Source organism: Aulonocara stuartgranti (assembly GCF_965226115.1).
Source record: "Aulonocara stuartgranti genome assembly, chromosome: 14".
Taxonomy (NCBI): Eukaryota; Metazoa; Chordata; class Actinopteri; order Cichliformes; family Cichlidae; genus Aulonocara; species Aulonocara stuartgranti.
This window is the reverse complement of record NC_138950.1, coordinates 39,590,464-39,662,552: the sequence shown is the minus strand read 5'-3', so window position 1 is coordinate 39,662,552 and position 72,089 is coordinate 39,590,464. Positions and strand designations below refer to the sequence as shown.

The 72,089-nt window shown below is 43.0% G+C and overlaps 1 protein-coding gene and 2 long non-coding RNA genes across 4 annotated transcripts; all 3 read right to left on the bottom strand.

Moving 5' to 3' along the window:
- Window positions 1-18,180: 18,180 nt before the first annotated feature.
- Window positions 18,181-24,194, bottom strand: LOC309687097. Its single transcript, XR_014270620.1, has 6 exons — window positions 23,983-24,194; window positions 22,222-22,292; window positions 20,158-22,121; window positions 19,701-19,859; window positions 19,566-19,622; window positions 18,181-19,136 (listed from the first exon to the last, which is right to left on the bottom strand). It is a non-coding gene; the product is annotated as an uncharacterized lncRNA (long non-coding RNA).
- Window positions 24,195-24,270: 76 nt separating this feature from the next.
- LOC309687651 (uncharacterized protein) lies at window positions 24,271-28,039 on the bottom strand (the record flags this gene model as incomplete). The annotated part of the gene is made up of 7 exons (XM_082502746.1): window positions 27,997-28,039; window positions 27,032-27,103; window positions 26,762-26,863; window positions 25,791-25,862; window positions 25,521-25,622; window positions 24,568-24,639; window positions 24,271-24,399 (listed from the first exon to the last, which is right to left on the bottom strand). The coding sequence occupies exons 2-7, from the start codon at window positions 27,086-27,088 to the stop codon at window positions 24,271-24,273; spliced, it is 534 nt and encodes a 177-aa protein (XP_082358872.1). The 5' UTR covers window positions 27,089-27,103; window positions 27,997-28,039.
- Window positions 28,040-31,769: 3,730 nt separating this feature from the next.
- On the bottom strand, window positions 31,770-35,005 carry LOC309687114. Of its 2 annotated transcripts, XR_014270630.1 has the most exons (5): window positions 34,455-35,005; window positions 33,641-33,761; window positions 33,395-33,557; window positions 32,878-33,276; window positions 31,770-32,788 (listed from the first exon to the last, which is right to left on the bottom strand). It is a non-coding gene; the product is annotated as an uncharacterized lncRNA (long non-coding RNA). The 2 variants fall into 2 exon arrangements; XR_014270631.1 differs by having other exon boundaries at window positions 31,770-33,276; window positions 34,455-35,003.
- Between the last annotated feature and the right edge of the window lie 37,084 nt (window positions 35,006-72,089).

Sequence of the window (72,089 nt, the reverse complement as noted above, 5' to 3'; positions counted from 1 at the left end):
TTGCAGGTACTGTGAAGTAACACGAAGTGAGTTTTATGCTGATCCGAATGCCTGTGGTCCTCCACGCACTCCAGAGACATATGACTCGGCTGTTGCTGATCTCCAGTCTGAAACTATCCAAGACGTCAGAGGAATAAAGGTAAACTCCATCTTCAATACCCTTCAGTCTTTTCACGTATCCCAGCCTGGTCTCCCACCTTGTCTAGGTCATGACCTCTTTGAAGGAATTGTGTCATATGATCTAGCACTGTACCTGAAGAACATTATAAAAAATACAAAATGGTTAACATATTCCCTTTTAAACAGATGCATTAAACAGTTTAAATATAAAGGATCCGAAGCACTTACAAAGCCATGTACTGTCAAACCTGACGGATCCAAATTATCAGGGCAAGCCGTTCAAAACTGGAACCTTTTGAGATTGCTGCCAGTTTTGATTGGTGACAAAGTACAAAACCATGAGGATGAAGTATGGCAGTTAGCTCTCCAGTTGAAAGACATTGTGGATCTTATTTGTGCTCAGAGCATTTCCTTGTCCAAGATAGCATTTGCTGACATTTTGATCCAAGAATATTTGGAGATGAGAAAGATGTTGTTTCCTGGAATTCAACTAAAACCCAAGCACCACTATTTGCGCCATTATTCAGCACTGTTGTTGAAATTTGGTCCATTGATGAGGTTATGGACGCTTAGGTTTGAATGTAAACACAGTTACTTTAAAAGATGTGCCAGACACTTGAAAAGCTTCAAAAATATTTGTCAAACTTTGTCAACACGTCATCAGATGTATCAGGCTTATCTTTTAGCAGGGCAAGAATGCCGTGAACTGCTGCAAGTCAAGGAGAGCTGTGCGTTTTATCCCAACCTCTACAGTGACACTATTCAGCATGCGGTCAGAGAGTTAGCTTTTTCAGAAAGCAATACCACAGTTACCACAGACATTCAGTACAAGGGCACTGCATATAAAAAGGGACAGTTTCTTGTGTACAGAAATGACGAGTGTATGGAGTTTGGTGAACTTCTACTCATCTTGATTCAAAATGACACATCTGTGTATGTTCTAATGGATATCCACAAAGGCATCTTCCTCTCAGAATACCATCTGTATTCTGTGACAAAGGACAGTCTTGGGTTACAGTGTATCAACATTAATGACCTGCCTGATTTCTATCCTTTGGTAACATACATTCTTGAAGGATACCGAGTCATTCCACTAAAGCATAGTATTGTGGCAAAATAATGTCCAACTAATAGCTCACTTCTCACTGTAAATAGTTTAACATTAATATAAGTGTTACCTGATCCATACCCTGCTCCATCAAGTGTATGAACTGTATGTGATTTTCTATTTTGTTTGGAGGTGGCATTTCTTCTTCAGTGCAAGTATGAGTGACTCAGAGTGAACCTTCCTAGATGTCACCATCACGGAAGTCCTACCAGAACTTCAAGCTGTGAACAAAAACATCCTGGAGGAGCACTTTCAGTCCATTGGAGTTGAGACAAGTGATGATCTACGCTTCGTAACAGAGGCAGATTTGATGACAGCATTAAGACCTGTACAAGCAAGAAAGCTTCTTTGTGCTTGGAAACAGAAATGTAAGTAAAAACAACAAACAACTATTCAAAATCAAAAGTAGAGATGGTCATGAACAGACATACAGTGTGAATCATAATTGTATTTTTTTTTTAATTTAAAGACCAAACTCCAGAGAACAGCTCGCTATCATCTGTGGAAGCCTCATCAACCCAGTCGCTGTCATTGCTCTCTGTTTCACCCCAAAGTCTATCGTCGCCCTCCTCCAGCAGCCCAGGATGTGACACACAATGGGATGACAACTTTGAAATTCCATGGAGTAAACTTCCTGCAGAAGTGGTGCAGTTTCTTGAGAGGGGGAAAAGGCCTCGCCCAAAACTGAGGAGGCAAATGGTCCGGATTTTTGCGACTGAGATGATGGAAAAATGCCCTCATGTAGGTAGAAAACATTCAATTGACGTTGCAAGAAAAATGGTGGCAAAATATCCCAATTCTCTGCAAGATTTAATAGAGGGTGATATTGTTGGCGCAGGCTACCTTTCACTTGTCAAACAGTTGCAGAACAGAAGTGAAAATGTAAGGCGCACTTCAACACCCAAAATAAGAAAAAGAAAACATCAGACTGACTCAGACCACACAGACGAGATCCCTTTAGAAGAAAGAGCAGCCATGCAGGATGCATACGGGTGCATTAAATGGAATGTAGAATTTCTGCCTCTTGAAGAAACTCCAGAGAGCCAACAGCAAAAGATGGAAAAACTCAAGGTGATGTTCCAGCAAGCTGATGCCAATCCAGAAGAGGTAAAAAGTCTAATGAAGTCCACTTACTACACACAACGTCAACATGTCAATCAGGGGAAAAGTATCAAATGCCTTAGGGAGGAGTGGCCGTTTTGGTTTGATGAACTTGGCATGTCTGTCCACTTCAAGGAACTTACTGGGATTGACCTCAAAGAGACATTCACACGAAATTTGGATTTGAAGGGGAAAAGGCTACTGGACTACTTGACCACAGTTGTGAGCAAAAGCAAGGTGTTCCTTCAGACTTATGCAAGGCTTCAGAGGATGCGGGGACCGCAGAGTGGCTCCTCAGATGATGTGAAAGAGATGGTCCTGCTTCTGCTCAGCTACTTTGAAGAGAAGGAGGAGTCCATGCTTCTCTGTGTTGAAGGGAGACGAGTCTACGTACAGAGACGAGGTGGAGCAGCTGACGTCATGGTGTAAGGCCAATAACCTCCTCCTCAACACTTCAAAAACCAAAGAACTCATAATAGATTTCAGAAGGAAAAAGGCAGAGATCCAACCACTATTCATAAATGGGGACTGTGTAGAAAGGGTGGCAAGCTTCCGCTTCCTGGGAGTCAATATAGAGGAGAACCTTTCCTGGAGTGTGAACACCTCCGAGCTGCTGAAAAAGGCCCAACAGAGACTGTACTTCCTTCTCAGGAGGAATAACATCATACAGAGACTGCTGGTGTCCTTCTACAGAGCCACCATTGAGAGTGTTCTAACTTACTGCATATGTATTTGGTACACTAGCTGCACAGGGGCTCAGAGGAAAGCACTCCAAGGGATCATTAACACCGCCCAAAAGATCACTGGCTGCCCTCTCCCCACACTGGAAGTTCTACACAACGCCCACTGTTTTAAAAAGGCCCAAAACATCATAAAAGACACCTCACATCCTGGCCACTCCCTGTTCGAACTGTTGCCCTCAGGCAGACGGTACAGGGCAATCAGAGCAAGGACTAATAGACTCAAACACAGCTGTTATCCAACTGCAATAACACATCTGAATACTACAAAAAAATGTCCATCATGCCACTCTTGTGTTAATCTATGCACGGCCTGAAGCATGTGTGTGGGAATGTATGTGAATGTTTTACTGTTACATCTTATTAGTATTTTAAGTATTCTATCTATTTTATTTATTGAATTTTATTGTTTTATTTATATTTTGATATTGCTAGGGATGATGCAATGATCGGGGACCATTCTTCATTTCATTGTTCTCGTGACAATGACAATAAAGTTTCTGATTCTGATTCTGATTCTGAAGATACATGTCTGGCAGATGAGGTACAACTGGAGCAAGTGCCTCTGACACCCACTATTATCGTGTGTGGTAAGTCTGTTTCATAGCTCTCTCTCTCTTTTTTTTAAGTGCACTTTTTATAGAATGTCATGTGACTGCCGTGTTTATTGATATAACCTGTTAAATAATTTGTTCACAGGACAGTCCTGCTATTCCTCAAGAAGATACATGCTGAGTATTGATCGGAATCTCGTCAGCACAAACATATCCTCCTTCATTTCTGCACTGTGCCTCATGTTCGGGAGCTACTACAATTTTAATATCCATTATCCATCTGAGCTGACTTCCACTTTAGAGTTTCTTCAGAGGTGAGCAAATATGGCTTTGTTATTTCTCATAACTGAGACTCTGGGATCTGGAGTCTGGCTTTGATGTGGTTGGAGTTCAGGTCTGGCTCTGAGTCTCGGTCGGCTTTGGAGCCGGATTCAGTTGTTTTGTTTTTTGTTGTTGTTTATTTGTGTTGTTTTTTTGTTTGTTTGTTTGTTTAAATAAAATAACAGTCTGAATCCGGGTCCAAGCCTGGCCGAGACTCAGGGCTAGACCAAGCGTCAGCTGACATCTGACTACCTATAAGATAAGATAAGATAAGATAAGATAAGATAACCTTTATTAGTCCCACACGTGGGAAATTTGTTTTGTCACAGCAGGAAGTGGACAGTGCAAAAGTTATGAGGCAAAAATTAGAATACAATAAGAATAAATACAGTACACAACTGTACAGAATACAATAAAATAAAATACTATATACAGTAGAATAAAATAAAATAAATATACAATAAGATAAAAATAGAATACAAATACAAATACTATATACAACTGAGTAAAAATACAACGATGACAGAAAGGATTATTGCACTTAGTATTATTGCATATGTATGGATGTGTGTGCTTGATCAGTTAAAGTCTTTATTATGGAGTCTGACAGCAGTGGGGAGGAAAGACCTGCGAAATCTCTCCGTCCCACACCGTGGGTGCCGCAGTCTCCCACTGAAGGAGCTGCTCAGTGCTGTCACAGTCTGCTGCATGGGGTGGGAGATGTTGTCCATCAGGGATGACAGCTTAGCCGCCGTTCTCCTGTCACTCACCACCTCCACTGGGTCCAGAGGGCATCCTAGAACAGAGCTGGCCCTTCGGATCACCCTGTTCAGTCTCTTCCTGTCCCCAGCAGAGATGCTGCCGCCCCAGCAGACCACGCCATAAAAGATAGCAGAAGCCACCACAGAGTCATAGAAGGTCTTCAGGAGTGGGCCCTCCACTCCAAACGACCTGAGTCTCCGCAGCAGGTACAGCCTGCTCTGCCCTTTCCTGTAGAGGGCGTCTGAGTTATGAGTCCAGTCCAGTCTGTTGTTCAGATGAACACCAAGGTACCTGTAGCTGTCCACAGCCTCAATGTCCATACCTTGGATGTTCAGTGGTTGCAGTGGAGAATGCTTGTGCCTGCGGAAGTCTACCACCAGTTCCTTGGTTTTACTGTCGTTGATCTGGAGGTAGTTCAGCTGGCACCAGTCCACAAAGTCTTGGGTCAGACCTCTGTACTCCTTGTCGTCCCCATCAGTGATGAGGCCGACTATTGCAGAGTCATCAGAGAACTTCTGCAGGAAGCACTGGGTAGAATTGTGGGAGAAGTCTGCAGTGTAGATGGTGAAGAGGAACGGAGCCAGAACCGTTCCCTGTGGGGCCCCCGTACTGCAGACGACCCTGTCCGACACACAGCCCTGAGTCCTCACATACTGTGGTCGGTCGGTGAGGTAGTCCAGGATCCAGGTAGTGAGGTGATGGTCCACTCCAGAGTTCTCCAGCTTGTCCTTCAGAACCGAGGGAAGAATGGTGTTGAAGGCACTGGAGAAATCAAAGAACATGATTCTCACAGTGCTTCCAGCGGTCTCCAGGTGAGCGAGGGAACGATGTAGGAGGTGAATGACGGCATCATCCGCTCCAATGCCAGGCTGGTAGGCAAACTGAAGTGGGTCCAGTGATGAGCTTATTAGGCGCCGAAGCTGAGCCAGGACCAACCGCTCCAGGGTCTTCATCAGGTGGGATGTCAGAGCCACCGGCCTGTAGCTGTTGAGGTCCTTGGGGCGTGAAGTCTTTGGCACTGGTACAACACAGGAGGTTTTCCAGAGCTGTGGGACTCTTCCCAACCTCAGGCTCAGGTTGAAGAGGTGCTCCATCACCCCACACAGTTGGTCCGCGCAGGACCTGACGACCCTCGAGCTGATGCCATCTGGACCCGCTGCCTTCTTGCCATTAATCCTCCTCAGTTCCCTCCTAACCTGGGTGGTTGAGAGAGACAGGCTGGAGCCTTGTGTTGAGTGTGTATTGGATGCTGCAGTTGGGGGTGGGGGGGAGTGAGCAGGGTGAATAGAGGAGGTGTGAAGTGTCTGAGGTGGAACAGCAGCAGTGGGGGTGGGTGAGTCTGCAGCCGATGTTGCAGACTGCCTATAACCTTTGCTTTGGATTTTCAAAATGCTAAAGTCACTGCAAAAGACACTCGTGAAGGGTGCCAATACTTTTGACCATGCATTGTTCACTTCCCCACAGCATTTTGGTTATACTTTGTCTTGAACGTGGTCATGGCCATGACTGTGTATATATGCGTATATACTTAATTTTTACTTACTTTGTATGTGTATTTTAACTGATCAATTATAAAAGTGCTTAATAAACTTTTATATGATTTTTATTCTACAGGCGTTTCTTCTCCATAAACCCAGAAAAAGGAACCAAAGTAGAGAACAAAAACTCAAAGCGTCGTCTCAATGTGAACCCTTGAGTCATCACCCTGATTCAGGATCTCGCCGGCCACGAGTGGCGCTAAGCCTAAATCTTGACTCTCTGTGGACTGTTAGTTTTACTTTGTTAATTTTGTTCAACAATGTGTAGTGAAACCTTTTACTGGTCGAATGCATGAAGCCAATTCATGAAGATGTTCTTGCTTTGAAGGAATGTTCTTTATAAAAATTAAAAAAAACAAAACATGCTGCTACTGCAGTGTTTCTAGACCACATGTGTAGGTTTGTTTCACCACGTGGTTTTCCTGATATGTTTTCTGACCAAGTCCATGGTTGTGGTGACAGCAGGGTGCGTGTTGCGTTGCACGGTGATTATGATCATTTTTGGCACAATATGTGATTTTTGTTTTAAAGTCTTAACAGGTTATTTTACTTTTTCTGGTAGAGGGTCTAACAAATGCTTGTTTCATGAACATGGTTCTTGCTTTGCAGGAATGTTCCACAGCTTTTATAGCCTATATTTTGATTGAATTGTGTAGTTGCTGTGTGCCTTGCATATTGTGTTAGTTGGAAAAAATGCATCCAATTGCTGTCATTTGGCTAATCTGGCTGCAAAATAAATTTCCCAAAAGTGATATTTTCCTCTCTTGTGTTTTCTCAAGATGTATTTTTGCATGTTTGGGTGTAGGTGTAGCAGTAATAAATTTGCTGGTTTATGGTTAAAATTTTAAATTAAAACATAAAATATACAGCATAGTAATAGATTTTATGTATAATATACAGAGCAGCTCCATTTAATATGCACAGTTTCACAGTTGTTCTACCATTTTAAATTCGTTTTTTGTTCCATATTTCCCTGTTAATTTTACAATTTATGGATCCACAATAAGCATTTATTACTTGTAAAAGATACAGGAAATAGTCTATTTATACATAACATCAATGTGTGAAATTAACTTCTTTTTTCTGTAGATTTAACAGTTTTAATGTGAGTTTCATTCACTGTAAATCAATTTACATATTGCATCTGTAACGCGATATACTGTGCTGCTGTATTTTTTACAGGAAGTCCCTGGTAACCCCAGCTGCCAGCGTTTTCCTGTAAAAACAGCACTTTTTTTTTTACAGTGTAGCACTGTCCACTCAGTTCAGCCGGCTGACAGTTGAAATCATTTAAATACGTACGGTCGAGGTTATGATCAATTAGCGGTTATCAAAATATCAGCCCAGCAATTTCCCACACCACATAACATTAAGTATTGTTTTTATGGTTTTAGAAGCTTAATGTTTGCTGAAATTCCTTGCTATCAGCTTTGGATAATATTTCTTTGTGAGGAAATCATCTTCAATGAACCATCAGGTGGGAGCTATATTCCAAAACACAATCATATCCCAATCTTTTCCAGAATTCTCAGATTAAAGTCAGGATTCTGGAAAAGAAAAAAAAAAAAGACCTGCCCACTTTTGTTTTTCCCAGTGGCCCTAATCCTCTTCAATAGACCAAGATCGTCAATGTTTGATCCACCTCTAAAATGTATTTTTACTAACAGCATCAAAAACAAAATAAATCAGCTCACCACCAGAAGAGTTCAGATATCTGGAAGAGCTCACCTTCGTATCGCTGTTGTCCCCAGGAGTGAGCTTCACTAACTTCTGTTTAACCTTATCGGGGTCACGGGGGAGCTGGAGCCTATCCCAGCTACCACAGGGCGTGAGGCAGCGTACACCCTGGACTGCTTGTCAATTTGACAAAGAGATAAAAAGTCGTGGACGCTTCTCCCCTGGCCTGTAGGAAACACCCACTACAGATGAACGCAACTCAAAGTAAAAATGTAAAGTACAAATATTTCACATATATCTGTTTTTAATTCCTCATTTATTGATTTAAGTGTGTGTTAAGTGGGTTTATGCACTTGAATTGGGAGAAGTAAACAAACAGAATTCGGTTGACTGAAATCGTTAGTCTACTGATATCTGGCAATTAGATTTTACACACTTTAAAGTATTTGCCATGGAAACTCCTGAGTCAGAATTCACAAGCTCAGTTTTCAAGCAATGTGTCACGGTCCTGAGTCACCCAGTGTTTTGAGTTTCTTGTGCCTCTGAGTTTTCTGTATTATGTTCTTAGTTCTTGTTGTTGTCCCAGCTTGTTCGTTAGTGTAGTGTCTTAGTTTGGTGTTCTTGTATTCTGTTTAGTTCTCTGAGTATTTAGTAGCTGCCCTCTGTGTTTCTTAGTTGCTGTCTCCCCTAGTCTAGTTTGCATCTTTGCTAATTCCTGTTTTACTTTGAAGGTCTGTGTCTCATGTGAGTGTATCCTACTTTGCTCCCTTGTCTCGTCAGTCCTGATTTCTCCCAGCTGTGCTCTCCTTCTGTGTCTCATTCCCCTCGTTACTTCCCATTGTATTTAAACCCTGTGTTTTTCTGAGTCAGTGTCGCGTCGTCCCTCATGCTGTGTGTGATTCTCCCCGTGTCTTTTGGTATGTGTTATAATTAGCTTTTCCCAGTTTAGTTTTGTATTGCTTGTGTTCTATTTTCCAGCAATAAAGCTGTGCTTTTGAGTTCAAGTTCTGTCCCCGTGAGTTTGCATTTGGGTCCAATCCCTGCCTGCAACACAGCGTTTCATGACACAATGGGCGATCAGTCTGTTTTGGGAGGATAATTAGGACGTGAATTTCATATGACCAGAACTCTTTGACCTGAATGCTATGCTACAACTCCTACTCCAAATATTGAAGATTCTTGAAATATCTGGAGTATTACATCTAGAGTTCTGGACCTGAAAAAAAGTCACACAACCGTCCCAGTACTTGATATACAGGGTGGGCCATTTATATGGATACACCGTGATAAAATGGGAATGGTTGGTGATACTTAAGTCCTGTTTGTGGCACATTAGTATATGTGAGGGGGCAAACTCCTCAAGATGGGCGGTGACCATGGTGGCCATTTAGAAGTCGGCCATCTTGGATACAACTTTTGTTTTTTCAATAGGAAGAGGGTCATGTGACACATCAAACTTATTGGTAATGTCACAAGAAAAACAATGGTGTGCTTGGTTTCAACGTAACTTTATTCTTTCATGAGTTACTTACAAGTTTCTGACCACTTATAAAATGTGTTCAATGTGCTGCCCATTGTGTTGGATTGTCAATGCAACCCTCTTCAGTGCTATTGTTTTTTCATATTCTCCTAGTTCATAGCGAATAACCAAAATTATGTAAATACTTAGCAACTTGTCTCAATAGCAACTTTTCGTCCCATGCTCTTGCAGGGGTAGATGTCAGAGAACAATGGATCCGCCCGTGTCACTTCTCTCCAATGATAAACCCTCCATTTAATTTTAGACCCTCTCTGTGACCGCTGCCCCACCTCGCTGACAATCTCCTGTGGTTAATGAAAGCATAACAGACTGTTTTCCCAATCCAGGCAAAATCCCTATCATCTCCCAGTCATACCAGCCAAATCAACTGCTGGCCCGCCCCCTGCTCTCTCACCCAAACTGCCCCCTCTGTTCCCCGCCACTCTGTCTCTCCCTTGCCTCATTTACAATGCTCTCCTGTCACCCCCCCCCCCCCCCCCCCCCCCCCCCCGCATGCCTGAATGCCAGCCAAACCTATTCTGCTCCCCGCCTCTATATCCGCTGGGCTTCTTCTATCTCCCCATCACTCCTCAGCCTCCATTCACTTGTCTTTCTCACTCCTCCTTAGGCTCTCCCATTCCTCATCTGACAAAATTCTGCCCCCTACCCAAACCTCAATTTGTTTTCAATTTGTGGCCCTCCAACCCCACATCTCCTGATGTCCATTTACTTTTCCTTCCGTCACCCCGTCACCCCTCTCTCCTTATTGGCTGCGTTCATCTTTGTTCTCTCCGTTGCTTCATCCCTGCCACCATTCCTCTCTTTATCCTTCCCTATCTCTTTTCACCCCCTTTTTTTTCTTTTTTTTTTTACCCCCTGTGTTTGCTGATCCAGTAGTTCAGTCTATTCTCCCCACCAGCCTGGTCTGGGGATGCTGCCTAGTGCCTGAATACAGCCTGGGAGACACGAAGCTCTGCCAGCTTCCGATGTCATTACTGGAACACAGCACATTCAGACAGACAGACGCGGACACACACAAACACAACAACACTACGCACATTTCTCCCCATGCACATACACCAGTCAGCTAACACACACACACACACACACACACACACACACACACACACACACACACACACTTACTCAGCAGTAGCATTTAGAAGTCAGATGTGGTACAAACACAGATTTTAGCAGCTGTTAATGATTGTGACTTTGTTTGGTTCATAAGTTAATTATTTGTTGCATGACTATCACCTGTTTTTATGGGAAGATGTCTGCTTTATGGGACAAAAGAAAACTGTTTCCTGCGCAGAGACAAACAGTGGTCTGAGCATCCAGCACTGGGCTGAGTATGCTATGGACTGCTCTGAACACTGTTTGTTGTGGCAGTACAGTACTGACATTTTAGGATAACACCTTATTGTAACCATTGTTATTTAAGGGTCAGCCCATAGACAATTAGACATTTGTGTTTTTTATTAGACTTTTTTTTTTTTTTTTGCAATGACAAACAAAAAATTATAATTAACTGTTTTTTGTACCTGGTTCATATCCATCCATTGTATTGTGCTTATCTAATTCAGGGTTGAGTAAGGGCTGGAGCCTATCCTTGCAGCACACCCTGGACAGGTTGCCCTGGACAGGGTTAGCACACAGAGAGCATTCACACTAATGTCTTTGGACTGTGGGAGGAAGCCAGAGTAGCCGGAGAGAAACATGCCGATACTGCACACAAAGGCTGCTAACCATCACACAGCCCACAGGTCTGGTCTTACCAACCTTGAAAAGAACCTGGTTAAAGCACTTTTGCTTTGCCAAAAACAAACACTATAGAAGCTGTGTGGCCTATCGTATATTTAGCTTTGAGTGTACTGGCTTTCCCGTATTGGTAGACTTTCCTCTACTACTTAACCAGCAACAAGCCTGTTAATTTCCCTTTGCACACAAAACAATACAAATGCTTTCCTGGTGTAACAGCTGTGCTCTCTGCCATCAGGCCAGCTGAGCAGACTGTTTTGTTTGCTGGAGGCAGAGAAAAATTGCAAATACATGAGGACTGGTTTTTTCTTCTTTTGTCACAACAGAGGAAACGGACTCGGGCAGATGTGTTTAGTAATATTGCTTTGTTGGAAAAGTAACTAAATACTGAGTATTTGTTAATCACGAGTGCTTCTTGTACTATGTTACAGTCAACGCTGGTCTTCACCAGACAAAACGCTTTATAAGGTGCAAAGCTAAAAAGAATAACTGAACTAGTGAAATCCTTTTTCCTTTGAACATACCTGTGGCAATACAGCATATAAAAACAGAGCTAATATAAATTTGAAATTTAAATATTTAGTTTCTGTGTGGTGGCTGCGATGTGTCTGTGTTTTAAAGAGTTAGCTCTAGCTCATCTCTTCCTCTTTTGTTCTCACAGGACTTTCTCGGAAGCGTCTCCTCAGACACATCATGCTTGAGTTGATGTGATTAGTTTTAAGGCTTATGGGATATAGATGAAAGGATACAGATGCAAGCCTTCTGTTGGCTTTTCCCACTGACATTTGAATAGGCACTCTGTGGCTTTGAGAGTACCCCACACCTCATTTGCTGTGCCAAAAACAGGCTTATGGAGCACATGACTTAACATGGATACCTCAAAGAGAGGTGCAGAGATACTGTAATCTGTTTTAGCTGAGGAGAGGCTGCTGAACTGCCACATTCACAGTTGATAGGAAAAGCTGCTCTAGTGTTTGGTGATGCCTGCACTGACTGACATACTTGTTGAATACCATATGGCTCAGTTTGTGGTGTTTTTCCTTGAATATCATGAAAATCTTAACAAAGTATGATGTTAACACCAAAGCCACGCTTTCGTTTGGGTCCCTCTATTCAGAAGAATACTGATATATCTGTGTACAGTCATATATTGCTGGTGGTGTTGTGGGTCTTGCAGATGTGCAGCAACTGTGGGCAGGCTAAAGTGGTTTAAGTCGTGCACCCAATCTGTGACAGAGCGTTGGTTTAAACAGCCAATATAAATGTAGGCATCAGGGCGGCACTGTAACCTGCTCATCTGGTAGGAAAGTGGCTGAGCTTGACTTTGTGCCTGTACATGCAAACAATTTCATTCACTTCAAGTTTATTTATCTAGCACCAAATTACAACAACAGACACCTCAAGGCGCTTAAACAAGACAGAAGGGACAGAATATTTATTGAGCTAGCAACTGGATAGCACACAGAGTAAAAGAGATGGATGTAACCACGGTGATATCGTCCAGTGATAAACCACAAGAGTCCTTATTGACTCTTAGAATGACCAAATTTACCCCACCGCAGGGAAAAGGGTAACACCACCTGGGTCTGGGTGCAGTTCCCCCCTCCAGGGGCAAGGGTACCTAGACCCGGTTCGTAGAGTACGCTTGGGGAGTGTGATCGTGTGTACAGCGTCTCTTTATGTCTGTCTCCACGTTGGTTGAGTGTGGAGTAAGTGCATATGAGAGCATGAGGGTGGGAATGGATGTTTGTGTCTGTGTGTGCCTGTATGTCTGTGTCTATATGTCAGGTTGGGTGTCAGACGCCACCTCTCTGGGGACATCTCAGGCCCTCCAAGGTTTGGAGGCCTATCTCCCCCTACCACCACTTCCCCTGCCAGTGGCGGACTCCCTCAGACATCGGTGCGTTGGTGGTTCTTTGTGTCCGGGGATGGGCGTCCAGGTACACACCGGCTCACTCCTTGGCGGCCGCTTATCAGGGCCTGGAGCCTGGGGCTTGCTCGGGCCACTTCGGAGGTGGGGTGCCCCCGGCCTCTCGGCCTGGGGCTCGGTAACTCAGGCACGGCTGGCTGCCGGCGGAGCTCACGGGCGCATCACTGCAACTCCCCCTGGCTTCTGCTCCGCGGCTGCTGAGTGAGCCCTCATCTGGGACTCTCCTCAGCTCTTTCTGGGACAGTGGCACGGCTGCCCCTCTGTTGGTCTTCCTTGGTCTCTTGTGTTCTGGGGGCCTCTGGATGTCTGGAGTTTTGATCTTCTCCATACCTGCTTCATGCCCTGGAGGACGGGGTTGTGGCCCCCCCACACCCTCTAGCAGATCATTACATGAAGGAACCTTTTAAAAAAACCTCACAGGTGTACACACGGGTGATCACACACACAAACTACACCCTTTTTGGCTCCTACCTCAAAGCACACTGTGTTCTGTTGATCTTATGTGCTGCACAATAATGTTTAATATTTAGCATTTACTGTCATATTCCCATATATCATTGTGATGTTGTTTATTCTATTACTCTTGTTCTCTTCTGCTTGTTTTCTTTTTTCTTTCTCAGCAGGTGATCCAGGTGATCGATATATGCATTTTTTTCTTTCTGCTCATTCTGTTGGTTTTTGTCTTTTACCCTTCTCCCCCGTCCCTCTTCTCAGCTGTTTCTCTTTATATATATATATATATATATATATATATATATATATATATATATATATATATATATATATATATATATATCAACTTTTCTTCTGACGATGCTGTCTGTGTTGAGAGCTCAGTGGATCTACGTTCGACTACTCCGCCTAGGCTGCACTGCCGAGTGGACAAAAGTAAAACAGTATGTTGGATGTGCCACGCAATGCTCAATTACATTGGTGGGAACTAGTGCATTAGCGCAGTTAGCTCGGTAACGTGTTGACGCCGTCCAGCCCCACGCACGGGGCGATCCGCGGTAACTCGTTAACGGAGATTTTCCTCGTTATGGCGTTAATGTCATTTTAACGAGATTAACGCTGACAGCACTAGTGGGAATACAATGAATATGACTGCACATTTACGCCAACATCCTAGTGCAAAGACAAGTGGAAGTAGACAAAAACAACAAGCACGCATGCTACAAACTTTACCCGAGTCATTTATACAGCCGTTAGCACATGATTCTCCTTATGGGGACCTGATATGTTTAATATGCTGCCGAGAATATAGCCCAGAAGAAGCGTATAGTATAGCTTTTATTTTGGAAAGAGCCATTTCTCTGTAATAAACTCTTTTCCAAAGATGAGTGATTTCTCGATCAGATAGATTTTTTATTATTTTGTTGTTTCAGCAACATTACATTTGAAAACTGTACTTTTGAGTTAAAATATACATATTTATAATTTTAATACATGACAAATTAAAAAGGCATGAACATTTTTTTTGTATTGAAAAAATATCGAACCGTGACACCAAAGTATCGAACCGAACCGTGAATTTTGTGTATTGTTGCACCCCTAAAAACACCCAGCACGCCCCTGCGGGCGGTTTATCCTTCAAGCTCGGATCCTCTACCAGAGGCCTGGGAGCTTGAGGGTCCTGCGCAGTATCTTAGCTGTTCCCAGGACTGCGCTCTTCTGGACAGAGATCTCCGATGTTGTTCCCGGGATCTGCTGGAGCCACTCGCCTATCTTGGGAGTCACCGCACCTAGTGCTCCGATTACCACGGGGACCACCGTTACCTTCACCCTCCACATCCTCTCGAGCTCTTCTCTGAGCCCTTGGTATTTCTCCAGCTTCTCGTGTTCCTTCTTCCTGATATTGCTGTCATTCGGAACCGCTACATCGGTCACTACGGCCGTCTTCTTCTGTTTGTCTACCACCACTATGTCCGGTTGGTTAGCCACCACCATTTTGTCCGTCTGTATCTGGAAGTCCCACAGGATCTTAGCTCGGTCATTCTCCACCACCCTTGGGGGCATCTCCCATTTTGACCTCGGGACTTCCAGGTTATACTCGGCACAGATGTTCCTGTACACTATGCCAGCCACTTGGTTATGGCGTTCCATGTATGCCTTGCCTGCTAGCATCTTGCACCCTGCTGTTATGTGCTGGATTGTCTCTGGGGCATCTTTACACAGCCTGCACCTGGGGTCTTGCCTGGTGTGATAGACCCCAGCCTCTATGGATCTTGTGCTCAGAGCTTGTTCTTGTGCTGCCATGATTAGTGCCTCTGTGCTGTCTTTCAGTCCAGCTTTGTCCAGCCACTGGTAGGATTTCTGGATATCAGCCACCTCCTCTATCTGCCGGTGGTACATACCGTGCAGGGCTCTGTCCTTCCATGATGGTTCCTCGTCTCCCTCCTCTTTCTTGGGTTTCTGCTGCCTGAGGTATTCACTGAGCACTCGGTCAGTTGGGGCCATCTTCCCAATGTATTCTTGGATGTTCGTTGTCTCATCCTGGACTGTGGTGCTGACACTCACCAGTCCCCGGCCCCCTTCCGTCCGCTTAGCGTACAGCCTCAGGGTGAAACCCTCCATGCATGGTAAGGAGCTTTCTTGTCTTTATGTCAGTGGCTTCTATCTCCTCCTTTGGCCAGCCTATTACCCCAGCAGGGTACCTGATCACGGGCAGGGCGTACGTGTTGATGGCCCGGATCTTGTTCTTACCATTCAGCTGACTCCTCAGGACTTGCCTGACCCTCTGCAGGTACTTGGTGGTTGCAGCTTTTCTAGCGGCCTCTTCATGGTTCCCATTCGCCTGCGGGATCTCCAAGTACTTGTAACTGTCCTCTATGTCTGCAATGTTGCCTTCTGGTAGTTCAATCCCCTCAGTTCTGACTACCTTCCCTCTCTTTGTTACCATCCGACTACACTTCTCCAGTCCGAACGACATTCCAATGTCATTGCTGTATAGCCTGGTAGTGTGGATCAGTGAATCGATGTCTCGTTCACTCTTGGCATACAGCTTGATGTCATCCATGTACAGGAGGTGGCTGACAACTGCTCCGTTCCGTAGTCGGTATCTGTAGCCAGTCTTGTTAATGATCTCACTGAGGGGGTTCAGGCCTATGCAGAACAGCAGTGGGGACAGAGCATCTCCTTGGTAGATCCCGCACTTGATGGTGACTTGTGCTATGGGCTTGGAGTTGGCCTCTAGTGTTGTACGCCACATCCCCATTGAGTTCCTGATGAAGGCTCTTAGGGTCCCATTGATCTTGTACAATTCTAGGCATTCCAGTATCCAGCTGTGGGGCATTGAGTCATAGGCCTTCTTGTAATCAATCCAGGCAGTGCACAGGTTGGTCAGTCTGGTCTTGCAGTCTCGGCTGATTGTTCTGTCTACCAGTAGCTGGTGTTTTGCGCCTCTGGTATTCTTGCCAATTCCTTTCTGTGTCCCGCTCATGTATTGACCCATGTGCCTGTTCATCTTAGCCGATATGATGCCTGACAGGAGCTTCCATGTAGTACTGAGGCAGGTTATTGGTCGGTAGTTGGAGGGGACCGGTCCCTTCTTGGGGTCCTTGGGGATCAGGACCGTCCGGCCTTCAGTTAGCCATTCCGGGTGTCTCTCGTTAACTAGCAGCTGGTTCATTTGTGCTGCCAGACGCTCGTGGAGTGCAGTTAGCTTCTTCAGCCAGTAGGCGTGAACCATGTCGGGCCCTGGTGCTGTCCAACTCTTCATACTGGAGACCCTTTCTTGGATATCTGCGACTGTGATGGTTACTGGACCCTGTTCAGGGAGGTCGCTGTGGTCTGCCCTCAGATCCTCTAGCCACTGAGCATTGCCGTTATGGGTTGCATCCTTCTCCCATATGCTCTTCCAGTATTGCTCCGTCTCCAGCCTTGGTGGTGCTGTTCTCTTATTGTTCCCTTGCCACTGAGAGTACACCTTTGCTGGTTCTGTGGAGAACAGCTGGTTTATTCTCCTGCCTTCTATCTCTCTGGTGTACCTCCTCAAGCGGCTGGCCAAGGCTGTGAGTCTTTGCTTGGCAGTTTCCAAGGCCTCAGGTATGGACAGCTTGCTGTATTTCTTAGGCACCTTATTCGTCGCACCTTTCTGCAACTCCGTTAGTTGGCTAACCTCTCTCCGTGCTACTTTGATCTTGCCCTCTAGCCTCCTTCTCCATGGAGGGTACTGCCCCTTGTGGCTGTTCAACTTGTAGCCAAGCATCGCACTGATCACTGCTGCCGTATTGTAGATCAGCTTGTTAGTGTCGGTAATCGTGGTTGTAGGTATTGCCCGTAGTGCTGCATTAACATCATCTAGCAGACCTTCTGAGGGTACTTCACGTAATCTTGGTAACCGGCTACGGGGGATCCAGGTTTCAAGCTTGGCCATGATCCTATTTTTCAGGTCAGTTCCTCTCGCACTCAACGATCCTTCTCCTATCACACTTGGGGCTATGTACCCAATCTCGGGTGGGGGTGATGATATCTCCCCCCTGACCTGGCGTCCTGACTCCTCCTTGCCGTAGCATTTGTGTTGTACCTCGTCAATCTCTAGCTGTGAGAGCAGTCCCTTCTTTCGAATGTTGGAACACTGAGCTACTAGTTGTTTCGCCGTCATTGTGGATGTTGGGTATCGAAGAATCCATAGGTCCCTCATCCTATTCATGTAGCCCCTTCCGCCGGGGTTACTTGCGTAGTAGCATTCCAACAACGCCCTGTTTTCGTCCCTTGCCCACCGATGCCTTCTTGTTCCAGTAGCCCACTTTTCGTCAGGGTGCCCTGGTTCCTCAACACCTGATGCGGACCTTGTTGATCTGGGCGACGTCCGAGCCGGCATGCCTTCATATTTATCTGTCTCGCTCATGTCTGCGGTAGGCTTGCTTAGCATAGGGGGTCTAGCCTTAGGACCCTTACTGGATACAGACGCCCCAGGCAGGAATCGAACTTGCGATCCTCTGTTCCAAAGGCGTGTAGTCTAACCACTACGCTATCCAGCTGCTCTACCCCCCCCCTACACACACACACACACACACACACACACACACACGGGTCTATGTGGTATGGCGGGACTATACTACGTCAATCCGCCCGGTGGTGGTTTAAGTGGACTACCCTTTTGAAAGGACTTAGAGCCAAGGGAGCGAGGTTAAAGTGTTCGAAAAAATCTGAAAAAAATTTGGGTCACTTCAGACCTCATACACTCCCTATAGAAGTCTAGATACACTGATACACACCAACCAGACTCTATTGTGTTTTCTGGAGACATTGTCCACTTGACAACAATGTGTTTTATGAGGTCCAAAAAAAACAATATTGGGTCTTTAAAGGGACAATGATGTAATATGTAAATAGCTCATCATTACCATGAATACACATCTGACAGGACACAGGATTACTGGAACATCATTTTATTAGTGTTCTTGGATCTGAACATTAATTTTAACCATAAATAAAAAAAGAAATCTATGGACAAAAATGCCCACGCTTCCCACAGAAATATAAAAATATAGAAAACAGAAAAATTAAAAACATTTAAAATGAATTTTAATAGTTTAAAGGTAAATATTAAGGGGAGAAAATATGCATTTATAATTTTTTATTTTAAATATAACCCGTCAAAAAAAACCCTAAATAAATTAAATGTAAAAATTATGAAATACAAACTACTTCTGTATTTAACAAGAACTTTTTTTTCTTTAAACAGAACATCAGTGTTAACAACAATTGGCAATCTGACCAAGATGTAAAACCACAGCTCTCTAAACAGTTATTTTAGTTCATTTTTTTCTGCCTTTTTGCAGTTAATCCTCTGTTTCTTACAAAATCTCTTATGTTTTGAACTGTTCTTCCTGCCAACACCGGATCTTCTACCAATTTGCAATGACTGCATTCATTTTTGGTGGCTAGTTTCCCTTCGTTTATGTGGTCTTTAAAATGCCTCATCACTGCAGCAACCTCAGCCTTGGACCACATGTTTTTGGGAGCTCTTCGGGAATTGTGGGATTGAGCAGCATTTTTCTCTGGAAGATATATAAAGTAGTAGTAGTTAAAACAAACAAAAAACCAAACAAAAAAAACAAAAAACATTTGGTGGTTAAAAGAATGGATGCTACCCTGTACTAACTTCTGAAATGTGTTGCTACCATCAATATCAAAACGAGCTAAAATTCTCTTTGAAAATTTATCAAATTTCTAAAATGAGACATTTAGTGTTCCGCTGTGAATAAAAGACTGAATAAAAAGTTGAATAAAAGTCTCTTGATGCATGCTCAATCATCCAGGTAAGTAAATCCCAAAACGTTGATTCTGTTAATCTGGACGTAGCGTTTTCAGTGGGAGAAACATTTTGTCACTCATCCAAGTGACTTTTTGCCACCACTCTGCAGTTTGCCATATGTTGCAAAGTGATGAAACAATAATAAGCTTAGAGAACCAACTGCACCCCTTACCTTCAGAGGGAGCAGCAGTCTCACTTGCTGCAGGCATTGTGAGTGGTCCTTCATCTGCTGATTACACAATTTGATTAAGTTTTAATATTTGTAACAAACATTTTATCCACAGAAACCAAGCTAGTGGTAACTTACCACAATCTACAGTGTCTTGGAGCTGCGCTGTGTTTGTGGAATCAGCTACTGCATGTACAGGCTCACTGGTGCCACACGCCAACATTGTGAGTGCTGTGTCATCATCATCTGATTCACTCTCACTGTCCTTTGTTTCAGCATCACTTAATGCAATTTCATCTGAGAAATTGTGGGAAAACCCCCCCAAAAAACCAAACACAAACCCCCCAAAAACCTCACATTAACAACGAGATATGACAAAATACAGAACAAATACTGGAAATTATAGTACATAGTTTTACTATTTAAGGCCACCACTCTGCAGTTTGCCAAATGTTGCAAAGTGATGAAACAATAGACTTCAAGAACCTTAAATCATGGACATTTAACAGAATGGTCTGTGCTTTTAGGTTTTAATTCGGTTGATAAAGCATAATATTCAACTACTGCCCTAATATTTGCTCCTTTCAATACAAACCTTCTATTTTGATCTCATCCAGTGATTTCCCCTGGATCTGGGAAAGTTGTCCTTTTTCCAGTGTTAAAAGCAGTTTGGAAATCTTGGCCAGCTGTGTTGTGGGAACTGGTAATCTGTAGAATTCGCGGTGAACGCGGATATCATGACCCAGGAAATCTGCAACCTGATCAAGTTCGTTGTTTTTCAAATTAAGGACTTGTGAGAGTGTGGCAACATGTTTTCTGAGCTGTGTCGATCTTAGATACTCAGGCTGCTTTGCTCCACACTGGTGTGCATGAACACGCAAGGAGTCCATTCCTCTGTAATGACTCATTGATCGGGGTCTTGCAAAGAGGTAGATATTAGTGGCACAAATACCACAGTCAGGCCTCCTACTAACCAGTAGTGACAGAGCATCCAGCATGCTTGGTGTTAGCAGAACTGGAACATTTGTCCCTTTTTCCCATTATTTCTATTCTACAGAAATAGTTACAGAGTCTCTGTTCCATTTCTGAGAGCCCCATGGCAACATCTGTGTGGAGTGCTGTTTTGTCTCTTTCAAGAAAACTTTTGAGGCGCATCTTTGAAACCTCTCCAGAACGTCTTCGGTTGAACACAATGATTTGTGAGAGTGTAACTTGTGCAAGTTGGGCATAATTCTGAGCTGTGGCTTCGTTCTCCAAGCTGCAAAAGGCACTTTCTGCAGATTTTTGAAGGTAGTGATGGAGAATCCGAACATCTTCTGTAAAGGGCAATGTTGATGGCTTGTTAAACTTTGCCTCACTCAATGTGTTCAAGGCACGGTGAGACACCATCTCAGACCATTTGGAGACATACAACTTCTTGAACGCATCAGTGGACTTGATTAGGGCTTCATCCTCTGTCATGAGGGCACGACAATGGATAATGTCAGACATTTTATGCAGTGTATGTCCCAGTTTCAGCGCAAGGCTTGGAGTTTTGTATGACAGTGTCTCTTCATCAAAACCTGAAACTTTCTTTACTGCTTGCACAACTCTCTGGAAATTAGCAGGCTTAATAGCTTCTTCCATGTTATGCACTGAGAATTCTGTGCGCAGACACAACAACAAACGTCCCGCTTCACGAAGCTTCTGTCGTATATAATCATACTTTGTAGGGTCTTGTCCATGTTTATTGTAGAGGGACTGGGCAAACTGAATAACAGTAAAGTCATTTCGCACAGCTGAGGCAATCTCATCTTGTTTCATAACAGCAAGAACCTTCCAGACTCCACTTGACACCTGCGGATAACACTGAGACTCCAGAGTTAAAGCCAGGCCGAGTACTTTGGTTCTTCCAGGTTCTTTATCCGTGTCATCTTTTGGTTTGTTAGGACATCTGCGGACATGTCTCCAAAGATCCTTGCGAACATACATCCCTTGACAATAAAAGCAATGAGCAAACTTTCCCTCTACTGCTTTAATCTTGGGTCTTCTCTTCACTTTCAGTGGTCCCACTCCACCATGCAAAACTGCAGCATTATGCTTAAAATTTCCCTTATTTCTCAATTTCTCTAACAGACTTTTACGCTCGTTTGAGTCTCTAGGCAGGGAAAATGCATGCACAACATCAGGAGCCGTTTTGTGCGTTTTCAGGTGGCGGGAAATTTTAGCTTGTGGTTTGCCACAAAAATAGCAGTAATTTCTTTTACTTAAAGTCATTTTTTCTGATTCAGTTTCGCAAAGCTCACTTTTATCTTGTGGCTTGTCCTTTGTCAAGTTGTGGATTAAATTCGTTGAATCTGATTGTTCATGCGCTTTGGAGATGTCATCTTGGCATAGCAGACCTTTTGATGTGCTTGGCAATAATGAGATGTCTTCATCTGAATCTTCATCATATGACTCTGAATCTGGCACATATTCTTCTTCTGATATGCTGTGGTTGCCATCATCATCGCTTGATATTTGATCCAGAACTGAATGTGGCAATCCATCCTCCCCTGAATATTCAGAAATTTCTTCTTTCTGGAATGTAAGAACAAAAGTTTTTTTAATTGATCAATACTTTAGACAGGTAAAAAATAAACTGAAAAAAAGTCAAGCCAAATATGAATGGGATACACACCTGTGTTGACTGGTGGCAATTCTGATTTGCCAATTTTGCAAGGCAAGATTTGTGCCAGACCCCTAAACAAACTGAAACACATTTTGATAGACTTAATTTAGCTTTGCAGTTCTATTTAAGTGAAGTAGTTTTTTGTCAAAGCATTGCAGTAATGTCAAATGCTGAAAAAACAAAAAAAAAACAAAACTGTTCACATTAAGGATATTTTAATGACTACACATACACTGCTAATCCCCCTCCCCCCCCCAAAAAAGGACATCCCAGATGTGAATGAAGGAATTATTCTTATTAAATACTTTGTTCTTTAGGTAGTTGAGTGGCATGAAAGTGTGTAGTTGAATGTGTGTGGCCTCCAGATGCCTGTACGACTTCCCTACAATGCCTGGGCATGCTCGGGATGAGGTGGCGGATGGTCTCCTGAAGGATCTCCTCCAAGACCTGGACTAAAGCATCTGCCAACCCCTGGACAGTTTGTGGTGGATGGAGTGAGACATGATGTCCCAGATGTGCTCAATTGGATTCAGGTCTGGGGAACAGGCGGGCCAGTCCATAGCATCAATGCCTTTGTCATGGAGGAACTGCTGACATACTCCAGCCACATGAGGCCCAGTGTCGTCTCGCATTAGGTGGACCCCAGGGCCAAATGCACCAGCATGTGGTCTCACAAAGGGTCCGAGGACCTCATCTTGTTACCCAATGACAGTCAGGCTCTCTGGCAGGCACAGAAATGCCACCCCTCACCATTACTGACCCACTGCCAATATGATCATGCTGGAGGATGTTGCAGGCAGCAGAACATTCCCCACGGCATCTCCAGACTGTCACGTGCTCAGTTTGAACCTCCTTTCAGCTGTGAGGAGCATAGGGTGCCCGTGCTGAAGTTGGCAAACTTTGTGTTTTCTGGCAAATGCCAAACATCCTGCATGGTGTTGGACTGCAAGCTCAATCCCCACCTGTGGATGCTGGACCCTCAAGTCACCCTCATGAAGTCAGTTTCTGACCATTTGAGCAGACAGATGCACATTTGTGGCCTGTTTGAGGTCATTTTGCAGGTCTCCTCTTGTTCCTCCTTGCACAAAGGTGGAGGTAGCGGTCCTGCTGCTGGGTTGTTGCCCTCCTATGGCCTACTCCACATCCAGGTAGCACCTCCATGCTCTGGACACTACACTAACAGACACAGCAAACCTTCTTGCCACAGCTCACATTGATGTGCTACGCTAGATGAGCTGCACTACCTGAGCCCCTTGTGTGGGTTGTAGACTGTCTCATGCTACCACTAAAATGAAATCACCGCCAGCATTCAAAAGTGACCATAACATCAGCCAGAAAGCATAGGTGCTGAGAAGTGGTCTGTGGTCACCACCTGCAGAACCAGTCCTTTATTATGGTGAATTGACTATAATTTCCACTTGTTGTCTACTCTATTTGCAAAACAGCATGTGAAACTGGTTGTCAGTGTTACTTCCTAAGTGAACAGTTTGATTTCACAGAAGTGTGACTGACTTGGAGTAACATCGCATTGTTTAAGTGTTCCCTTTATTATTTTGAGCAGTTTATGTTATGGAATGGGGAATTGAGGACAATCCCAAGTATACCATTTTTACAAGGTCCTGCACCAATGAGGTAATACTGCATTTCTTTAATTAGACGTGACCACCCATTAATTAAAAAGGGAGCAGTGTTCATTTCAGCACGTCTTAACTTGTTGAACTCTATTAATGCTTTTTACTATACACTGTACCTATTCACTAAATGTCTCACCTTTGCACTTAAAGCCAAGCCACTTGAGGGAGGAAACCGGTCCCACACACTGAATGCACTTGTCCAAAGATGATATTGTTGTGCACACCAGACGATGATTGTGACACTGTTAGCAAAATATTGCAACATTTATTTGTTTTGGACAGTTGGAAAGGTGTGTTTTCAATTCAGTTGCAGATATCAACTAATAAACTTCGTCCATGTAAATCACATCACACCCAGGTGACTGCCAAACACACACACACACAGCATCCATAAAGAATGATGATAGATTAAATTATTAGTTCATTAAGTGGTACACTGGATTATATTTACCCTTTCAGGCTCTGGATGTTTCAGGTCCAGATCATTGTTTGGAAAGCTGTTTGGTTGCGGCTTTAGGCAGCTCACAGTCTTCTGAATCTGGCTGGTCTCAGTCTTCGTGTGTAACAGATAGAGAATGAAGACAAAAGAACAGTAATCTGACAGTTACTAAAAATGCATCACTCAAGAGGATGAATAGACCATTTCACTATTGGCAAATAGCGTAAGGTACACATCGTGCATGAGAAACATTCATTAAAATCTGTCCTAGGTCAATGTTACCTCTTCAAAATCTTGCACTGAAGAAGAATGCATGGCTTCTGAGCCTTGCTGAGGCATTTCTTCATCAAGATCCTGCAACAAAGAAAAGATGGCACAAAGATTAGACCAAGTGCTCTTCTTGCAACTGTACTGGGCAGTCCTGTGCTTCTGTCTTTAATTTGCATGTGTGTGTGTGTGTGTGTGTGTGGGGGGGGGGGGGGGGGGCTTTCCACTCAAGAAATGTTTTCTTCTGAAAAAAATACTGGCTACAATAATTAACAACTGATTCCTTTGCAATCATCCATCCTCTTCCACTTATCCTTATCAGGATTGTGGGGTAGCAGTTTTGGGGCCTATACCAGCTACCATAGGGCAGTACAACCTGGACAGATCACCAGTCTAACATGGAAGGACAAGCATTTGCATTCACACCAAAGGGCAGTTTTGAATCACCAGTTAACCTAACCCCATAAGCTACATCTTTGGACTGTGGGAAGAAGCCAGAGTACACAGCGAGAGAGCCCATGCACTACCAGCAGTAAAAAGTGCCTAAAACAAGTTAAGTTGTATAGTACTATCTATCTTAATGTTCAAGCCTGAGTTTCAAACCACATAGAAACAAAGCACATGTAGTCAGTTCTGCATGCTGTAGGTCAAACTGTCAAGAAATACGAGAAGACCCCTCCTAAAACCAGAGTGATGTCACCATGAAGCAAACTTTGACAGAGTCTCCCAATAACAGTGTGGTCCTCCTAAGTCACATTTGGGTGGTTAACACACACACACACACACACACACTCAGATGTTATCCAGACTTGCACTTTGAAACAATGAAAAGGACCTACAAGCCACAGTCCATGTAAATCACATCACACCCAGGTGACTGCCAAACACAAACACACACACAGCATCCATAAAGAATGATGATAGATTAAATTATTAGTTCATTAAGTGGTACACTGGATTATATTTACCCTTTCAGGCTCTGGATGTTTCAGGTCCAGATCATTGTTTGGAAAGCTGTTTGGTTGCGGCTTTAGGCAGCTCACAGTCTTCTGAATCTGGCTGGTCTCAGTCTTCGTGTGTAACAGATAGAGAATGAAGACAAAAGAACAGTAATCTGACAGTTACTAAAAATGCATCACTCAAGAGGATGAATAGACCATTTCACTATCGGCAAATAGCGTAAGGTACACATCGTGCATGAGAAACATTCATTAAAATCTGTCCTAGGTCAATGTTACCTCTTCAAAATCTTGCACTGAAGAAGAATGCATGGCTTCTGAGCCTTGCTGAGGCATTTCTTCATCAAGATCCTGCAACAAAGAAAAGATGGCACAAAGATTAGACCAAGTGCTCTTCTTGCAACTGTACTGGGCAGTCCTGTGCTTCTGTCTTTAATTTGCATGTGTGTGTGTGTGTGTGTGTGTGGGGGGGGGGGGGGGGCTTTCCACTCAAGAAATGTTTTCTTCTGAAAAAAATACTGGCTACAATAATTAACAACTGATTCCTTTGCAATCATCCATCCTCTTCCACTTATCCTTATCAGGATTGTGGGGTAGCAGTTTTGGGGCCTATACCAGCTACCATAGGGCAGTACAACCTGGACAGATCGCCAGTCTAACATGGAAGGACAAGCATTTGCATTCACACCAAAGGGCAGTTTTGAATCACCAGTTAACCTAACCCCATAAGCTACATCTTTGGACTGTGGGAAGAAGCCAGAGTACACAGCCAGAGAGAGCCCATGCATTACAGCAGTAAAAAGTGCCTAAAACAAGTTAAGAAGTTGTATAGTACTATCTATCTTAATGTTCAAGCCTGAGTTTCAAAAAATTTCAACATAGAAACAAAGCACATGCAGTCAGCTCTGCATGCTGTAGGTCAAACTGTCAAGACATACGAGAAGACCCCTCCTAAAACCAGAGTGATGTCACCATGAAGCAAACTTTGACGGAGTCCCCCAATAACAGTGTGGTCCTCCTAAGTCACATTTGGGTGGTTAACACACACACACACACACACACACACACACACACTCAGATGTTATCCAGACTTGCACTTTGAAACAATGAAAAGGACCTACAAGCCACAGTCCATGTAAATCACATCACACCCAGGTGACTGCCAAACACAAACACACACACAGCATCCATAAAGAATGATGATAGATTAAATTATTAGTTCATTAAGTGGTACACTGGATTATATTTACCCTTTCAGGCTCTGGATGTTTCAGGTCCAGATCATTGTTTGGAAAGCTGTTTGGTTGCGGCTTTAGGCAGCTCACAGTCTTCTGAATCTGGCTGGTCTCAGTCTTCGTGTGTAACAGATAGAGAATGAAGACAAAAGAACAGTAATCTGACAGTTACTAAAAATGCATCACTCAAGAGGATGAATAGACCATTTCACTATCGGCAAATAGCGTAAGGTACACATCGTGCATGAGAAACATTCATTAAAATCTGTCCTAGGTCAATGTTACCTCTTCAAAATCTTGCACTGAAGAAGAATGCATGGCTTCTGAGCCTTGCTGAGGCATTTCTTCATCAAGATCCTGCAACAAAGAAAAGATGGCACAAAGATTAGACCAAGTGCTCTTCTTGCAACTGTACTGGGCAGTCCTGTGCTTCTGTCTTTAATTTGCATGTGTGTGTGTGTGTGTGTGTGTGTGGGGGGGGGGGGGGGGGGGGCTTTCCACTCAAGAAATGTTTTCTTCTGAAAAAAATACTGGCTACAATAATTAACAACTGATTCCTTTGCAATCATCCATCCTCTTCCACTTATCCTTATCAGGATTGTGGGGTAGCAGTTTTGGGGCCTATACCAGCTACCATAGGGCAGTACAACCTGGACAGATCGCCAGTCTAACATGGAAGGACAAGCATTTGCATTCACACCAAAGGGCAGTTTTGAATCACCAGTTAACCTAACCCCATAAGCTACATCTTTGGACTGTGGGAAGAAGCCAGAGTACACAGCCAGAGAGAGCCCATGCATTACAGCAGTAAAAAGTGCCTAAAACAAGTTAAGAAGTTGTATAGTACTATCTATCTTAATGTTCAAGCCTGAGTTTCAAAAAATTTCAACATAGAAACAAAGCACATGCAGTCAGCTCTGCATGCTGTAGGTCAAACTGTCAAGACATACGAGAAGACCCCTCCTAAAACCAGAGTGATGTCACCATGAAGCAAACTTTGACGGAGTCCCCCAATAACAGTGTGGTCCTCCTAAGTCACATTTGGGTGGTTAACACACACACACACACACACACACTCAGATGTTATCCAGACTTGCACTTTGAAACAATGAAAAGGACCTACAAGCCACGGTCCATGTAAATCACATCACACCCAGGTGACTGCCAAACACACACACACACAGCATCCATAAAGAATGATGATAGATTAAATTATTAGTTCATTAAGTGGTACACTGGATTATATTTACCCTTTCAGGCTCTGGATGTTTCAGGTCCAGATCATTGTTTGGAAAGCTGTTTGGTTGTGGCTTTAGGCAGCTCACAGTCTTCTGAATCTGGCTGGTCTCAGTCTTCGTGTGTAACAGATAGAGAATGAAGACAAAAGAACAGTAATCTGACAGTTACTAAAAATGCATCACTCAAGAGGATGAATAGACCATTTCACTATCGGCAAATAGCGTAAGGTACACATCGTGCATGAGAAACATTCATTAAAATCTGTCCTAGGTCAATGTTACCTCTTCAAAATCTTGCACTGAAGAAGAATGCATGGCTTCTGAGCCTTGCTGAGGCATTTCTTCATCAAGATCCTGCAACAAAGAATAGATTAGACCAAGTGCTCTTCTTGCAACTGTACTGGGCAGTCCTGTGCTTCTGTCTTTAATTTGCATGTGTGTGTGTGTGTGGGGGGGGGGGGGGGGGGGGGGCTTTCCACTCAAGAAATGTTTTCTTCTGAAAAAAATACTGGCTACAATAATTAACAACTGATTCCTTTGCAATCATCCATCCTCTTCCACTTATCCTTATCAGGATTGTGGGGTAGCAGTTTTGGGGCCTATACCAGCTACCATAGGGCAGTACAACCTGGACAGATCGCCAGTCTAACATGGAAGGACAAGCATTTGCATTCACACCAAAGGGCAGTTTTGAATCACCAGTTAACCTAACCCCATAAGCTACATCTTTGGACTGTGGGAAGAAGCCAGAGTACACAGCCAGAGAGAGCCCATGCATTACAGCAGTAAAAAGTGCCTAAAACAAGTTAAGAAGTTGTATAGTACTATCTATCTTAATGTTCAAGCCTGAGTTTCAAAAAATTTCAACATAGAAACAAAGCACATGCAGTCAGCTCTGCATGCTGTAGGTCAAACTGTCAAGACATACGAGAAGACCCCTCCTAAAACCAGAGTGATGTCACCATGAAGCAAACTTTGACGGAGTCCCCCAATAACAGTGTGGTCCTCCTAAGTCACATTTGGGTGGTTAACACACACACACACACACACTCAGATGTTATCCAGACTTGCACTTTGAAACAATGAAAAGGACCTACAAGCCACGGTCCATGTAAATCACATCACACCCAGGTGACTGCCAAACACACACACACACGGCATCCATAAAGAATGATGATAGATTAAATTATTAGTTCATTAAGTGGTACACTGGATTATATTTACCCTTTCAGGCTCTGGATGTTTCAGGTCCAGATCATTGTTTGGAAAGCTGTTTGGTTGTGGCTTTAGGCAGCTCACAGTCTTCTGAATCTGGCTGGTCTCAGTCTTCGTGTGTAACAGATAGAGAATGAAGACAAAAGAACAGTAATCTGACAGTTACTAAAAATGCATCACTCAAGAGGATGAATAGACCATTTCACTATCGGCAAATAGCGTAAGGTACACATCGTGCATGAGAAACATTCATTAAAATCTGTCCTAGGTCAATGTTACCTCTTCAAAATCTTGCACTGAAGAAGAATGCATGGCTTCTGAGCCTTGCTGAGGCATTTCTTCATCAAGATCCTGCAACAAAGAAAAGATTAGACCAAGTGCTCTTCTTGCAACTGTACTGGGCAGTCCTGTGCTTCTGTCTTTAATTTGCATGTGTGTGTGTGTGTGGGGGGGGGGGGGGGGGCTTTCCACTCAAGAAATGTTTTCTTCTGAAAAAAATACTGGCTACAATAATTAACAACTGATTCCTTTGCAATCATCCATCCTCTTCCACTTATCCTTATCAGGATTGTGGGGTAGCAGTTTTGGGGCCTATACCAGCTACCATAGGGCAGTACAACCTGGACAGATCGCCAGTCTAACATGGAAGGACAAGCATTTGCATTCACACCAAAGGGCAGTTTTGAATCACCAGTTAACCTAACCCCATAAGCTACATCTTTGGACTGTGGGAAGAAGCCAGAGTACACAGCCAGAGAGAGCCCATGCATTACAGCAGTAAAAAGTGCCTAAAACAAGTTAAGAAGTTGTATAGTACTATCTATCTTAATGTTCAAGCCTGAGTTTCAAAAAATTTCAACATAGAAACAAAGCACATGCAGTCAGCTCTGCATGCTGTAGGTCAAACTGTCAAGACATACGAGAAGACCCCTCCTAAAACCAGAGTGATGTCACCATGAAGCAAACTTTGACGGAGTCCCCCAATAACAGTGTGGTCCTCCTAAGTCACATTTGGGTGGTTAACACACACACACACACACACACTCAGATGTTATCCAGACTTGCACTTTGAAACAATGAAAAGGACCTACAAGCCACGGTCCATGTAAATCACATCACACCCAGGTGACTGCCAAACACACACACACACGGCATCCATAAAGAATGATGATAGATTAAATTATTAGTTCATTAAGTGGTACACTGGATTATATTTACCCTTTCAGGCTCTGGATGTTTCAGGTCCAGATCATTGTTTGGAAAGCTGTTTGGTTGCGGCTTTAGGCAGCTCACAGTCTTCTGAATCTGGCTGGTCTCAGTCTTCGTGTGTAACAGATAGAGAATGAAGACAAAAGAACAGTAATCTGACAGTTACTAAAAATGCATCACTCAAGAGGATGAATAGACCATTTCACTATCGGCAAATAGCGTAAGGTACACATCGTGCATGAGAAACATTCATTAAAATCTGTCCTAGGTCAATGTTACCTCTTCAAAATCTTGCACTGAAGAAGAATGCATGGCTTCTGAGCCTTGCTGAGGCATTTCTTCATCAAGATCCTGCAACAAAGAAAATATGGCACAAAGATTAGACCAAGTGCTCTTCTTGCAACTGTACTGGGCAGTCCTGTGCTTCTGTCTTTAATTTGCATGTGTGTGTGTGTGTGTGTGTGGGGGGGGGGGGGGGGGGGGGGCTTTCCACTCAAGAAATGTTTTCTTCTGAAAAAAATACTGGCTACAATAATTAACAACTGATTCCTTTGCAATCATCCATCCTCTTCCACTTATCCTTATCAGGATTGTGGGGTAGCAGTTTTGGGGCCTATACCAGCTACCATAGGGCAGTACAACCTGGACAGATCGCCAGTCTAACATGGAAGGACAAGCATTTGCATTCACACCAAAGGGCAGTTTTGAATCACCAGTTAACCTAACCCCATAAGCTACATCTTTGGACTGTGGGAAGAAGCCAGAGTACACAGCCAGAGAGAGCCCATGCATTACAGCAGTAAAAAGTGCCTAAAACAAGTTAAGAAGTTGTATAGTACTATCTATCTTAATGTTCAAGCCTGAGTTTCAAAAAATTTCAACATAGAAACAAAGCACATGCAGTCAGCTCTGCATGCTGTAGGTCAAACTGTCAAGACATACGAGAAGACCCCTCCTAAAACCAGAGTGATGTCACCATGAAGCAAACTTTGACGGAGTCCCCCAATAACAGTGTGGTCCTCCTAAGTCACATTTGGGTGGTTAACACACACACACACACACACACACACACACACACTCAGATGTTATCCAGACTTGCACTTTGAAACAATGAAAAGGACCTACAAGCCACGGTCCATGTAAATCACTTCACACCCAGGTGACTGCCAAACACACACACACACAGCATCCATAAAGAATGATGATAGATTAAATTATTAGTTCATTAAGTGGTACATTGGATTATATTTACCTTTTCAGGCTCTGGATGTTTCAGGTCCAGATCATTGTTTGGAAAGCTGTTTGGTTGCGGCTTTAGGCAGCTCACAGTCTTCTGAATCTGGCTGGTCTCAGTCTTCGTGTGTAACAGATAGAGAATGAATATACAGTGCATTTTTGAAGAGGCTTTTGAAACATTAAATAAACTGTATGAGAAAGATAAGTTTCAAGCTATTGTCTTTAAAATATTCACTGTCATGTATAGAGAATTTAAGGCCCTATGATTAAGAGACAAATAGTCAGTGTGATTTCTTTATTTTTTAAGCCATTGCTAAAGGAGTAAAACAATCACCTGTAGCAGCAACGAACTGTCACTAGGGCCCATTTATCTTCAAGGGACAAAATTTAAAATGAATCTAACTAAAGAGGCTACACAGCAAAATCTCCAGTGTTAAATTAACACTAGAGAGTGTCTATATGGGTCCACACAACACTGTTGAGTGTTGAATTAACACTTTTGACAGTGTTATATGTTTAAAAGTAACCTAGTCAGTTTTGAAGATTAACAAAGACTAACACTGAGCAGTGCTGATTTTCTAACACTGGAATATTTCTAACATTTTGAGTTATTTTCCAGTGTTAGAAAATCAGCACTGCTCAGTGTTAGCCATTGTTAATCTTCAAAACTGACTAGGTTACTTTTAAACATATAACACTGTCAAAAGTGTTAATTTAACACTCAACAGTGTTGTATTTAACACTCAGAGGTGTGGACCCTTATAGACACTCTCCAGTGTTAATTTAACACTGGAGATTTTGCTGTGTAGAATCACATTAAACATCAATCACTGTTAAAATTTAGAAACCGAAAGCCATTTTTTATTTCTGCATACCTGCTGATATTTTTTTAGTGCTTTTAGAGGGCTTTGATGTGGCAGCCATCACAATTGCCTGTTTTCCATTAGTACCTACCCCTGTTTTTCCAGTAGGTTATAGTACCATGTAGTTTTTCAGTAACTACTGCACCAAGGTTCCAAGTGATCCAAAGTGATCAGAAAATTTGACATAGACTGAATGCCACCAGGTGGCTGGTCAATGGTGTCACTCGATAAGTTATGAGTGCGCCTCCTTCGTGAAAATCCAAGCCATCATTTTTGAAACTCTGAAATGTTTGAAATAGCGACCAAAATTAACAGCGTGATCCCTGAATTGAACACTAAAGTATAGACTGAGCAGCAGGCATTTTGTCACCTTGACGTCCATGCTTGCTGTGGCATTTATATCACTGGATGCTCGGCTGCATTGCTATAGTTACCCCAGGCACAGTAGGTGATACTCAATTTCAGTGAAAAACTAGATGCCCTAAGTCACGTTAAGCCAATTTGAGTAGGTACAAATGTAAAAATGGCTTAGGGTATGCAATTTATCAGTTCCAAAAAGTACAATTGTAGAAATACCTTGCATCTCCAGAGCCAATCCGAGTCACCATAATTATAGTCTATTTCTTCGCCTGGACTTATGTCTCTGCTTGCAAATAAGCATAGATGGGGCTTTCCATTGATATTTAATATTTTCATCTTAGCACTTGGACTGATGTGGTTGTCGTTGACAAGTCTGCCTAATGACCCATCTTCTTGAGATGCATCCACACTGTGGGGTTAGGCAAAAAAGTATTAGCTTAACTAGTTAGTTAGGAAGCTTTTTTTTTCATAAATCAAAAGCAATGTGTCATTTAATCTTAATCAAACTACACTGATATAATACGCACCACCAGAGTTTTCCATCAAACTTGAATTCAAACATGAACACCTTCAGGCTGTCATGATAAACTCTGTGTCTCCGCTCACATTCTTCTTTTGTTATGAGTTTACCTCTGTATTCCAAAAGAAAGTCTCCTTTTTGGAATGGAACAGTCGTGAAAATGCCCCGACCTGAATTGCAGAGGCATACCAAGTGAGTGACAAAAGACAAAGTGACAAACTCCAAATCTAATCCAAACTAAAGACCAACTTACCTTTGAAGGCATTTATGTAGTGGATATCAAGTCCCAGTTTGTCCCTTCCAGCAGAAACATGACAGACTGCATCCTCCCGTGGAGGAATGCGTCTCCTTCGCATGTTCTCCTGTACGATTGGCTGTATTACCAAAGCATATAAAGTATTACGATTATCGTCATCATTGTCATCATCATCAGTAGTAGCAGAACTAGCAGTAGTGTAGTTTACAGCATAAACACAGCTGACTTATTCATAGTGCTAATTTATGCCTTCTTTTAAAATGTTAAAGGCCTAGTACTCAAAATGGCGACATGTGACATTTCTGTAATGGCGACTGCAGAGAGTGATACAAGTACTGAGAAAGCTCAGGGATCAAAACTGTAAGAAGTTTTTTCTTCAGGCATATAAATAAATACACGACTAAATACACTTATACCCTTGCTTTTATTTTAGGGCTGTCAGCAGAATGACAGACATTGGACAAACTGCCCGAAATTAGCTAACAGCGACATCAGGGATTTTGACTCAGACTGCGCTGGTTTAATTGTTAATCGCGTTAGTCGCGATGTCGGCATTAACACGTTTAAGCCACAATAATGCTTTAACACCGAGTAAATCCTAACACGGGTTAGCCCGCTTTATCGCGTTGACGCGGTTAGTCGTCAGCCCTATTTTATTTACTCAATGACAAACGCTGGGGCCGTTTTACTTCTTCAAAGACTCACTAACAGTCCATAAAGCATAAATTAAACCAGTTTAATATAGGCCTGTGCACCTATAATTTCATATAGTATTAAAGTCATGGTGCATTTTACATTAAAAAAGGCTTACCTTTGTGTTTTTAATCCGTCTTCGTATTGCCGTCGACATACACTTGTTAAAGGGCACGCGCGCGAAAGTTGTGGCGCCGTTTCCTGTAGGTACCGCCTATATATATAGCCTACCAATCACAATGACTTCCGGCCGTGTGTATTGAAAATGTGTATTAAATTGCAGTACCTACACACATCCACTCTAACTCGAAACGTCGCTGTGCAATACACTGGAATACACAAAAATCAGGTGAGGGGTATAGGTGGACTTTTAAGAAAATCAGAAAATCTTTTAATTATAGTTTAATAAATGAATTTACACTACAGTTTAAGCAAATACAGGTCAAAAGATAAATAATGACCTCATAAGAAGTAGAAAAAATTATTATTTAGACACTTAAAAATGCATTTACAAGTCATGTTTTAGGGGGACACATGAATACACAGCAAAAAGTCGAAATGTCCCCGGAGCCCAGGTACAGCGCAGGTCAAATGTCAATCCATACCACATAGACGCACTCACACACACACACACACACACACACACACACACACACACACACACACACACACACACACACACAGGGGTAAGCCGTGATTGAATTATATAGGACCCAAGATGCGGCAGCTCTGGTCCAAGTGAGTTTATTAACCAGATGTGGATACAACTGAGATGGCGAGAGTGAACATGAAACTAAGAAAACCTAAACTGGGAAAAACTAACCAGAAACAGAGATGCAGGGAGGCACAGGGAAATACACAGAACGAGAGACGCAGACAAACCAGCAACAAGGACGAGGTAACACACACTATAAATACACACACCAGGAATCAAGGGATGGGAAACAGGAGGGGAACACACCTGGAAGACATCACAGCTGACGAGGCAGGGGAACGTAAACAGAACGCACTGACATTAGACAGGGACCTTCAAAGTAAAACAGGAACACATACACGCAAAGACTAAGAAACGCGAACTAAACACAGAGACCTTACTATACAAAAGGGGATACACAGGCAGGGATAACACCAACAGAGGGAACACAACTAAACTCTAGGAAACCAAAACACAACACTCATGACACATAAAACTATCAAAAGTAAAGGTACAACAACCAAAAACACTGGGTCACCGACCCAGGACCATGACATCCTCGCAGGTATGGTGTTAAGGTACCGTGTAATTCTTAACTCTAATCTTAGTCCTCAAACTGTAACTCTGTTTTCAAGATTATTTTTTTGACATAATAATACTGTTCAACTTGACTTTATCGATAAAATAAACTCCTCTGTATGATGCTCCCAAGCTGAATTATCGTTACCTGAAACTGTTGTCAAGTTCTAATGAAAATAAACTGGAAATGTTCTCACAAGTGTGAAGAAGAACATTTTTTGTCTTTTTGCAGGTCAGACAGGTCAGAAAAGCCAAACAGTGTGGGTGATAAGTAGTAGTGTCTGTGTTCTGATTTAGTTTGACAGAATAGAGAGAGGACCGAAAGATAAATACAGAGTAGGAGTGATGAAAGATAATAAGTGCTGAAGAGGCGAGAAAGAACCACCCAGGATCCCAAGAACTTACCCAAGTCCACGAGTCTGACTGACTGATCATAACTGATCTGGCCAGTAAAGAGGATGATATCATAAATGGCGTGGAGTAAGTCGGTGGTCTTTTGTTCAAAGACATTTTGCATACAGTGCATTTGTTGAAGAGCAAGAAAGCAAGAGAGCCTTTATGACATGTTACTATGACTCTACTACTAACTTTGGTGTTCAACAATTAGAGACTGTTTGCCAAAGATAGCAAGATCTGCCCGTCAAAGTAGCCACACCCCTAACTACAGAATATACACAAGAGGCCAAAATGGTCGTCTCTACTGGCTGTAAAAAACAAAATTCTACTTCTACCGTCCAATCCATGGTTTATGGACCCTCATTTATGGTGTTTGCCATCTTGGTGGCTTTTTAAAAAAAGTTTTTTATTAGTTAGAATTAAGTGAGCTTGGCCAACAAAGTGTATGGGTCCATTTTTTGGACATGGATATCTGATAATTATTGCTAACTTAACTAACTTGTAACTACTACTGGAAGCTATTCACAGGAGTGTGGTTATCAGAGTCTGTATGAAGTGAATGACATTCTGTAACTAGAAAGTGCATTTTCTGAAGAAACTGCAGTGTGAATGCTTGAATCTGAATGTATGCACTGAAATGAATTAATTGCTGAATTCTAAGTTAAAAATGTTGAATGAGATGAAAAATACAGAATTTAACCTGAAAACAAAGGTGCTGAACTGCTAAAAGCTGACACTCACACAGAAGAAGAAGTTGGAAAATAGTTGAAAATGTTTAAATGTAAATTAGAAAAACATAAGAAATGAGAAAACACAATTTAGACTCAGAAAACATCTGAATGAATATTAAAAGTTCATATTCTTTGAATCACTGAATGACTAAAATGTGATCCCTCTGCTTGGATCCACACAGTTTTAAAGGTTTACATCTCTGAGCTTTGAAAGACACGCTGTTGGAAAGAGAAGAACGATGGCGACGTTTTGAGAGTAGAATGATGGTTGTAGAGCAAACACTGTGGACACAGCAGCAGTTGAAAGAGAAGTGTTTAAGATGAATCTTGGCAGAGTGAGAGAGGGCTCGTTAAGCAGGCAGGTGTGAGCCTGGTTGCTATAGTGACTGCACCCAATGGCTCCATACACACGACACAGACATGCGCCTCACTTTTGCTGCTTAAAATGAACAGAAACGTCAGGCCGAAACAAATCGTTCCCAAATGAAAAGTACAAGTCGTATTGACGAAATTCTTTCACCGTGAGCGACAGCAATGTCCAGTCTACTGAATTCTGTTTTCATGCCTGTGGAGTTTATTATATGGAATTATAACTAATTACTGATTACTTCCCCAAAAAAGTAATCCCGTTACTTTACTGATTACTTATTTTCAAAAGTAATTAATTACTTAGTTACTTAGTTACTTTTTAAAAACACGATTTACAACCTGAAGAGGCGATAAAGCGATATATCTTTCAGCCCAATTCTAGTCTCTTTTTTTAACTTGTTTTATCAGTTTTAATCTTTTAACTTCATGCATCAAGCAAAAATTTAATTATATGCAACATTCTGAGTTGAATAAATGAATTTAACATTTAAACCTATTTTCTGCACATTCCAGCTCATAAAATAAAATATTTTTTTTGTTTACACTCACTCTTTCAAATAGATGCAAGTAAAACACAGCAGAACATAAATAAAGTCAAAGACTCAGCGGTCCTGTTGCTCTATTTTCACCTGTAAAGCAGGACAGCGGTAGGCGGAGGTTTACCCTGGTGCAGGTGTGCAGCGGTCAGTGGAAGGATACGGCAGTGTCGCTGTGAGTTTCCCATTCCGTTGTTGCGCTCTCGGTGCTTGCTTGGAAGGTTAGGGGTTTTTATCGCTGTAAAAAGAAGTTTTCTTCTCACGCACGATAGACGCTAATGTTTTTGTCACTTTTTATGGAATAAAACTCAAAGTAAGGTCAGTACTTCCACGCTGCACGCTTATACTCTCTCCCACAATCGATATGTGATCCATTGTTGATCTGCACACAGCTGTTGTCACTAACGGCGCACTCGCTTATGTCACTGTCGTGAGACATTCTCGCAAAAAATCACGGTTTTAGTAACGCAGTAACGCAGCGTTCCTACGGGAAAGTAACGGTAATTTAATTACCGTTTTTGCAATAGTAATCCCTTACTTTACTCGTTACTCGAAAAAAGTAATCAGATTACAGTAACACGTCAGTTACTGCCCATCTCTGGTGGTGACAGTGGAAAGACACCATGCTCTTCTGATTTTCAAACGAACCTTCTGAGCAATTTTAACATTAGAGTCTATGGAAGAGTTGGAGGGAGGAGGCGGTGCATTGGTGACATTTACGAAAGAACCATAACACCTAGTACAATAGTAAACACATTGGATGAAAGAGGACAGCGATGGCTACGTTTTGAGGGTAAAATCATACCTGTAGAGCAAACGCTGGGGACACAGCAGCAGTTTTAAAAAAGATTTTAAGATTAATTATTTTGCTCCTCTCACTCTAGCAGTTGAGCTGTCTCACTCTAGCCCCAACATTCCGTCCCATACACACCCATTATAAACTCTGAAACGGGTGAAAAAACATCATGAAACTTAAACTGGAACTGAAGAAAAAGTATAATAGATATTGAAAAGATAAATACAAGTTGAATAGTTGAATGTCTTGTCTTCGTTTTAAAGTTTGAATGGTGGCTCTATGACAATGTATGTGGAAGTAGATACAGTTTAAATAGGAGGAAGTTGAATGAGAATTTGAAGGGTCTCCCCATTGAAATACATGGGAAATTTTTGTTGAAAAAACTTCCCTGGGCGTTTACCGTCTTATGTAGTCTGGAAGATGTGTGGATGGTGGGGTGGGTGCAGTTTTCTCTGTGGTGGGGTTGGGTGGACTGTCCAGGGCTCTGTGGAGCCGGAGGGCGCTACTGCACTGGGCCCCGGTCTGATAGGTGTTTGAATGGTTTTTCTAAGTTGAACGGTTTTGAAGGAGTTAGATGCCAAAAAACGTACGGAATATATAATAATAAAGATTAGAAGAACAATACTGTGAATGCTTTTCAAGCATTCACACTAATAATAAAGATTAGAAGAACAATACTGTGAATGCTTTTCAAGCATTCACACTAATAATAAAGATTAGAAGAACAATACTGTGAATGCTTTTCAAGCATTCACACTAATAATAAAATAGAATAAAGATTACAACAACAATACTGTGAATGCTTTTAAAGGATTCACACTAATTACAACAACAATACTGAATGCTTTTACAAGCATTCACACTAATTATGATGGGCGAAATAATCATTGGTAATGTTGCAAGGGAGCCAGAATAAACCTTTCTCAACTTCGATGTGAGTGACTGTAGTAACTAAAATTTGAAAAATACCTGCAACTGACGTGATCTGGTAGTAAAAACACTAGAGTGTTACCTAGGCAACTAGAGCCTGGGATATGTGCAAGTGACCAGTCACCAGCTTCAAACCTATGTGCAGCGAATTAATTACTCTCAGTCTTTACACAGCTTTGACAACCAGAAGGAAACTAGTGAGCTAATTCCCTGCTAGCTTTTAACTCCGTTAAACTTCATAAGTTCTGTCTTTATTGATGCCTGGATGTTAAACTTAATTGTTACACCTGGTAAAGCAGCAACGCTGATCATTTTGTTAAAGATGACAGAATTTAGACAGTTTTTAACTATCAGTGATGCCACAGTGTTCGTTTGTGTAGCACCCCACCCGTTATACTGAGTTTAAACCCACTCACCTCAGTTTCGACCCCCTAGGTGGGGTGGTAGGTTCGTTACAGCCCGGATACCACCCATGGATGTTGTATAGACAGGAATCGGGGAAACTAACAGTAAACCCTTTGCCTGCAGGTTAGACTTAACCAGTAGTAAAAAACAACCCCAGACAACTCTTTAACGTTTACTGAACGTAAGCATAGGAAAAATAATGTACAGCACACACCCTTTTTAACTCAAATGATATTCCACTTCCTTAAACAAATGAAATATACTTTGTAAATGAACTTAGTCCCTTTGAAATGCTATTAAATTATTTGAACTCAAGTTTTCACCTCTTGGTGATTATTTCACAAATACATCATTTGAAATATGTTATATGAATAAACTAAACACACAGTACTCACACATGGGCCCCACACACATTCACACTTGTTGCAGGCCTGATTGTTGCTCATGCTGGACGATGGCGAGACATCCTCTTCTCCCCAGTAAGAGCAGAAACAATCTGATTTACAGTCCAGTTGTTCGGTAGTTCGCTGCTCACCAGTCCCAAATTGTGAACAGTTTGGTTCATCTTTAGTTATATGATAATAACAATTCTATCTTGATATGCTATGTCTTATCACAGGTTAATTTTTCCTGGGTCGCGTAGCAGCCAACAACTCCTCCAGAGAGGCTGTCCTGGTGAGGGAGAAGTTCATGGCCCGCTTCTCGGCGGAGGGAGCAGTGTCTTGGCAGCCAATAGAATAGCCCAGCGACTTCCCCACAACAGCTCTGAGCCACCCACAAACCTCTGAAGAGTGTTCCTGCCTTTTTTTTTTTAAATTATTCTTAATAAATGGTGCTCTACTCCAAAATAAACTAACCTCTCTTTATTCTCTTAAATAATTGGTCTTCACTATGTTCCTATATTCAAAGGAGCTTGCAAAGAAAGGTGTCTGGACGCCTTTCTTTGCAAGCTCCTTTGACTACGATGACCTGGATGACTGAGAACCTTCACAGACATATGTTCCTATATAGTAGTATATTTTTTCATTAGTATAATATGAAATAAATTCTACATGTGTCAAGCTGTGTGCCAATATTTGCTGTGTAGTAGAACTGAGACACTACTAAAATTATTTGAAATAATATTCAAATTCTCAAACAGAAAAACATTAAACATAAATATATAAAATGTAACTATTTACAGAGAGACAGAGAAAAAGGACTCAGCTTAAAGTGGAAGAGCCTCAGGGAGAAGGAGAAGAAAAATAAGAACATTGTTTCTGCCCGGGAGAGCTTGCTGCCTCATCAGAAAACTACTGATCGCTAGGGTCCAATGTTTCCAAAATTAACACAGCTGTGCTGTTTTCAAAAACTAATTTATAAATTTAAAATTTCACTAATTCTCTCGTCTGAGGCAGCATGCTCTCCAGAGCAGGAACAAGGCCGAGGAGGAAATGCTCCATTGGAGACTGGCGTGGCCTCTTCAGGGACTCCAGGATGGCCAGCTCCACCGCTGATGGACCGTCCTGGGACTTCGTCCGCCTCGGAGCCGTCCTCCTCTGTGGGCCTGTAAAACACAGCACAAAACAACACAAAGTAATGAGAAGGCTGCTACTAGATTTTCAACATTGAAAAAAACAGGATGTAAAAAGCTATCAGTGCTTGCTGTACATACATGTGGGTGCAGCAGCAGGAGCTAAGGGACCAGGGACTGGGGAGCCAGGAGAAGCAACAGGGGATGCTCTGCTGCAGCATCAGTTGGCTCTGTCAAGACAATATTAAATGTTGACAGGTTGAAAACAATAGTCATAGAGAAATTATATACAGTGGTCCCTCATTTATTGCAGCAGGGGTTCTCAGAATAACTAGCTCCTCGCCACACACTTTATAGACTTTGTCACACACACATGAGTAGGGATGGGTATAGTTTAGGTTTTATCCGATACCAGTACCAAACCGGTACTTTTGAAACTGTGCCGGTGCTTAAAGAATGGAGAACACAAAATTGGTCCAAAAACCTCTCATGTTCAGCTGTTTTTTTGTAAAAAGATAACAATGTTAGCCTTTTCTGCAGCTGTAGGGGATTTATGGTATCACTCTTGGCTGGAAGCAGTGCTTAAACAATGGAAAAAAAACACAAACTTTGTCGAAAAACCTCTCATGTTTAGCTGTTTCCCACTTTTTCTTTGGTCATTTTAGCCTTTTTGGCCAGGGTGAAGGGAGTATCTGCCATCAAACAAGAAGACAGCCGCATGTAGCTATGATGGTGTTTGCTAGTTCACCTTACATGCATTAATGTAATAACGTGGTTAGCCTACTCAACGTAAATTACACACGAACAACATTAAGCTACTCACGCAGAGAAGAACGGCTGCTGCTGCATCATCATCCTCATCATTTCTGCTACACTGGCAGGGCTAGGGGCCAGGACTCTCCTCTTCGGGTTTTTGGGGGATGTTGCTCCGGGTCAGATAACAGACAACCCACGGGCAGTAGATGTGCTCGGTGTGAGGTCTCACAGCAACACTATCAAATACGGCGCATTTCTTGGCTTTTAACAAAATGCTATGCGTCGCCAGGTGTATCATCAGATTCGAGGTGTTACCTCCTTTGACAGTATCACAGTATCACCTTAAAGCACTTGTTGCAGGCTGCTGAGTTTGCATATTTTGCTGTGAAGTACAGCCAGACTTTGACCGCTTCGCCTTGGCCATTTTTAATCTGTAGTTCTGCTCTAAAAGAACGTACGTACCTGGGCCCGCCTACTACGCTTGCAAAGGTAAAATGATTGGCTGGAATCCAAAGTGTATGACATCTCAGGGAAAAAAAAGCACCGAAATAAAGCACCGAAATGTGCGCTGCTTTTCGGTCTGGTTACTACCGTTTATGTCAGAACCGGTACCCATCCCTACACATGAGCATTAGTCACAGTTCTCACAAGTTGATTCTCAAAGTGCAAACCTTTGTAGATTTCAAAACGTAGTAAAAGTGTTATTATGCCGCGTTTTTTTTTCATCTGCCTGCCACTTTTGTGCACCTTTTTCCCTCCCGGTGCAGGTGTCTATTTCCGAATGAGGGTAATAGTAATGGGTGTTTTTGTGCTGTTTTTTCTATTGGACGTGATGGTTATCAAAACCAAACATGATCAATTTGGCAAGCACAGGAGACACGACACGGAGGAGATTTGTCAATCAGGGTGCAGAATGCAATGCGCATTGTTGAAAGTTGTACTGTGCAATAAAAAAATCTGACAACATGCATAAATTAACTACCTACATTAATTCATTGTAAACATACCTTCTGACTGTGACTCCCCTGCTGCCTCTCCGAGCTCTCCGTGGTCCTCGGGGTGGGGAAGTTCTCCACGGTCCCGACCATATTGCCGCTAGTCTCCCACAGAGTGAGAAAGGGGTCCAGAAACCCCATGACCACGAAGAACTTCCATCTCCTCCCCAATCCTGCTGCAGACCAACTCCTCTTCTCGTTCTCCGTCCTCTTCTCCTTGGATTATGTGTCCCTGAGGCTCTTCCACTTTCTCCTGCAGATGTCCTCTGAATAAACACATTATCTTGTTAGCGGAAAGGTATTTGTACATCTGTGGGAAAATAGCGGTGGCTTGCTAGCTTTTTGCGCAGCTCCCCCGGGTCAGTCAAAAATTTCAAAAGAGAAATTATTGAACTTACCAGGTTGCCCGATCTCTTCACATATCTTCCTCCAATCTAGGTCCTGTTTATTCATGTCTCGGTACAAAAAGCAGGTGTTGTCGTACAGCTCCAGATGGTTTGCTACAGCGTTGATGAGCCTTTCCTCCATATTGAATGAAGAATGAATGGCTTTGGCTGGACCTGCCCCTTTGAACTAGGTCAGAGCCACGTCACCAGGTTCCTGATTGGTTGTTGCGGTGCGACTTGACGCTGGAGTTCAGATTTTTCCAAGTCGAGCGTTAGACGCGATACGAATGCACAAAATGCAACACACAAACTGACGCGAGTATTTTTATTCACGCGTCAAACACGTCAGTCGCGCTGACGTGTTTTCAGACGCAAATCTGCTTCTGAATTTTCGCGGAACCTCCAGTTGCGTTTCATCGTGCTCCTCCATTGACTTTACATGTAAACTTGACGCTCTGGTCGTGTCTATCGGGTTCGGTGTGAACGCACCGTAAGAGTTGCATACCAGGAAATCATACTTTATGATTAACATCATAGTTTTTGTTGCTCTACCTACAATTACCTTGTGACAAATTACAGGGCAAATTACATTCCGGTTACATTTACATCACATGAAATTAACTGTGAACACCTTATGTTACTGTGGCATTTAAGTCCATGGGAATTATGAGTATCTACTCCTGAATTCCCATCCGGGCTATACCCTCCCCCTTCTAGACGTGCTTGATGCTCCTATAACACAAAAATCTGTGCTCTGTACATCAAGCTCTAACTTAAAACAGGAAGGGCATAGTGGTAGCGGGTGACACCATGAAGTCTGGCAAGTGTTAACTCGTGAATCTCTATAAGTACCACTTCCCACTAAAACCCCATGGCTCAAAACCTCTACAGGCTGATCAGATGATTGTCCGAGTTCATCATAACTCAGTCTCACCACAGGCCTCTTTAGTCTTTGTGGCTGGCCCACCGCATGCTCCTCTGCTTTCAGTGACATCCCACTCTCTTTGGCTTCCTCCTCAGGGCCAATCACTGTAACTGCCTCAGAGTTCAGATGGAGATCTGGAGGGTTATAATCATCTGGATTTCTTTCAACATCTGCCAAATGAGTGGTTGAACTCTCAAGATGCAACACATTTGGCTTTTGACCTCGGTCCCTCAAAAACTGTTCTGACAGTAACAGAAGGTTTTCTCAATCCATGTGTGAGACTCGTGTCAAACATGCATCTTCAGATTCAGACTCTGAAGAAGATATTGTATCTCCCAGATTTTCAACTGGTTTAGCCTTGGCGAATCCCCTTTGGGATCGAGTGCCAGGTCTAGCAAACGACTCTGGTTCAATATTCAATTCAATTCAATTCAATTTTATTTATATAGCGCCAAATCACAACATAAGTCGCCTCAAGGCGCTTCATAGATACAGAGAAAAACCCAACAATCATATGATCCCCTATGAGCAAGCACTTTGGCAACAGTGGGAAGGAAAAACTCCCTTTTAACAGGAAGAAGCCTCCGGCAGAACCAGGCTCAGGGAGGGGCGGGGCCATCTGCTGCGACCGGTTGGGGTGAGAGAAGGAAGACAGGATAAAAGACATGCTGTGGAAGAGAGACAGAGGTTAATAACAGATATGATTCAATGCAGAGAGGTCTGTTAATACATAGTGAGCGAGAAAGGTGACTGGAAAGGAAAAACTCAATGCATCATGGGAATCCCCGGCAGCCTACGTCTATTGCAGCATAACTAAGGGAGGATTCAGGGTCACCTGGTCCAGCCCTAACTATATGCTTTAGCAAAAAGGAAAGTTTGAAGCCTAATCTTGAAAGTAGAGATAGTGTCTGTCTCCTGAATCCAAACTGGAAGCTGGTTCCACAGAAGAGGGGCCTGAAAACTGAAGGCTCTGCCTCCCATTCTACTTTTAAATACTCTAGGAACAACAAGTAGGCCTGCAGAGCGAGAGCGAAGTGCTCTAATAGGGTGATATGGTACTACAAGGTCATTAAGATAAGATGGGGCCTGATTATTTAAGACCTTGTATGTGAGGAGCAGGATTTTGAATCCTGGATTTAACAGGAAGCCAATGAAGGGAAGCCAAAACAGGAGAAATATGCTCTCTCTTTCTAGTCCCTGTCAGGACTCTTGCTGCAGCATTTTGGATTAGCTGAAGGCTTTTCAGTGAGTTTTTTGGACATCCTGATAATAATGAATTACAGTCGTCCAGCCTGGAAGCAATAAATGCATGAACTAGTTTTTCAGCGTCACTCTGAGACAGGATATTTCTAATTTTAGAGATGTTGCGCAAATGGAAGAACGCAGCCATCCAGGTCTTTATGTCTTTAAGACATTCCTGCAGTTTAACTCATTGGTGTGTGTTATCTGGCTTCATGGACAGATAGAGCTGGGTGTCATCTGCATAGCAGTGAAAATGTATGCTATGTCTTCGAATGATACTGCCTAAGGGAAGCATGTATAATGTAAACAGAATTGGTCCTAGCACTGAACCCTGTGGAACTCCATAATTAACCTCAGTGTGTGAAGAGGACTCTCCATTTACATGAAAAAATTTGAGTCTATTAGATAGATATGATACAAACCACTGCAGTGCAGTACCTGTAATACCTACAGCATGTTCTAATCGCTCTAATAGGATATTATGGTCAACAGTATCGAACGCTGCACTGAGGTCTAGCAGGACAAGCACAGAGATGAGTCCACTGTCAGAGGCCATAAGAAGATCATTTGTAACCTTCACTAAAGCTGTTTCTGTGCTGTGATGAGCTCTGAAACCTGACTGAAACTCTTCAAATAAACCATTCCTCTGCAGATGATCTGTTAGCTGTTTGACAACTACTCTTTCAAGGATGTTTGATATGAAAGGAAGGTTGGAGATTGGCCTATAATTAGCTAAGACTGCTGGGTCTAGAGATGGCTTTTTGAGTAAAGGTTTAACTACAGCCAGCTTGAAGGCCTGTGGTACATAGCCGATCATTAGAGATAGGTTGATCATATTTAAGATCGAAGAATTAATTAATGGCAGGACTTCTTTGAGCAGTTTTGTAGGAATCGGGTCTAAAAGACACGTTGATGGCTTGGAGGAAGTAATTATTGAAGTTAACTCAGAAAGATCAATTGGAGAAAAAGAGTCTAACTTAACATCAATGGTACTAAGAGTAGCTGTAGATAATATTACATCTGTGGGATGATTACTGGTAATTTTTTCTCTAATGATAAAAATTTTATTTGTGAAGAAGTTCATGAAGTCATTACTAGTTAACGTTAAAGGGATTGTTGGCTCAAAAGAGCTCTGACTGTTTGTCAGCCTGGCTACAGAGCTGAAGAGAAACCTGGGGTTGTTCTTATTTTCTTCAATCAGTGATGAATAGTAAGATGTTCTGGCTTTGTGGAGGGCTTTCTTATAAAGCAGCAAACTATTTCTCCAGGCTAAATGATGATCCTCTAAATTTGTGACACGCCATTTCCTCTCCAGATTACGAGTCATCTGCTTTAGGGTACGTGTTTGAGAATTATACCACGGAGTCAGGTACTTCTGATTAGAGACCTTAGTTTTCACAGGAGCTACAGTATCCAGAGTCGTACGTAGTGAGGAGGTGAAATTATTAACAAGATAATCGACCTCTGTTGGGGTAGCGTTCAGATAGCTGCTCTGCTCTATGTTGGTACAGGGCATTGAAGATGATAACAGTGGGTGGATTATATTCTTAAACTTAGTTGCAGTGCTTTCAGAAAGACATCTACTGTGATAAAGTCTACTCTCCACTGCTGTGTAATCAATTATTGTAAATGTAAATGTTATCAGGAAATGATCAGACAGGAGAGGGTTTTCAGGAAACACTGTTAAATGTTCAGTTTCTATGCCATATGTTAAAACAAGATCTAGAGTGTGATTAAAGTGGTGGGTGGGTTCTTTTACATTTGAGAGAAACCAATTGAGTCTAATAACAGATTAAATGCCATGTTGAAGCTGTCATTTTTAGCATCTACATGGATGTTAAAATCACCCACAATAATTATTTTATCTGAGCTGAGAACTAAATCAGATATAAAGTCTGAGAAATCAGACAGAAACTCTGTGTAAGGCCCAGGTGGACGATAGATGATAACAAGTAAGACTGGTTTCTGAGTTTCACAGCTGGGGTGGACGAGGCTAAGCATCAGGCTTTCAAATGAATTAAAAGTCTGTCTTGGTCTTTCATTAATTGATAGGCTGGTGTGAAAAATTGCTGCCACACCGCCTCCCCCCCCCACCCCCCCCACCCCCCCCCCCCGGCCTGTGCTTCGAGATTTCTGGTAGTTAGAATGACTCGGGGGTGTTGATTCATTTAAACTAACATAATCATCCTGCTGCAACCAGGTTTCTGTAAGGCAGAGTAAATCAATTTGTTGATCAATTATTAAGTCATGTACTAACAGAGACTTGGAGGAGAGAGACCTAATATTTAATAATCCACATTTCACTGTTTTACTCTTTGGTTCAGATGTGGATACTGTATTGTTCTTTCTTTGTAATTGTTTATGTTTAAGTTGTTTGTTGATGGTTGGAGGACTATAAATACCTTGGAGTACACATTGACAATAAACTGGACTGGGCTAAAAACACCACAGCACTTTACAGGAAGGGCCAGAGTCGTCTCTATTTTTTGAGGCGACTGAGGTCCTTCAACATCTGTCAGAAAATGCTGAGGATTTTCTATGAGTCTGTTGTGGCCAGTGCGATCCTCTATGCTGTTGCATGCTGGGGGAGCAGGCTGAGGGTCGCAGATGCCAACAGACTTAATAAACTGATCCGTAAGGCCAGCAATGTTGTGGGGATGGAGCTGGACTCCCTCAAGGTGGTGTCGGAGAGGCGGATGCTGTCCAAGATAAAGACAATGTTGGATAACACCTCCCACCCACTCCATGACATGTTGGTCAGTCACAGGAGCACGTTCAGTGAGAGACTGAGATTACCGAAAAGCACCACTGAACGACACAGGAAATCATTCCTGCCTGTGGCCATCTCCCTGTACAACGCATCCACTTAACACACTGTTTGCTGCTACAGCTACACATGTTTCTTTTCCAACTATTTATTTATAAGTGACTTATGTATGTATGTATGTATATATATGTATATATTGTACTATTCTTAGTTAGCGTATTGTCTGTCTTGTCTTAATGTTGGTTTAAAATGGAGCACTGTAACAAAAAATAATTTCCCCCAGGGATCAATAAAGTATTCTGATTCTGATTCTGATTCCATCCAAAGTGGGATGGATGCCGTCTCTCCTAACAAGACCAGGTTTCCTCCAGAAGGTTTGCCAATTATCTATGAAGCCCACATCGTTTCTGGGACACCACTCAGACAGCCAGCAATTTAAGGAGAACATGCGGCTAAACATGTCACTCCTGGTCTGATTGGGGAGGGGACCAGAGAAAACTACAGAGTCCGACATTGTTTTGGCAAAGTTGCACACCGATTCAATATTGATTTTAGTGACCTCCGATTGGCGTAACCGGGTGTCATTACTGCCGACGTGAATTATGATCTTACTGAATTTACGTTTACCCTTAGCCAGCAGTTTTAAATTTCCTTCAATGTCGCCTGCTCTGGCCCCTGGAAGACAATTGACTATGGTTGCCGGTGTCTCTAGCTTCACATGTCTGAGAACAGAATCACCAATTACCAGAGTTTGACCCCCGGCGGGTGTGTCGCCGAGTGGGGAAAAACGGTTAGACACATGAACGGGTTGGTGGTGTACCTGGGGCTTCTGTTTAGGACTATGCTTCCTCCTCCCCGTGACCCAGCCGCCCTCTTTCCCCAGCTGCTTGGGGTCTGCCGGGGAACAGCTAGCGGGGCCTACGCTATCTTCGGCTGCACCAGCTACAGGGGCCTGGCTAGCTATGGGTGAATGAAGGGTGTGAAGCCGAGTCTCCAATTCAGTAATCCTGGCCTCCAGCGCTGTAAATATGCTACATTTGTTACAGATATCATTACTGCTAAAGGAGGCCGAGGAGTAACTAAACATCTGACACAATGAGCAAGAAAGTGCAGGAGGGACAGGTGAAGTAGCCATGGTGCTAACGAGTCGGCTACAAGCTAAGCTAAGCTAAGCTAGCGAAACAGTACAGAGACAGTGAGTGAATACTTTGGCTATAAATTAGGTAGTGAGTACACAGAAAGTGTGCTTCGGATGAAGCACGCGAAGATTATACTATGGAAAAGAATGTATTTAAAAGTTGTTAATTAAATTGCTAAGCAAATAAGCTACTCAGAAACACCACTGTGTTTGAGCAGGAACAGGAAGTGATACTCTACCGCAGAGCGAGCGAACACCAAGTGACAGCGCCACCATTTGGTAGTCTTACTAGATACCCAATGGGTAGCAAGTGGTTACGATACACCATTTTCTCCACCCCCAGGTTTCACTCTGTATATTGGTAGATGGGGCAATTTGTCAAGCACAATTTAAGGTGCAGTTCTCCACTTATTCTTCAACTTGTGCTTTCCAGTAACACCAAAATTCTTCATCAACACTTGGTCTCCTGGTGCCAAGCTCTGTTCTTTCATATGCTTGTCATGAGCTTTCTTGTTTTTCTGATGACTTTTGTGAGCAGCCTCTGTTGCTAGGCAGTTAGCTTGTTGCAAATCAGCTTTCAGCTTAGCTATGTACTGGGGGTGCGTCAGACTGCTTTGTGTCTCATCCTTGATTCCGAAACAGATGTCCACAGGCAGCCAGGCTTCTCTGCCAAACATTAGCAGGTAGGGTGAGTACCCGGTTGCTTCTGTACGCATGTACAAAATGACTGATGGATTGATTCCACGTGTGTTTCTTCTTGGGATCCAATGTTCCCAGCATGGAAAGTAACATCCAGTTAAATCTCTGCGGCTGTGGATCTCCTTGGGGATGATAAGGGGTTGTCATGGATTTCTGGATCCCTAAAACTCTTAGAAGATCTTGGATCAGCTTACTCTCGAAATCATGTCCCTGGTCAGAATGTATCCATGCTGAAAGTCCATAATGTACAAATTACCGTTCACTCAGAATCTTGGCTACTGTAGAGGCTTTTTGGTCTTTAACTGGAAAAGCTTGTGCATACCTGGTAAAGTGATCAGTCACTACTAGAATGTTAGCATATCCCTGGGAGTCTGGCTCTGGGACAGAAAATCGATACACACCAGATCGAGTGGCCCACTGCTGGTAAATTTGGTTCAATGGTGCAGCTCGCTGTTTGGGTGCTTTGCGTGCAACACATTTCCTGATGTACTGCTCAATTTCTGTACTCATCCTAGGCCAGCACAATCGGTCTCGTATGAGCTCCACAGTCTTGTCCACCCCCAGGTGACCTGACTAATCATGAAGCGATCTAAGCACCATGTCCTCTTCCACCATGGGAATTTTGTAGTATCCACTATGCAAATCCAAGACTGAGAACCACCTGCTTCCAGACAAACAGTCCAAAGCCTTGTGAATACAGGGTACTGTATATTGGTCAGGAATAGCTCTGCGATTTAGGGTTCGATAGTCCACGCACATGCGCAACCGCTCCGTTTATTTTTGTAGTAAGACAATGGGGGAAGCATAGGGACTCCTTAATTCTTTTATTATCCCTGCTGCCAGAAGTCCTTGAAGGTGGCAGCGTAAGTCATTCAGATCACCTGTGGCTACACGGCGGGACCACACTTGGAAGGGGTCAGCTAGACAGATGTGGTGTTGAACTCCTTTAGCCAAACCCACATCTGTCGAGAAAACATTACCTCTCTCTGCAAGTTTCTGACTAAGCCTCTGTTTCCATTCAGCTGGTATAGGAGAGTCCCCAAAATTAAAAAGAGATGGGTCAAGCTTAGGGGAAGCTTTTGTGTTTGGGCCTGAGCCATCAGTCACTACAGGGAGTGGAGAATTATTAGGCAAGTTGTATTTTTGAGGAATAATTTTATTATTGAACAACAACCATGTTCTCAATGAACCCAAAAAACTCATTAATATCAAAGCTGAATGTTTGTGGAAGTAGTTTTTAGTTTGTTTTTAGTTTTAGCTATTTTAGGGGGATATCTGTGTGTGCAGGTGACTATTACTGTGCATAATTATTAGGCAACTTAACAAAAAACAAATATACCCATTTCAATTATTTATTTTTACCAGTAACACCAATATAACATCTCCACATTCACAAATATACATTTCTGACATTCAAAAACAAAACAAAAACAAATCAGCGACCAATATAGCCACCTTTCTTTGCAAGGACACTCAAAAGCCTGCCATCCATGGATTCTGTCAGTGTTTTGATCTGTTCACCATCAACATTGCGTGCAGCAGCAACCACAGCCTCCCAGACACTGTTCAGAGAGGTGTACTGTTTTCCCTCCTTGTAAATCTCACATTTGATGATGGACCACAGGTTCTCAATGGGGTTCAGATCAGGTGAACAAGGAGGCCATGTCATTAGTTGTTCTTCTTTTATACCCTTTCTTGCAGCCACGCTGTGGAGTACTTGGACGCGTGTGATGGAGCATTGTCCTGCATGAAAATCGTGTTTTTCTTGAAGGATGCAGACTTCTTCCTGTACCACTGCTTGAAGAAGGTGTCTTCCAGAAACTGGCAGTAGGACTGGGAGTTGAGCTTGACTCCATCCTCAACCCGAAAAGGCCCCACAAGCTCATCTTTGATGATACCAGCCCAAACCAGTACTCCACCTCCACCTTGCTGGCGTCTGAGTCGGACTGGAGCTCTCTGCCCTTTACCAATCCAGCCACGGGCCCATCCATCTGGCCCATCAAGACTCACTCTCATTTCATCAGTCCATAAAACCTTAGAAAAACCAGTCTTGAGATATTTCTTGGCCCAGTCTTGACGTTTCAGCTTGTGTGTCTTGTTCAGTGGTGGTCGTCTTTCAGCCTTTCTTACCTTGGCCATGTCTCTGAGTATTGCACACCTTGTGCTTTTGGGCACTCCAGTGATGTTGCAGCTCTGAAATATGGCCAAACTGGTGGCAAGTGGCATCTTGGCAGCTGCACGCTTGACTTTTCTCAGTTCATGGGCAGTTATTTTGCGCCTTGGTTTTTCCACACGCTTCTTGCGACCCTGTGGACTATTTTGAATGAAACGCTTGATTGGTCGATGATCACGCTTCAGAAGCGTTGCAATTTTGAGACTGCTGCATCCCTCTGCAAGATATCTCACTATTTTTTGAGCCTGTCAAGCCCTTCTTTTGACCCATTTTGCCAAAGGAAAGGACGTTGCCTAATAATTATGCACACCTGATATTGGGTGTTAATGTCATTAGACCACACCCCTTCTCATTACAGAGATGCACATAACCTAATATGCTTAATTGGTAGTAGGCTTTCGAGCCTATACAGCTTGGAGTAGGACAACATGCATGAAGAGGATGATGTGGACAAAATACTCATTTGTCTAATAATTCTGCACTCCCTGTATATCAGCTACATGCAGGTGTGCAATCACAGTGCCCATGGGAATGGCAGTGTCTTTTAGTGACTGGTTGCTCATGAGCACCAGAAACCTGTCTCTAGCAAGCATCTTGGAGAACAGTACGGTTGGCTGCACTAGCACACTGGGGGGAAGAGCATGTGAAGATGCCCGTTCCGTAATGAGGATGCTGTCTCCAATAGTGTGAATGTCTTTAACTTTACAGATAGAGTACAAGCTATGTACAGGCTTTGAACAGGATATAAATATGAAAAACTATACAGAATATGAAATAAATAACTTTACAGAAATCTGAAATATACAGTCGTACAGAAATGGGAACTATGCAAGTTGTAAACAGTTGTAGGATTAAAAATTATCGTATGTACAGAATGATTATTTACACAGAGCTATACAGTAGTGCAGTTAAGATAAATGAGATATATGGATAATTTCTACAGAGGCTATATAAAGTGCTAGTGGTTGTGAGTGGTGGTTCAGTCCATGTTATTATTGTGTGTTTGAGGGTACAGTTGTCCATTGTGGGTGTGTGTATGTTCAGTCCATATGTTAACGTGGGTCAGATGTCAGGAGGCAGAGTTCAGGAGTCTGACAGCTGTGGGGAAGAAGCTGTTCCGGTACCTGGTGGTCTTAGTCCGGAGGCTCCTGTAGCGCCTCCCAGAGGGCAGGAGGGTGAAGAGTCCATGTGATGGGTGACTGGGGTCTTTGATGATTTTCCCAGCCCTTTTCAGACACCGCTTCCTGTAGATGTCTTTTATGGCAGGAAGTGGTGCTCCGGCGATGCGCTGGGCAGTTTTCACGACCCTCTGCAACGCCTTCCGGTCCGAGGTTCCCATACCAGACTGTTATACAGTTGGTCAGGATGCTCTCGATGGTGCAGCGATAGAAGTTCACGAGGATGTCTGAGGACAGGTGGTTCTTCCTCAGAGTCCTCAAGAAGAAGAGGCGCTGGTGAGCCTTCTTGACCAGCTTGGAGCAGTTGGTCGTCCAGATGAGATCCTCGGAGATGTGGACTCCCAGGAACTTGAAGCTGCTCACACGCTCCACAGCCGTCCCCTTAATGTGGATGGGTGGATGTGGGTCAGCATTCCTCCTGTAGTCCACGATGAGCTCCTTAGTCTTCTCAGTGTTAAGCAGCAGGTTGTTTCTGTCGCACCACTCAGCCAGACGATCCACCTCCTCCCAATCACCGTGGTGTGATCTGCAAACTTAATGATGGTGTTGGAACCATCAGCAGGTCTGCAGTCGTGGGTGAAGAGGGAGTAGAGGAAAGGGCTCATCACACAGCCTTGTGGTACACCGGTGTTCATCGTGATGGTAGATGAGCAGTGGTTATCCAGCCGGACATGTTGGGGGCGGTTGGTCAGAAAGTCCAGTAACCATTTGCAGATGAGGGAACTGATGCCCAGGTCTGTCAGTTTCCTGATGAGTTGTGAGGGGTGGATTGTATTGAACGCTGAACTGAAGTCTATAAACAGCATTCTGGCGTAGGTGTTGTTGTTGTCCAGGTGTGAGAGGACAGAGTGAAGTGCGATGGAGACTGCATCCTCTGTGCTCCTGTTCTGGCGGAGGCAATCGTGCTTTTGTCTCAGCTCCACCGAACCTCTGGAATAGTCTTCCTGTTACTATTCGTGCCTTGGACTCTGTTAAATCTTTCAAAACACAGTTGAAAACATACTTATTTAATTTGGCATTCCCCACTAGCTAGTGCCCTTATTTCATCTGTTTTATTTAAATAGTTTGAACCACTGCAGCAGGAGTGATTATTTAAGTTTTCCCTTTTCTTTGGCTGCGGTTTAAACTTGGCCCCCACCTTATTTGGCTTTTCGGCCCATCCCTCGGGTCATCTTAAGCCCTGTGTGGCACAAACAAAAAGACCTATCCTCCAGTCAGGCCTGTAGAAGTAGAGAGATGGGGAGAGGTAGCGGGACAGTGGGACACCAGAATTCATAGAGTTGTTTTCACCTGGTGGTGTCAGTGCGTGCCAGTCTACTTCCAAGCTCCAGGGTGGTGCTTTGTCCCAGTGTGGTGTGTGATATAGATCTCCATTCTCTTCTCTACACTGTATTCTACAATACACATGTGTGCAGTAAAGGATGAAACATAAATGTGTGATGTCTGTCTCTGTTCTAGAGTGGTTTTCATCCTACATATCTGTGTGTCTGCAAACCAGATTATGTCTAAATCTGCAGAGCTGCTGTGTGGAGTTTCTCAGGGCTCCATGCTGGGACCTATTTTGTTCTTAATTTACATTCTTCCTCTAGGCCAGCTAATACAGCAGTTTCCTGATGTATGTAATCATCTAATGTTTGAACAACAATTATTTACAGCTAAACCTAGACAGATTATTGCACTGGACAGTGCAATGTCTGACATTAAACAGCGACTGGGTGCTTTAGGTTCCTCACAGAAGTGTAGCCTCAGAAATGTAGGCATCATTTTTGATTAAGCTTTTTCATTGTAGCAAAACTTAAATCAGACAGTAACAACTGCTTTTTTCATTTGAGGAACATCTCAAAACTTAGATCAGTGGTGTCAACAAGTGAACCTGAGATGATAATCCACGCTTTTGTCTCTACAAGACTCAAATACTGTAATAGTCTGTTAATTTGTCTAAACAAGAAAGGCTTGGCTCATTTCCAGGTTGTTCAAAATTCTGCAGCGAGACTGCTGACTCGCTCAAACAAAGGAGCCCATATAACTCCTGTTGTAAAGTCGCTACACTGGCTACCAATCAGATCTAGGTTCCATTAAAAATTTTTGGCTTTAATCTTTGGAGCACTACATGGACATGAATGCACTTCCTCTATTTCTACGGAGTTTGGACTCTGGAGGCCTTCAAAAAGACATTTTTATTTCAAAAAGCTTTGAATCAGACTGGTGCGTTTATGATGTATTTATGACTGTATTGTGTTTTTGTTACCTCTCATGTGAAGCACTTTGTGACATCTGTCTGTGAAATACGCTATATAAAGAAACTCTTACTATCCTTATGTTACTTCAATTAAAATTATGAGGCAGTTGTTAAATATAAAATAATGGGGCACATGTGTATTAAAGATAAAAAATATATATATATCTAATAGCAGCCACGCTGATGTTAATAAAACTACTTTTTAGGACAAGAATAAAAATTAAATCTATAGAAGAGTAAACATCCCAAACATACGACCTTACATAAACTTACATTTCCCCCATGATGTGGCAGTGTTACACCCTGAAAAGGGGATAAGTCAATGACGACGCTCAGACACGATGCTTCTCTTTCAGCAGCTTCACTGCGAATGAGGCATCGTGGCCAGAGCGTCGTCACTGACTTATCCCCTTTTCAGGGTGTAACATTTTGGAGGCACCGCTGGGATTAGCTGGTTTGGGGTTGAAGGTGTAGGTAGTAGACTGGTTGCGGTGCATGATTCTTGACCTTCCCCTCCCTTGCTCTGGTTTCACCTCATACACGGGGAGGCCTTCTGCAACTTGACGGATGACAACATTGATGTCCTGTTCCCAGTGATTACGAAGCTTCCCCGTTCCTCCTCTAGGGGTCAGATTTCGGACAAGAACACGATCGCCAGGGTATAACACAGAGCTTCTCACTTTCCCATCATAATGTTTTTTACTCCTGTCTGCTGACTTCTTTGCATTCTCCCGTGCTATGTCATATGCCTCTTGCATTTCTCGTGTCCATTTCTCCATGTAGGTTCGGTGGTCTGTTTTCCCTGTCTCAGAGGTGAGACCAAATAGCAGATCAATAGGTAACCTTGGGGACCTTCCAAAGAGAAGGTAGAAAGGAGAAAACCCAGTTACCTCACTTCGTGTGCAGTTATAGGCGTAGATAAGCTTGTTCAAGGACTCTTTCCAACTTGTCTTCTGCCTATCAGTAAGTGTCCTCAACATTTGTAGTAACGTCCGGTTGAACCGTTCAACTTGTCCATTCCCTTGTGGGTGGTATGGTGTAGTTCGGGATCCCAATATGCCACAGTTCTTTTTCAGCTGGGCAAAGAGCTGGTTCTCAAATTCGCCACCTTGGTCATGGTGTATCCGTGCTGGCAGTCCAAACTTCAAGGCGTAGTCATTAAAGATGCGATCAGCAACCGTTTTGCCAGACTTGGAGGTGGTGGCATAAGCCTGTGCAAAATGAGTAAAGTGGTCAACAATCACCAAAATATACTCGTAACCACCCTTACACTTGTCCAAGTGGAGAAAATCTATTGACACCAGTTCAAACGGCTGTGTGGTAACAATACTGGTGAGCGGTGCCCTCGCTTCTTTACATGGTATCTTTTGTTTCAGGCAAGTGCAGGTCTTTGTCACATAATGTTCAATGTCTCGTTGCATGTAAGGCCAAAAGAATCTATCTCTGATCAATGATGTTGTTCGATCAGTGCCCTGATGACCCATCTCATCATGCAATTCTCTCAGTACAGTTTCTTTGTACTTTTCAGGCAACACAAGCTGTCTCTTGGTTGTGGTTTTTCTGCAAAGAATACCATCTTCATCAATATGAAGTCTTTCCCATTCACGCAGGAGACACTTGCTTTGGGCACTTAGTGTATTAAGTTCATGCCTTGTTGGCTTTTCATTCCTCATTTTGCACTGCATTATTGGGCCAATATTTCCATCATCTTGCTGTGCTTGTTTGACCTCTGTAACCGAAAATTGGTTGTGTGGTTCTTCACTCACTGATGTACACTGGAGACGGGTGAGTATGGGGCAGACCATTGGTGAGTTGAAATCTGGAGTCTCCACAACTTGGGTTATTGCTGCCACACAATCTGAACCCATTTCCTCTGTACACTGTTCCATCATTTCCTCTATCTCAAAAGGCATTCTTGAAAGACTGTCAGCATCCACATTCTCTCTACCTGGGCGATATTGGATGGTGAAATGGAAGTCTGCAAGCTCTGCCACCCATCTATATCCAGTTGCATTTAGCTTGGCACTTGAAAGGATGTAGGTGAGGGGGTTATTGTCAGTGAACACAGTGAAAGTAGGCGCATAATAAAGATAATCTCTGAATTTCTCTGTGACGGCCCACTTCAGTGCGAGAAACTCCAGTTTTCCTGAGTGAAGATGATAGTTTCGTTCAGCTGCAGTCAATGTCCGGGAGCCATAAGCGATCACACGGAGTTTATTATCTTGTTGTTGGTATAGGACTGCTCCGAGGCCTTGGGCTGAGGCATCGGTATGGAGGATGAATGGTTTAGAAAAATCTGGGAACCCGAGGACTGGTGGCTCAACTAGGCAGTCTATTAGTCGTTCCAATATGCGCTGATGTTCTTCAGTCCACACAATTGACTTGTGTGATGGAACCCCTTTACTCTTTCTTGTGACTTGTTTTGTGTTTGTCTGGTTTTGGGATACATTGTTATCTTCCGCTGTGCCCTTCAACAAGCTATACAGTGGACCTGCAATACGGGAGAAGTCCCGTATGTACTGCCTATAGTAACTTAACAAGCCCAAGACAGTTCGCAGCTCTCCCACATTGCTTGGTCTCCTGTCCTTCAAGGCAATCACTGCATTGGTGTCAGCTGGATCAATTTTGCTACCTTCGGCTGAAACAATTCTCCCTAGATAGCGAACCTCGTGTTTGAATAATTCACATTTACTGGGTTTAAGCTTGATCCCATACTTCCTCAGTAGTTGAAGCACTTTTCTGACATGATTGACATGATCATCAAATGAATGACTGTACACTAGAGTGTCATCAAGGTAGGGTACACAGATGTTGTCTCGCACCTCTTCCAGACACTCTTCCATGCAGCGTTGGAAGGCTGCAGGTGCATTCATCAGCCCGAATGGAATCCTTATCCATTCGTACAGGCCCCATGGTGTCACAAAAGCAGTTAAAGGTCGGCTGCCTTCATCCATAAAGCCCTGATGGTAGGCCTTGCCTTGGTCTAACAATGAAAACCATGAGTTGCCGCCAAGACTGTCGAGAATGTCCTGCACTCGAGGGATTGGTTGTCTGTCTGGATGAGTCTTTTTGTTTAGTTCTCTGTAATCTATACAGAGACGTAAGCTGCCGTCCTTCTTTCTCACACAGACAACTGGTGAGGCATAAGATGAGTTGGATTTCGTGACCCATCCTTGTGCAATAAAGTTGTGCAGATACTCTTTCATCTCTTTGTATAGCGGCTTTGGTACCGACAGGTAAGTGCGTGCTACAGGATCCATATCCTTCAATGATATCTTCAGTTTCAACTTGTCGATACATCCAATATCATCATCTGATTTGGAAAAGGAAGAGCATTCCTCACGGAGCATCTTTTGCACCACCCCCCTTTCAGATTCACTCAGGTGCGTAAGGTCAATTGGTGGTTCCCATGAGGTGTCAGGAATTTGCTCGCTCTCTGCATTCACTTGATTCACCAATAATGGGGAGCACTGGTCAGATTTCTCTAAAACTGTCGCTGGGTACACAGCTTGAATTTGCTCTAAGGTGCCCACAACAGTTTTTCCTGACAGCTCAATGTCGTGATCAGTGGGATTTTGCACATCAAGAACAATATAGGGGGGGACCCCCCTTCTGAGTCCTACTAGTGTCTCACAAAACTCCAGACCTTCAGCCCACTGAGGGTTTATGTCAGGCTCAAAGAGAAGTGTAGTGTCTTCCTTCAGCGGGCGGGTCTGCACCTTACAGTCAATCTGAACAGAAGTGTGTTTGGGTACAATGACTTTCTCTTTTGTTGTTCTCACAACAAAATCATGTGATTGTTTAGCAGTCACTAAATCAATAAAGGTTGTGACATTTTCTCTTTTAAGGCAAGGGAAAGCCCCTCTTAATGCCTCGTGCAGCTGCTCAGTTCTTTCAGCATCCATTTGCTCTATAGTACTAGTTTTCAGTATTTGCTCAATGACATTAAAGCCTAGAATGGGCTGCGAAAGACTTCCGCCTTTCATCACTAACATGGGGACTACAAGTTCTTTAGGGTTTGCTCCCTCAGCAGCTAGACCAAAAGTGACTTCAATGAAACCCTTGTAAGGGATGTTTTGACCATTAGCAGCTGAGATTTTTAAATCGTCAGGTGCATCAAGTAACTCAGAAACATCTCTTAATTTCTCATGTGGTAAATACTTCTTTTTCCACTTTTCATCAACAATACACACTTGGGAGCCTGTATCCCATAAGGCTTGAGTTTGGTGGCCTTGTATATAACAGTCAACTATACACTGTTTCCCAACAAGAGCAACAAGATGGGACTGGCTGTCCAGCCTTCTGGGGTGAATAACACTTGCCTTTGGCTGCGTGTGCTGATTTACTTGAGGCTGAGAGTGTTTGTTGCATTGTTTTCTGTGTCTGGGCCAGTGCTCCGCTTGGCACATCTTAGAACAATAAGTGCTTTTTTTACAAGCTGCACACCTTCTGAGTCTTTTGAGTTTTCCCAGAACACCACAGTAATAGCAAAGCTGTTGGGACGTTACACTATTATTGGTTACTCCCTGTCCCGTGGGGGCAACCACTGTCCGTTTAAAGGTTGATCTTTGTCTGGTCTAGTTAGTTTCGCCCTGCAACCTGCGAGAAAGTGTTCACTGCTACCACATCGATAGCAATGGTTGCAGTACTCAGTCCCACTTTGCTGGCAGCCAAAGCATTTCCTTAGGCGTGCTCGGTTTACAGCAGGATACTGACGTTGTGGTGCAAACCTCTGTTGATACTGAGCTGTATCACCTCTCCGTCCAGGTCCCACAGGAGGCCAGTAGTTTTGTGGCAGATGCTCAAGATGAGAAAAGGGAACACATTCTGGTGCTGCAAGTGAGGCAGAATACTGTGTTTGTGCCGGACTAGGCTGTTGAATTATTTCTTTGATTTGTGCGACTTCAGCACCAAGATTTTTCAATAATGCCATGTCAGAACGGATTTCTTTAAGTTCATTTAGTAGGTCAGGCTGAGCTTTGCTGATGGATTCAGGTTTTAGGTTTTTCCCTTTTTTATCTGCAGGGGTGTCAGACTGAAGTGAATGCACAGTGGTTGGCCGCTGCTGAGAGAGTAACTTCTTTTTATTTTGTCTCTCTGCTTCATTTGCACAGGCAACATTGAGTTTCTCAAGGAGGAGCTCATCACTGGTTGTGGTTTCCTGTAGGTAGGGCTGGAGGTCACTCTTAATGTTATCATTTTGCAGGCCTGTCAGAACTGTATGAAGGAACATGCTCTGTACAAGCACAGGGTCATATCTTAAGCCAGATTCAGCTTCTTGCGATGCAAACAGAATTTTCTGTCTTAAGTCTAGGGCACGGATTAAGAAAGTTTGTGGGGTTTCTTTAATGCTTTGGACCTCTGACGTGAGTTGTTTGTAAAGTTCTGTTGCCCCTCGTTCTTGGTAGTGGGACCTTAGAATCCTCCTCAGGGTAGGCAATGTAAGGTTGGTTTTGCCCTCTAGGTAGCTACGCAATTGTAAGCCTGGTGCTATTGCCCTGATTACTGCATCAACTATTTCTATTTCAGGGACTCCTTTGCTGATGCCTTGTTCAATCTGATGGGCTAGGCTGGAGAAAGTTAGTTTATCCTTTTGGCCGGGCTCACCAATCTGACCTGATATTTTGAATTCTCTGCCCCACGGTAGTGTCAGAAAAGGTGGAGGGGTTTGTTTAGCACTATTGTCCCCCACACTCATCGACAGTTTGGCTGTACTAGGTTGCTTCGCCTTGTTCTGTCGTGATAATGCAAGAGCCAACTGAAGCGTCTCTATTTCCTTTATCAGTTGTCCTTCTTCTGAGGCCTCACCAACCTGTTCCTGCACCTCATCTGTCTGGTTAGTATCTGAGGTTTTGTGTCCCGATGTACCGTTCTGAGCAGCCTGTTGCAACTCCAAAATTTTGTCTTTCAAAATCAGTAGCTCAGACATTCCCTCATCTTCAAGCTCATCCAGCTCCTCTCTTTCTAAGTGCTGTATTATATAGGAAATGAGAGAGGAACGACTTTTACCCGATACCCTTTCAAGTTTTGAACCAGCAATATTTAGGAAATCACAAACTTCGATCAAAATGTCTCTTGTCACTGTATACAATGTACCAGCAACTTCTAACTTCAGGTCCTCTAGCCCTGAAGACTCCATTTCAGTCTGTGGCTTGTGGAAAAGATTAGTGTGATGTAAGACCTCTTTGCAGAAGAGTCAGTGCAGCTTCCCTGGCACCAGTAGTTAACCTCAGGTTGCATGCAGGTCCCTCTGCGTAACTGTCGAAACCAGCACACTGTATCTCCCACCGTGGTATTTGATGTGAGGGGTTGAATGATGACTGGGGTGTCTATCTGGGACAGCGGGCCCTCATCACATCCATCCCAGCGGTGCCTCCAAAATGTTACACCCTGAAAAGGGGATAAGTCAATGACGACGCTCAGACACGATGCTTCTCTTTCAGCAGCTTCATTGCGAATGAGGCATCGTGGCCAGAGCTCCCCCTTCCGGCAACAGCAGGCATAACTAATCAATCATGATCACTAAATCACATGGATTATTTCCCAGGCTCGACAAGTAGATCACAGATTGAATGTTACACAGGTTGTAGTCACATTAAGGATTATTATCCGGTTGAACATAGTCATGAACTCTTTTAACTATTTTAGCCTGTGTTACATTACGTCTCTTAATGGGACTTCTTTTACCCTTGTTTATACATTTACATATTTGAAATAAATTGAATAATATATTGGGTAACTTTTAACCACAACTTTTTACTCCATTATGGACTTCAACAAATAATCAATCTATCACAGCAGCAGGCATGTTTCAACAAGCCGGCTGTATCCCCACGCTACATTAGCTTGTGTAATGAAGACAGTGCTGGTACCGTTTATTACACACACTGGTGAAAGTGTGTCATGGTCTGTAAGTTTAGGTTTAAAAAAATGCAAACAATCTTAAATAACATTATATTAGGTTATTACTAATTTGATTTGATTTGATTTGATTAGTCCAAAGACATGCAGCTTGTGGGGATAGGTTAATTGGATAATCCAAATTGCCACTAGGTGTGAATGTGAGTGTGAATGGTTGTTTGTCCCTGTGTGTTGGCCCTGCGACAGACTGGCGACCTGTCCAGGGTGTACCCCGCCTCTCGCCCTATGACAGCTGGGATAGGCTCCAGCGCCCCCCGCGACCCTGAAAAGGATAAGCGGAAGCGAATGGATGGATGGACTAATTTGATTAGGATATCATTTAATTTCAGTTAGCGTTAGCTATGTTTTTCATGTTTGCTCGATAACCATACCCAGCACATACCAGTAAAAACATGTTACCTCAGTAAAAGGGTCTGCACACTCTTACGGGGATTTTAGCTTCAGATTTTTATTGACTTTCAAAGTGTAGAACTCCAAACTGCAAGAACATTTCCAACGCGAGACAAAAAATGACTATTTTGGATGAGGATGTCCTTTCCAGGGGGCGGAGCTTCTAGAGAAAACATGACTGCTTTGTTTCATTTGAACATAATTCAAGGATAGATGGTAAGAAAAGAGGGAGGAGTGCATCATCACAGAAGAGAGACAGGCGGGTGAGAGAGGTAGACATTTGATGGGGTGGGACGTGAATGGAATGGATTGGCTGGAGAGATGGTGGAGGGGTTAGAGCAGTGGAGTCAAGCTGCTGTCTGGCCTAATGTACTCGCAGTGTGATTGGCTGGGATTGCAGACCTGCACACCTGATACCAGGCTCTGCTCTAATCGTCCTTTTCCTGTAGCTAGGCTCGGACAACGCTCCTTTCTCCTTTTATCTCCCTCAGCTCCTCTCTCTGCAAAGATCAGATTGCTAAAAGAGCGCCGCCCACCACCAGCTCTTCTTGCAGTTCTCTCTCAGTCTCACGCACACACACAAACAGCCTTCTGATTGCCATTCTTTTTGTCTTTTTACCCAGTTTACTGTGTTAATTTGCAAAAATAATGAAGAGCTCTTTTCACTTTAAGTAACAGACTCTCAGTAATTAATATACTCCAGCCCCACTTATCTTTAACCTTTATCACCGACTAAAGTAACTAGTGCTCACAGCATTCAGTCGCTGCAGCTACTCTTCTCACATATCAGGAGAGACTACCTCTCACAAAAAACCTGCTCACACAAATGCAGTTAGGCTTTTGTTACATTGTTGGGAAAGTTTAGCATAGGGATGTGAATTCATACAGAATCTAAATTCTGAACATTGCTGCTGCTTTTGGAAGCATCATTGTCTTGGTTCATACTGTCGTAAAATTCTTGACCCCCAAAAAACACTCCAAAAAAAAAAGAACTCGCTGTTTGACTGCACGTTTTTAACCCCTGTCTCTATGTAAACGGGTCGATGAGGTTTGTTGTAAACACTACTTCGAGAAGTCAATAAGACCATAAAAGAACATTTAGAAATTCTGGGAAAATTTGCCAACTCTTAAAAACACACAACTTTTAACTATATTAACATTTATACAGGTCAGTGTAAAAAAATCAACAATAATAAACGTGTGTATTTGCGATCTAAAGAATCGGACTCTATGTATCCTGACACAGTTTTAGAGACAGCGCCAAGTGGCCATTCAAGGAACTGCAGTTTTTGGCACTTTTCAGCCCAGGTATTTGTTGCTTGCTTCTCCCATGATACACAAAGGTTATTTTTAACAGAGCCTCACAGGGGTGCTGATCAAGAAAATGCAAAGATACAATAGGTGTTGGAACAAATAAAAGTTTTTCTTTTTCTGTTGATGAGAGTCTTTGATGTCCCGTCCAATCCCATCCTATCTTGTGTTGTCCTGTGTTCGTCCTGCTTCCTCCTGTGTTAAAGCAGAGGAGACACAGTGAGTTGAAGAGGCCAGGTGTTGCTGTGTGTGCATTCTCAGTGTCACTGTGCACAGTGGCAGGACAAAGGCAGTATTGAGGAGGCAGGCATGGAGCAGGGAGCACAGGATACTCTTACAGACTGGCCAGTGTTTGTGCCAAGTCCTCCCTTCGTACACACAACAGACGCTGTGTTCAGTTTCTCCCCACTCCCAGCTTTGTCCTGTCTGACTCTCTTTCTCTATCTCCCATTCCCTCTACCTCCTCTCCTCCTTTTTTTGTTTAGAACAGGTTGGCTTGCATTGGAGTCGGCATCTAGAGTATAGATGAGAGGCCCTGATACCAGAGGGCCTAAGAACAGACTTGTGCATTTGAGATCATTCTCTGAACTGCCAGAACACAAAGAAAAGAGGTGGTGGTGGAATGAACCTCAAAGAAACCGAGTTATGCTTCAAGCTCAGTCACATAGGCCAACGAAAACTGGCTGAATATACAGAATATTTGGTTTAGGATTAAGTCACGTCGCTGCTGTTGGATTTGAAATGACATCGTGTTACACAGTACTGCAGGTGAAAGTATCGCATTTGTGCTGAAAGCATAGGGGAAGCTACGGACACCTGAATACTTGGTATGTCAACAGAAAGCTAATAATGTTTTAAACAGGACATTTGAACAAAAGCCCTGAAAGCACAAAGAAGCCCTCTGCTGTCATGGTTACAGATTCCTTGGAGACTCTGACAGTTAGCTACGACGCTCCATATTGCTCACATCAGCCATTAATTGCCTCTTTTTCTTTTTTTTTTTTACTTTTATGATGCTTCTTTTTTCATCACATATAAGACAGCGACCTGTGACAAACTGATATGTTGGTGCTATGGAGAGAGAACCATATTTCTTTCCACATCGAAACACAGTTGACCCACAGTATTCGTGAGGGTTAGGGACCACCATCGCCCACAAATAGCAGCAATCCACAAGTACTTGACAAACCCTCTAAAAATGCTTATTACTGCCTGTGTTAATAGTTTGAACACTAAATATACCCTAAACTGCCATCCTAAAAGACTTCAATATCATTTCAGAGTCATCAAATACAAAAATGTATTTCTGAATTTATGAGTCAGGGAAAAGATGAAAATAATTACAGAATATTTTAGATACACTCTATAAAAAAATCTGCAAATAGGCACATTTTCTGCAAATAACTTGGAGTTACATTCCAGAGAAAAATACTGAACCGCCACCGCGTTTAAGCAACTCTTTGGCGACGGTGGAAAGGAAAAACTCCTCCGGCAGAACCAGGCTCAGGGAGGGGCGGGGCCATCTACTGTGATGGTTGGGGTGAGAGGAGAGAGACAGGACAAAGACCCACTGTGGGAGAGAGCTGGACCTAGTACCCGTACTATGCCCTGAAGTATCAGCATTATTGTGATATGTGAGACTTGGCTTTGAAGGGCGTGAAGACTGAGTGAAGCGCCACAGAAGAAAACCAAATCTCAACATTTCAAAGAAATTACAGCCTCGGGCATTAACAGTGAATGTTTTCACTTAGCAGTATTTTACTTTACCTGAGAACTCAAACCACTTCATACAACATTCCACCTTCACCCATTTTTTGCTGTAAACCATATGTACTGCATTGTAGAGCAACTTGGTGTTAGTGTCTTAGCTTGCCGACTGGAGAAGCCAGGGATTAAAACAACAACTTTCCAATTAGTAGATGGCCTGCTCCATCCATGATTCATTTTAAAGGGAAACCTCTGAAATTTCTCCTACCAATAACACCAAAAGAGGCGGTTGCCCTGGGGCAGACCATTAACAGGTTTGGCCCATGATGTGAATGACCGCTTAGTATTTGCCACTATGGATGGTTGGATGATAGCCAGCTAGCTTTAGCAGTGCAATCAACACTGATTATGCATCCTTCTTCTACTGACTGAAAACTGGATTTACTTCACTTTGTGTATCTGTGATTGTTTTACAAAATGTCTTTTTCTTCATACTATGTGATGTTGATTCAGATGTGCCTTATTTCCACTTCATCATAACCCAATGTCATCTGCTATGACCATTAAACTGCACAACACATTTACAGTGGTACAGCATGAAGATTTTAAGAGAACGTAGCTTATTGTTGGGTTTTTTTTTTCCATCTACTTTTGAGGTATTCTGATCCATCGAATGGTGCCAGAGTGAGAGGGATGATGTCATAGACCATTTACTGTAAGTATCACCCACAGAGAGTCAAACTTACGGTGGTTTTCCTGTTTGCTGTGTCTCTTTCCGCTCACCCCAAAAAGTCACAGTACATGGCAGTCCCTCGCAGGCCTGGTTCTGAGAGCTCTTCCTATTAAAAGCGAGTTCTTAGTCCTCACAATCACTGAGTGCTCACTCATAGGGGATTGTTCGATTGTTGGGGGTTCTCATCATAACATTTTAGGGTCTTACCTGAATATAAACCTGTTTCTGATGAGTGTTACTGTGAATTGGCAGTACAAACATTAAACTGAATTGAAAAACCACATTTATTCACTGCCAGTTTCCGCTCTGCTTTGTCACCTGCCACTCAAAGAAATCAGGTTCAAATGATGGCATTTGAGCATGGCGCATTACAGAGCATACACCTGCCCTGATGTACTGCACGTCTACAAAGAGGGTGGTAGTTTCTTCCTCTTTCTTTCTCACAGGAGGTGCAGTCTTGCTTTTGGATGAAAACAGCGAAAGATGACACTGATGTGATAATGAGATCCTCACCCTGTAACTCCTGAAGAAGAAAAAAAGTACCGGCCTTTACAAACTGCTGTGTCATCAGATATCACACAGCAATGCACACTATCTGCTGACCCTATATCTGTAAGCAAAACCATTAATTAGCCTGCAAGTTTGCCTGTAACACCTGTAAGTCTCACACACTGAACCCCTAACCCCATCTGCTGTTTCACCCACTTAGATTTTTTTTTCACCCCTCAGCCATTAAAGGCTGATAGGATACGATCTGAACCCCGCTCAGCAGGCTGGCTTTTGGGTTCAAGCATCAGTATAGCAACAGTGTGTGATCCTGAAAGTTCATTTTTAACCTGTATTAAGACACAAAATGTGTTTTTAGAATTTACTTACCCTGATATGTTACAACATATAATTGTGGCACATTCTTCTGCCTTTTAACCCTCTGTATTTGATTTCAGTTGGTTTAGCAGCATGAATCCACAGTTGAGGTAATTTCTGCCTTAGATGTGTAAGTCTGCATTGACAGTCTTAACTCATGAAATAACTGGTGCACAACACCACAAACAGCAAAAACAAGACTGAGCGTGGTTCTTGCCACTGTTCGATTTGGATTTGTAACTCTCATAGTTAATGATGATCCAGTCAGTTTGACGTGGAAGTTTATGTTTCATTCTGCAGAATTCTGAAGTGTAATTGTACGTCTGATAAATGGACCGTCAGCACATCTTAGAACCAGATGCATAGAGACTCTTGTACACGACGAAGAAACTCCAGTACTCTGAAACTACAAGTGTGGAAGTACTTTAAAAATCATATCTTTACATTGTATAACATTATAAATGGGTGAAATAGGTGGGGAAATGCAGGCTCACAGGCATTTCATGACACCAGCTAGCATTACCAAAGCAGACAGGACCCCTACTGAGCTGGGGGAGAACTGTCTGACTCAAGTTCTGTCTCTGTCTCTCTTCCACAGCATGTCTCTATCCTGTCTTCCTTCTCTCAACCCAACCGGTCGCAGCAGATGGCCCCGCCCCTCCCTGAGCCTGGTTCGGGGGGTTTCTTCCTGTTAAAAGGGAGTTTTTCCTTCCCACTGTCGCCAAAGTGCTTGTTCATAGGGGGTCATATGATTGTTGGGTTTGCTCTGTTGTATTATTGTAGGGTCGACCTTACAATATAAAGCACCTTGAAGTGACAGTTGTTGTCATTTGACGCTCGACATGAAACTGACGAGAATGTCGGGCAGCATGACCTCTGATGGGCTGGGTGGCGGTGGAAGGATGGGAAGGAAAGTTAGACAAATGCATGAACTTTACATGAGGAAATTGTCAAGAGGATAAGTTGGGGGAAAATTCACTTCTGAAACTATTATAATATGAAGCTCAGGTGCCTGTTTAAATCATGGTGTCCATTTGCCATATGTCTGAACTGCAGCTGACCTGTTTCAAACCCAACCTGAGACCACCTAAAGTTCAGTTTGTTGGATTCTCTTTTATAGAGTTCTAATACTACCATTAATGTTTCTGATTTGTTAAATAAATGAAAAACATATATGTGAAAATCAGAAACAGTTGAAAAAATAAACTCAATAATTCATCTGACAATTGCAAACACATCCAATAGTTAAGACTAGTATTCCCTTAGATTCAACTTTGCTTGTGAGTAATGGCTCAAAGGAAAATGATGCCGTAGAAAAAAGTAAAAGGTAATGACAGTGGTGATTAGCTTTTAGTGCTCTCTAAAATTTGCAACCATTAATATACTTGAATCCTTAAATACAGTGAAACAATGCAGTGCAGATCTCTGCTCACACAGCTGCAAATCAGAACACAGTCACCCTGCAAAGCTGCACGAAGTGATAAAATCCAAATCCATCTGTAAAGCTTCTACGGCAGAAACATGCACAGGTTGGCAGAGTGTCAGGACATCCTGGGTGGCACCTTCTAGTGGGAAGTGGATCAACTGAAGGACGCGTGTATGGTATTGCGAGTCTGTCTTTTGTCCTTTGTGGGGATTCCATTTACATTCATGTGGCTTCTTTATACTTTGTACAAAGGAACATAGCCATTGCTGTCCTATATAAATGTACACACACCCACAAATACACAACATACATAGCCAAGAGAGTGTGTGTTACAGTAACTGTAGATTGGATGGTTCCGCGTTGCATGAATAGATGTTGCTTGCAGCAAATATTGGAGACAATATAACAGAGTTTGGCAGAAGAAAGCCGGATTTAGGAGGAAGTGAGAGGCAAGACAGACAGTGTGTGCGTGTGTGTGCGTGTGTGTGTGTGTGTGGATACAATGTCTATGCGCTGCAGCATAATGCATATGCTCATCTACATATCTGACTGTGGTCCATGCACGTGTTCTCGGCGTGCAAGGTTGTGTCAGTGTGTGTGTGTGTCTAAGATAATTAACCGTTCACAGAAGCGTGTCATTCCCCTATTGTGTATCAGAGCAGACTGCAGGGGTCCTGAGGAGGAGCGGAAATGCTGATTTAGTCTCACATTAATCCACGGTCTCCATTTTTCCCTTGTTGTTCCATGTGATTAGACCAGCAGCCTCCTCGGATGTTACGTGGCTTCATTTAGTTACCTTTCAAATGTTCCCATCCTACCTTGCTGACACACACGTATGTCACACATCAGCCATATCTTGCATCAATTCCCCATCAGCTCCACCACCAGCAGACCACTGGCTAACGATGCAAGGTGGCCGTTTCCTGAGGAATTCTTAGGGTGGGTTTTTTTCTTGTAGATATTCCACGCTGCTTTGCACCCTCAGATTTCACGCTGCAACATTAACACGAGCTGACACACTGGATTAAAGGCAGACAGCTGGAATGCCTGGGCTCTTTGTGGAGTGTGGACCTCAGCCAAGAGCCCTCGCTCTGAGGCTAAGAGGGACCTGGGAAAGAGAGCATTCCTTGGAAATCAACACAAAACTGGCCAAACAGTGGAATGTACCTGACTGAGTAAATCCTTTACTGACCCAGCCTGTACTGGCCTGTGTTACTCAAGCTTGATCAGGTGTATCTGAAAGATGCCTCTGAGTTATGACAGAGTGTAATAAGAAAGAGGTGTTCAAATAGCTTAATAGTGTTTTTATTGTAAAACAAAGGTTTTTATTAGAGATGTTATATTAAACAGGATTACAATTTAAGCAAAAAAACAAAACAAAAAACTGTTAAAAACAGCAATGAAAATACACTGACTGAACACTTTCAGCATAGTGTGTATCAGCACAGATGAATGGGACTCAGCATATACCTGTTGCTCAGAGCTATTATATCCATATCACAGCTCATTTCTGTATGAATCCACTACAGAACAGAAAGGATGCAGGTTGGACTACACGCTGACAGACACGGACACGTGCTTGGTTATGTTGAATTGTATTCAGAGTGTATATATTAAATTCACACTCGTGTGGCTTTCTTGTGAGATTCTGGAGCACAGCTCTTGGTGCTCCAGAACAGCCATCAGTCTTCAGAGAGCTCACATGTAGAACAGCCTCTGTCCTCACATCATACTACTCGAGCTCAGCCTTTGATACGGCCTGCAAATGAGATTCACCCAAATGGGTGTTTAAAGTGAGAACTAAGAAAGAGAGTGGGAGAGCAACACCGGCTTGTTGAGGGTCTCCATAGTAACAGAACAGTCTAGTCACACCTCATTACGGCGAGCCGAGTATTTGTATTGGCCAGTTCCGGAATGTATTCTCCCCATGCTAATAACCTTCAGATGCCATCGGCTCATTGCACTCAGCAATGTCACCCAACTCAGCCACACACACGCACACACACACACGGACACACACACACACACACACATACACACACACACATACACACACACACACACACATACACACACACACACACACACACACACACACATACACACACACATGCACAGAAGGAAAAACTGGCGGTTTTATGGCTTCAAATATTTCCCTTGAGATCTGTCTGAATAGATAACATAATCATTCCTAAAGTACTGCTGGCTAGCACAACTGGCAATATTCATTCCACTAAGCTCTCCACTGGTTCATCTGTGTGTGTGTGTGTGTGTGTGTGTGTGTGTGTGTGTGTGTGTGTGTGTGTGTGTGTGTGTCCATTTGCCCTCATGCATCCTGTATGCCGTGTGCTGTCTATCAGATTTCATACAATAAGAATAAAAGTGCATTTATCTTCATCCAGCAGGTCAGAGAGTATGTTCATTGTAAAAACAGTATGTATATTTAACGAGGGTCATTCCTATTCATTAGCATTCCATAAAGACTAAATAAAATGTAATATGAGGCATTTTGAGTGACAGCATGATACAAGTTTGATTTTAAATATAAACACAGTGATTGTGTTTATTCATACAGTTTTATTAGTTTTATTATTAATATCAAAATATGTTAATTTAAAACCTTGGAAAAACCTTGGAAAAAAACACAATTTAAGGAAAAGTAGGATGTGTGGCTGAAAGCTCGAGAAGAAAGGATATTTATTTAAAAGTTTTGTCAGCATCAACATTGAACTGAAATGTGATAAAGAGTTAAAGACTTTCAAAGACTGGTGTTAAAGGGACAGTAAACAAGACTAAATTGTCATCCCCCTACAGCAGTCACTACAGTGTTAATAAGGGCAAGAATAAAACTGGATTTTCTGTTTAGTGGAAAGAGGGAATCTCAAAAATCTGACATAGCAAATAACTTTCATCAGTTTATCAAATGTTTTGTTTTACTTTTGTGATTTGCAAGG